The sequence below is a fragment of the Lethenteron reissneri genome, chromosome 38 (genome assembly GCF_015708825.2).
Source record: "Lethenteron reissneri isolate LAM-NWPU_2019-01 chromosome 38, ASM1570882v1, whole genome shotgun sequence".
In the NCBI taxonomy this organism is placed as follows: Eukaryota; Metazoa; Chordata; class Hyperoartia; order Petromyzontiformes; family Petromyzontidae; genus Lethenteron; species Lethenteron reissneri.
In genome coordinates this window covers 9,515,926-9,585,634 of record NC_083816.1, presented here as the reverse complement: position 1 = coordinate 9,585,634, position 69,709 = coordinate 9,515,926, and the positions used below count along the sequence as shown (strand labels likewise).

The 69,709-nt window shown below is 48.4% G+C and overlaps 1 protein-coding gene across 3 annotated transcripts; it reads right to left on the bottom strand.

Annotated features, from left to right (window-relative positions):
- Positions 1 to 10,791: 10,791 nt before the first annotated feature.
- CTTNBP2NL (CTTNBP2 N-terminal like) lies at positions 10,792 to 61,096 on the bottom strand. 3 transcript variants are annotated; one of them, XM_061567047.1, is made up of 6 exons: positions 60,566 to 61,096; positions 51,548 to 51,664; positions 34,758 to 35,030; positions 19,796 to 19,903; positions 16,123 to 17,952; positions 10,792 to 15,073 (listed from the first exon to the last, which is right to left on the bottom strand). In XM_061567047.1, the coding sequence occupies exons 1-6, from the start codon at positions 60,689 to 60,691 to the stop codon at positions 15,056 to 15,058; spliced, it is 2,472 nt and encodes an 823-aa protein (XP_061423031.1). In that variant the 5' UTR covers positions 60,692 to 61,096; the 3' UTR covers positions 10,792 to 15,055. The 3 variants fall into 3 exon arrangements, with proteins under 3 accessions (XP_061423031.1, XP_061423032.1, XP_061423033.1); XM_061567048.1 differs by having other exon boundaries at positions 51,557 to 51,664; XM_061567049.1 differs by lacking the exons at positions 51,548 to 51,664; positions 60,566 to 61,096 and adding an exon at positions 35,461 to 35,703.
- Positions 61,097 to 69,709: the final 8,613 nt, after the last annotated feature.

Below are 69,709 nucleotides of genomic sequence, written 5' to 3'. Positions count from 1 at the left end.
CGACTGAGGCCAAGTTCATCACATGTTCCTTTGCTGCGCTGTCACCAATGTTCAATATGAAATGATCATAAACGCCCACTGTTGTTCTCTTTGTTTTCTAAAATCCGGCTTGAATTTGTGAAAGAATATTTTATTTGTAAAAAAAAATAAAAGCCACTTGGCAAAAGGAGAATGTGTTTTGCTGTAGGTTTAAGTTTGCATAACAGCATTAGGCATTAAACACTTCATTTGCCTGTCCATCCTTGCAGCAATTTTATTGAATTGCCATAATTCGGTGTCACAATTAGATTTAAGAATCTATCCTCGAGGTTTCTGATACCATATGTTCCTGAAGCAGCTCCGAGCATGTGAAAATTCCACACTCACAATCCGTCTACCTTTTATTGCATTCTCAATCGTTCAGTCATGCCATTGGGCTGAAGAAAACCGCACATTATACGTAAATTATAATGATGTGTGTCATTCCGTCTGGGGACACCCTAAAAGCGAAGCATGTTGAAGATTGGCATAATTGTTGATGGATGGGAAAGGTTGGTAACATTCCTCTGCTCGATGCATAGCAGAAAGTGAATAGTTGTCAACCGTTTTGTCCTACCTTAAATTGTACGAAAATCAATGTGTTCAAGGTGTGCTCCAATAGAAGGCATGCACGACGTGAAGTTTGGCTCCAGATCGACAAAAGGGGACTCACACCGATTTATGTTTCGAAGTTTTTACGCGAAGTTGCATCGCAGGAGTTTGACGGCCGGATATTTCCTCACTTTTATGTCCAGTGAGCCTTTTAACACGTAGGCTTTCGCGACCAATGTCATCCATGATAGGTGTTTTTGGGTTAGATCGCGTAAATATATAAATGTGTCGTTAAAACCTGCCACCACCAGACACAGCCAACTAGTAACGATTGTCATGTAAACAGAACGTGCCAATTCGTCACTAGTACAGCACACCGGTGTGTTGGAAAGCCAAGCCACGACATTTACAATGTGAGTACGACGTTTCGCCATTAATTACAACTAGCTTCATCAGGCGACAGCCAGATTTGTGGAGAAGTCCACCTGTTTCGTTCCTTGTCTAGAGGCGTAGATGTGGTGACCTCGCTTCTGCGCTCTTGCGCAAAGTGGCGGGGGGGAAGGATTACTGAGTCAGTAATCTCCCTCCCCTGATGAAGCTAGGTGTAATTACTGGCGAAACGTCGTACTCGGATTGTAAATGTTGTGGCTTGGCTCTCCAACACCGGTTAGTGCTGTACTAGTGACGAATTGGCCACATTCTGTTAACATGACAACTCTTATTAGTTGGGTTTGGTGGGTTTTAACGACATATTTAGGCGATCGAACCCAAAACAACCTCTTATGGATGAGCCTTGAATATTCAAAGAAAATGGCATTGTCATTTGCCTTCAGTTACGCTAATGTATTCGAGCAATATTGTTCTTATTAAATCCACAAGTTAGTGCTGTTGTACTACTCGAGCCACGAATGTTGATTTATCAATGCCAAACTTGTTTATTGTGCAATTGGTTTCAAGTGTTTTTATCTTTAAGATGCAATTTATTTGAAAAGAGCACTTTTAAAGCACACTTTTTTGCCTGCCATGAGCCTTGTTTCATTAGCCATGTGAATTTATTGTTGGTAAATATATTCTTTTCACACCTCAATTGTGTGACAGCAACTGCGTATATGCTTTATTGTGTATATTGCCTCTTGTTCATTTTACCACCGTCATTTAATTTGATGGTCTTACCCTGATAGGTGAATTGAAAAAAACTAAAATAATAACACAAAACAGGCCTAATTCAAGTTGAAAGTGTAGTGTATTTTATCAGACGTTTAATAATATGCCACGCTTGTGAAAGGTTTTTTTTTAAGGCTACCTTATAAAGGCATTGATCGAGATTTTACGCCAATGTGACAATTCTTCTTGTGGCACAACAGTATTGTTTAAAAGCGTTGGGACCATGCATGAAACCAAACATCTGTGTATATAATGAAAAATTAAATGTTTTAAAAAGCATATTTGTTGCCATGGTTTATTTACTCCAACTCCAAAGGCTGTTCTCGCTGCACATAAGCCAAAGGCACCCACCTGCATCCATTCAACAATTAAAATCGATTCTTATCGGTGCGACACGTGCATCGAATCGGACTTGTGAGAAGACATGTACGACTTATGCAAATGATATGCTCATGTCACAGTTTAGGCTAATACACCAAGAAAAACTGAAGAATAAAGACTAAAACATTGAAACTACCAACAAGATGCCAAATGTTTGTACCCCAAAAAAAATCTAATCAAATCGTGACAATTCAGCGACAGGCCTACTAAGCCAATCCTTATACTGGTAGGAACCTCCAGGTTCCACCAGCCCACAGGGGATTATTGTGTCTGTCCGTCGTGCATCCAAAAATGGGAGGGGTGGGGCTGGGTGGAGTGGGGAGGGTGGGGAGGGGCTGGGTGGGGAGGGTTGGGAGGGGCTGGGTGGGGAGGGCTGGGTGGGGAGAGGCTGGTCACCCCGTGGTGCCCTTATAAAACTCAACGTTTAACCTACTCACGCCAGCTTGTGCCCGCCCTCACAGTCGGCCATATTTGCGGAATACACCACGCCGCCGTTGACCCTGGCCATTGACCGAGCAACCCGACGTTCCTACCAGCTCCCTCTGCAGGAATGTGTTATTCGTTCCCCCCTATCAAGACATTGCTCTGTGTCACGATGGCATCAGGGTCACACTGCACAGGCAGAAAAATGCAAATATGACAAATGAGCAAATGCTCTTCAGCTGCCCTCAGGATCGTTCTCGTTTAAAAACGAGAGTTGACATTGCGACGGGTTTCAGTCGCTTCCTCATCATCATTTCTCAGTTGCTCGTCACGCTTCGGGGAATGAGCTGCCGATATTCACCGATTTCAAAAAAAAATCACGCGCGCCCGTGAGCGACGTGCGGGTTGGTTGTGCATCAGTCGCATCCTCTTGACTTGCACGGGATTGACATGTCCACGTCCTTCCACACATTTCCATTGGCCGTGATGACGCAACTCCCGAGCGAAATATGTATTTGGGAGAAAGTACATCGTGTGCGGTCCGTCACCCCACAAATAAAATGTGTGGAGAGACATGGAAGAAGTGGTAGGGGTGGGGGTGTCACGGAAAGCCGAGGGTGGCATTTGCCAATTGACAAGGCTCCACCGCGGCCAACAATGCCCCCTATTTGACTTCGCTGCCAAGTTGCAATCTTACTTGAATGAGACGCTTCAGCTTACTTTAAATAAACACGATCAGAAGTAATGCGAAAAGAGGAGCAAGTGGGATATTGATGTTACTCCTCTGTCCGTGTCCCGTTGGTGCTTGTAATTGCTGAAGCGCTCTCGACCTGACGTCCAATTACAGACCAGGAACACGTTAATATATAAGACCATGGAACGCGTTACTATAAAATGAATGGACGCAGTTGCCGGGTGGAGCGGTGGCACAGTGGTTAGCGCACTGCGCTCTTAACTCGGCAGCCCGAGCTCAATAATGATGATAATAATTCACAAGGCGCAGTTAGTCCAGAGATTATATAAGTGCGCCATGCACGAAATTAGTAAATATAAATACAGCAGAGTCCTGAGTCCACTCGTCATACGTGGGAAGTGTAGGCCATATTCTTAGGATTTTTCGGTAAAGTCACGTAGGTAATAATATGAATCCTTGCAGTCACGAAAGCTTCAAATCTAGAAAGTGTAGGCCAGGCGAAACAGGAGAGTCTTTAGAGAAGACGTAAACATGTGTAACCGTGACTCGTGGCAGGGCATTCTCAGCAGTGGATAAGATCAGTGCTGAACTACGTCTGAACTATAGTCCTGTACCAACGTGGTGAAGATGTGCCCACACACTTATGAACAGTCGTTGATAAAGGGCTGCAAAATCATTATAATTATTGTACCTTGGGCAAGCGAGGAGATCGCGACTTTGAGACTCACCGGTAGGGGATCGAGTTTCACAAATGTGTCCACCCACCCCCGCCTCTGAAGTGTGCCGAATTGCCGGCTTACACAAAGCCACCGAGTGTCCCGTAAATATTTCCTCGAACGCAATAAAGGTACCGTAACGAGCGTGTCGATTTCCGTAACGACGCCGTCATCCCGAGCAACGCGCGCTGGGGGTGCTAGTAAGCGCCGACGTTGAGTGGCGGACACCGCTCAAGGCTGTCGAGTTGAAGTGCCTCGTCGAAACGCGTGCGTGCTTTATATTGACATATCGACGGGGTTGTTCGTTGCCAGCACCGCTCCGGTATATGCACCGGAGTGACATGTAGAGGGTCCCTCCATCGATGATCCTATTTCGGGCCGCTACTTGTGGCCGCTGAAGTGTTGTACCCCCGGCTGCTTCGTCTGCGTCATGACGGCGCAAGTCTCTCTCCACGTGCTGCTACGCGGCGTCTGTTGATTGGCAAACAGAGACAAACATTAGCACGGAGTTTCGATTTAAAGCTTTCGTGACTGCAGGGATTCATCTTCTTGGTTCTTTCGGTAAAGTCACGTTGAATGGAAATAATAAAATAATAAAAATAAAACTTTAATAAATAATTCTCACGACGTTTCGGCCACAGAGTCTGAATTTCAGACTGAATTTCAGACTGTCTACTGGACAGACCTGCTCTCCACCTGAGGACGGCTGCTTGCGTTGTGGCCGAAACGTCGTGAGAATTATTTTATTATGTTTTATTTTTATTATTTTATTATTTCCATTCTACGTGACTTTACCTAAAAAACCAAGAAGATTAGCACGGAGGTCAGCGAACGTCGAGAGAGACGCGTGGTGGCAGCGATGACCCCTGCTCGCATGCAACGCCGATATCCATTTGTCCAATCTACCGCTGGCTTTGTCGGGGTTATTTCACCGTCTGTCGCCACGCTGGTCAGCGCAGGGTTGGCGAATACGGAGGGCACAGGGACCGGCTAGGATCTCGCCCGCCACTCACGATGTCGAATCGATCCCGGGTCACCGGGGTTCCCAGGGCAGTGCGCCCATCGCACCGTGATGCCACTTACAGCAACTTATTTCACGAAATAGGATTGACACTTTTGGTTTCTAAACGGTTAACACAGGGGGCATACTTGTACACGTGGTGTGTGTGTACTGCATAAATCAAATAATATTTCACAATCTCATTAAAACACATTCCTGCGGAGGGAGCTGGTAGAAACGTTGGGTTGCTTGGTTAATGGCCAGGGTCAACGGCGGCGTGGTGTATTCCGCAAATATGCCCGACTGTGAGGGCGGGCACAAGCCGGAGTGAGTAGGTTAAACGTTGAGTTTTATAAGGGCACCACGGGGTGACCAGCCCCACCCCACCCAGCCCCACCCCTCCCACCCCCCACCCAGCCCCTCCCCACCCTCCCAGCCCCACCCTCCCCACCCAGCCCCTCCCCACCCAGCCCCTCCCTGCACGACGGACGGACGGACACAATAATCCCGTGGGCTGGTGTAACCAGGAGGTACTAATGTAACTCACCAGCTCAAATCCACAACTCCAGTTTCCCTCGGGTGGTAAGGGTAGAACAAGCTGCACCTCCGATAAGCACGGTTGACTACGTACGGTGCAAAAGAAGTTCAACATACGGGTACATACGTACACTTTCACTCATGGAACACGCCGTGCTGAGTGGATGGTTTAAAGTGGCCGGTGCTCCTTTGGGTGCGATGTGCCAAATGGCCGGGCAAGTGGGTGTCTGTGGGTGCTTTTATATCTGCCCCGTAATTAAATGCGGACGGGAAGGACGGTGGTGATTTGCCATTTCCTCACTCAGCAATCATTGGCAATCGTTGCATTCAGAACCGGCTCTATTAATGACCCGAGGTGCAGCAGGCGTTGTCTTAAAACACGTTTTACTAAATCTTTATTGCATGCTTGTGAAGACAGCCAAGTATACAGCTCGAGTTGATGTCGATTAGTTTAATACGTCGTAAGGCTTGTCGCGACCAATATTATCCATGTTTTTTTTAGGTTAGAGCGTGTAAATATAAATGCTTCGTTAAACCCGACACCAGCCGCGTTGCCTGATCAAGCTTGTTGTAATTAACGGCGGAACGTCGCACTCGAATTGTAAATGTCGTGGGTTTACTCCCCAACACACCAATGTGCTGAACTCCTAACTAATTGGCATGTTTTTTTTTTACGTGACAAACCTTACCAATTGGCCGTGTTGGGTGGTGGCCGGTTTAACGACACATTTATATTTACGCGATCCAACCCAAAAAAAGTCTCGATTATTGATGTCGATTAATCGGCAACAAAAAATAGTAATCGACGACGTTTTTTCGATTTCTCTTCTCCCTCCAAAGCCACCAGCTTGCTCTGCTCCTCCAACAGGCACCTGATCGCACTCTGATGACAATCGACTAAACATTACAAGCATTAAATTTCGATTTAAAGCTTTCGTGACTGCAGGGATTCATCTTCTTGGTTCTTTCGGTAAAGTCACGTAGAAGGGAAGTAATAAAATAATAAAAATAAAACATAATAAAACAATTCTCTATGTTTTATTTTTATTATTTTATTACTTCCCTGCTACGTGACTTTACCGAAAGAACCAAGAAGATTACAAGCATTGTCCTACAAACATCTTGGGGTTTGGTGAAGTTCTATTGGGTCTGAAAATTTATCTTAAAAAATGTGACAATATACCAGAGGTGGCAGCATTAGTTCAGAAATCAGAACATGAGCCGGTGATTTCTGACATCCCAGGTGTGCTTCTGGGAAGCCACCAATTTCGTGATTCGTCTTAAATTCAGTTCATCACGTATTGGCTAAATTCCAGCTCTCTGAGAATTAAGACTATTGTTATTATCAACTGTGAAAGAACTCAAACTATTGCTTTGCCCGCCAATGCGTTGAACATTGCATCTATTACAGAGAGAAGCAAGGTACGATCTCTGAAGTGCATTACATTACTCTTGTTTGCCCAGTAATGCCTCACTGAGCCTCGCGATTCTAATTCAGGAGGGTCCTGCCACGTTTTTTTTGCAGTCGGGGACAATGCTTGCTGTGTAGATTTCAACGGAGCGATATGCCAGTATTTTATTTTATTATGTTTTATTTTTATTATCTTATTATTTTCCTTATACGTGACTTTACCGAAAGAATCAAGAAGATATGCCAGTGGTTGTTTTCTTTATTGGCAAAGTACAGCAAGTCTTGTGTTATATCTCCTCTCATGGACCGTTCCCCGACCCGCAGGGCTGCGAGATTTTCCTAACGAATTTCTGATGTCTTGATAGCGAGCACACGATTGGAAAATTTTAATGGGTGTAAAACAAATTCAAAGCGACACCACGTGTGTGTCTCACTCGATGCGCTGTGGAGCTTGTGACGTTACGCAATGGTGGTCCAGATATCTTGTGACCCTCACTTCATTATCTAAAACTTAAAACATTTAAAGGTTTAAATAGAAACGAATATCCAAATAGAAAAAAAAATTCGGGTCGAATTAATATGCGGGTCACAAGACATCTGGACCACCCTGTACAGGTTCTCCTCTACTTACGAACATTCAACTTACGAACTTTCAGAGATACGAACAAACCTGTCCGTATGTCCAGATGCCTGTTCGGACCCAGAGTCGTAAGTTCAACTGCCGCGCAATAGATGGCGGGTTATGGTATCTACATCTGCAGAACACGAAGAACCGGTGGTATCTCCACCTACAGGTGATTATCCAACTTTTAAAGCCATTCCCCCATGTTTAGTATGCATGCCGTACAACGTGTTTGGAATCGACAGGTGTAAAGTTGGACTTACGAACAAATCGACTTGCATACAGACCTCTAGAACCGAACTCGTTCATAAGTAGGGTAAGTCCCTTGACGTCGTTTTGTTGGGCAGTGAAAGCTGCAGGAATAAAAAACACACGGACGGACACAAGAGGGGGAATTTCCAGCCTTGGGTTTACATTTTAATTTCCAGTAAGGTGAGAGTGAGTGGAGATCTCGGGTCTGGAAAACTGTCACGGTGCCCAAATAAAAAAAAAACTATTACGGTAACAAAAATACAAAACACGATAAAAGAACAGAAAAAATAAATCTTTACAGAAAAAAAATGTACTCTAAATCACTTTTACAATGCAGAATATAGTATATCCAACAATACGAAGTAATTATACCATCATCTGAACCATTTCTTTTGTTCTATCAATAAAATTAAATGTAAAAATTAGGAAATATATTTACAGCATATCCATTGTCTCTAGACACACGATGAGTTTAATTTCTTTTTATAATAAAATTCTATAGTACATACGTTGTACGGTTTACAGCTCCACGAGTTACATTATACTGAAGTGGCCCCATATACAGACGAGTTAAAGAGTTACAGTCATACTTTCACTGTGTCAGAATCGTATATGGTACTGTACAAGCTATGTATGCTTCTCCATCGGGGTACAAAAAACGAAGTGGTTCAAGCGGGCGGATTTCGTGTGGAGTGGCAGCAATGCAATGCGGTGATGGTGGTGGCGGTGGCGATTCAAAAATGAGGACGCGGTCCTTATTTGGAACCTAAAACTCTTGTTTTTTTAAACATCCGTGCTTTGCTTCACAATTGCATTCGCGGAAAAATGTAGTCACAGCTCTGGATTGCCGGCGAAGTCCTCGCGTCGCCGGGCGGTTTATTTATTTTGTTTTCCAATTGGAACTGTAAACAGGCAGCGCACAATGCGAGTGGCACGGCGCCACCTGGGGCAAGTGGCTGCTTTGAGATTTGGCAAAACATTTTTCACGGGTAGGAAGCGGAGTCGAGGAACGCACGACGACACTCGGGCAGCCTCTAACCCCCTTCTAAACCTCGTGCGTCGTTCACCAATTCATTATCAGAAGGAGGAAGCACTTTCGCCGATAAGACATCATCACATCAGTGTATTGTCAGGGGCCGCGATGACGAACACTGCTCTCACCGGTGAAATACACGGCGGGTAACAAGGCTGAGCGAGCCTCGCCGGGTTCATTTGTGCAAAGAGGTGAAAGTCTGATCGACGAGGGCTTAACGATACCCATCACTAAACGACTAAAACATATTCTTGGTTCTTTCGGTAAAGTCACGTAGAAGGGAAATAATAACATAAATAAATATTAAACAATACAAATTCTCACGACGTTTCGACTGCAACACAAGCAATCATCATCAGGTGTGAAATCCACAGCAAGAACATTTTTAAAATTTGAAGAAAAAAAATTTGAAAAATTTTCTTGCTGTGGATTTCACACCTGATTATGATTGCTTGTGTTGCAGTCGAAACGTCGTGAGAATTTTTATTGTTTATTATTTATTTTATTTTATTATTTCCCTTCTACGTGACTTTACCGAAAGAACCAAGAATATGAATACCTGCAGTCACGAAAGCTCTAAATCAAGACTAAAACACATTTATATTGTACCAGGTAAGGCCCATTGAGCTCTTTTATCAGACGCGACCTGTCCACAAATGATAGCGTAACAAAGTGGGCTCATCGTGTGGAAATGTGCAGCAGCCAAATACTCTAAACGCGTGACGTTGATTCTAAGTATGGAGGGAAAACCCGGAGAAACAGCCACGCGACCACAGGGAGAACATGCAACACTCCAAATATACAGCAGGCGTCAGGGTCGGGATCGAACCCACGGCCTCCTGTATACCAGGCGAGGTAGTTAACATCTCCTAGCCACCGTGGCACCCAACAACAATATTACCAAATGGGCCAAGAGGTGACCTACGGTGAAGGTTTGAGTTGCGTCAAAGCCTGGCTATTGCCAGCAGGGAAAGCTCTACATGGGCTATTGCCAGGCTTCAACAGACAAGGTTGCCGAATACTCTGACGCAGGGTTGGCTTTTTTTGCGGTTGTGCCATACACAGCCCTCCGTTGAGTTTTTCGGGTCGTTCCGCGTGTTGTTTGGCACAATGTCCGACGTTTCGCTCCACGTGCTGGGTGGGGGGGGGGGAGCCCCTTCAGGAAATGAATTCAGCAGCTCGAGTTTCCCCTTGCTTATTAGAGTGAGCTTCCGGTTGCATCAGCCGACCCACAGCAAACACCACGAGCAGCAGCAGCAGCAGCAGCAGGAGCAGGAAAAGCTTTACAATCGAGGAAGAACATGAGCTGCTCAGTTCATATCCCGAAGGAGCTTCCACAATGCGGAGCGAAACGTCAGACATCATGTTTAAACACCACGCTGTACGATCCGAAAACACGCCACATCAGATTGCTAAGGTTGCTTAAGCCTACGTTGGTAAAGGGTGCAGTTCAGATGCGCTTCTGCGACCGTCTGGAACGCTCTTCCTTCCGATGTTAGGAAGCCACTGGAGTTATGCACTTTTAAATCTAGCTTGAAAACGTATTCCTTGAGAACTGCTTGTTATTGTGTTTAGTTTGTTGTCCTCACCCCCCCCCCCCCCCCCCCACATCTTCAAAAAGCACGGTTGGCTACGTACGGTGCAAAAGAAGTTCAACATACACATGTTCAGCTCGGGGTACGCAGTTGTGAAAGTCGCCGCGAAAGAAGCCCCCACACAAAGCTCTAGTCCAACGTCCGCTTTAGAAAACAAGTGACGCGTCTCGTTAAAGAAAAAACCGTTGTTCATTAAATAATTCCACTCGAAGATTCACAATCAATTGTTTTCTTGGTTCTTTCGGTAAAGTCACGTAGAAGGGAAGTAATAAAATAATAAAATAATAAAACATAATAAAATAATTCTCACGACGTCTGAAGACGGCTGCTTGCGTTGTAGCCGAAACGTCGTGAGAATTATTTTATTATGTTTTATTATTTTATTACTTCCCTTCTACGTGACTTTACCGAAAGAACCAAGAAGATGAATCCCTGCAGTCACGAAAGCTTTAAATCGAAATCAATTGTTTCTTTTGAGTTTGGGCCACGTAATGATCTGGCCAAGACGTGTTTGGTCACGAGACCCCTCGAGAATCCAACCAGTGAATTTGGGGTCACGTGTCGAAGCGTCGTCTCAACTCTCCGGCGAGTCGCAGAACGATGCTCGCTGCCAAATCTCGCAATTAAATGTACGCGACGTTTCACTTAAAACTGCATCGAACCTCTTCAAGGACAAAATGCAGGAAGGCGATATTAAAGCCGGACATGCCTCGCGACAGAAAGTTGGCCAGATCATTGCACGCCCTAAGCCATGCAATTCCGAATCGTATCACGGGCTGTGAACACCGACACGGGTTAAGTCCACGAGGTTTTTCTGCCACAGAGGTTGGTTCGAGCGGAGTTTTGCGTGCACGCCTTTTTAGATCGTATCAGTGCAATGTCGTGGATTTGATGCGTAACGACAAAGTTACATTTTATTTTCTTTCAATGTGAAGCAAAGGATGAGCCATGGCGCAAGCAGAACCTCGCGTGTTTTTTAGTCTTTCCAGTTTGTAGCTTCCTCCCCACACTCTTCATTTGTTTTTAGTTCATAATCGCTCTATACACCGCATATATATCTCCGCAATAAAAATATACCTTCAGATATTTCATACCAATAAAACGCCAAAGTTCAAGAAGAGAACGTAACTTTGATACCTCTGCGAGAATGTTGACCAATACTTACACAACGCCGAATGGCACGACAAGCCAAACAAAGCCAAGTCATAGTTGAGACGACACGAGCCACCTCCCAGGCCATGCACTACCAGTTCAAAACACTGAACACAGTGAAGGGGGGGCGGAAGTGGGGGGCGGTCAGGAGTGCAATGCAAAAGAACGGCTACCGCACGTTTTCACCGCGATTTAACCCCCCCCCTGACGCAAAATCTCGCCTCCGAAACAAAATCCATGCAGCCACAAGCGAAGTGGACCGCACCACGGATCGAGCGCCACATGCTCGAGGCGGCGTTTGGGTAGGCAGACTTCGCTCGGGAGGCTTGCGAAACGTTGGCAAAAGTGAGGTGCGCACACGTGCCACACACACCCCCCCCCCCCTAACTAAAACTACATTGGTAATGCTCGCCGCTGCTGGGCGTGGAGCCGGCGTGGCCTCCCGTGTCTTTCGTCGAGTTTTCGTTTGGCCCGGTTGAGACTCCTTTTGTAATGGTCCCATTTAAATGAACGCAACCATTTCTTTTTTTTTAAAGTCCTTCATGGAATCAAACACCAATGCGGTAAAAGCTCCGTTTTAAGTGCAACGCGTCCGTTGTTTGTATGCTCAAATCGGCCGGTAAACAATACTACACAGTAGAATGTAATTACAAAAACATAGGCTGGTCTGGTTTTGGCCGATAAAATGTATTTGGAGCATCTATTCACCCCCCCCCCCACCCAACCAACGCCCGCCTCGTCCTCCCCGCAATTCGTCGAAATGACTCGCACCAACAGGGCATGCGATGGCGACACGGACCGGCACAACTCCAGCTTGCAAGCATTAGCAAGTTGAACGCTTTGGCAATTGACGTCTAATTGTAGTGTTGGGAAGTGTACGCAGAGCGCACTTTACAAAGCAGTCTTAAGAGCTTCGGCATGATTTCCTCATTTGAACGCTTGCTGCTGCTGCTGCTACATTTCAGCGGACGGTTATTAAAACCCTTTTGATTGGCAATTCCACGTAGTGAATTCAGCACCTCTTAATTGTAATAATACCTAGCGCAATTAACAGATTATTTCAAGTAATTGCACGGTTAATTTACAATATTAAATGCGCAAGCGGGGTGGGTGGGTGTGTGCGTGGTTGGGTGGGTGCGCGAGTTGGTGGTGGGGGGGGGCGTTTAGTTGTACAGCGGATATCAAAAGTCGGAAGACAAAATCACAAAAAAAGCAAATCACATTTGATCTGGTAAAACCTCAAGAGGTGGGGAACGAGCAAGCCGATGGCCCAACGGTGGCGGCCGCGACGCAGCAGCGGCGTTAAACCGCGTGTCCTGTGAGCGGCGCTGTCCGTGACAAATCCGGGCATTGGGGGTGGGGGGGGTCCCGGTGAATGCCACGTCTTGTGCTCCCGGTAACGATGACGATTTCAACATTTTTGTGTTGAGGAGTGGAGTGCTGACGTCAGGTCACACTCGCCTCGGGGGGAATGCCGTCAAGGTAAAGTGACGTCATGCCCCCCCGGGGTATTTGAGGGGAGAGCCGTGACGTGGACGGGGTCTTCGCGGTGAGCCAAGAGGAGTGAGCGTTAGGGGAGTAGGGGGCTCCAGGATAGAGGGTAGAGAGCCAGGCTAAAGGGGGGCTGCTTTACCCGGCTGGCCGTGTTGGCTGAACCCTCGGTCAGTGCTGTGTGAAGAGCCTGATAGCCTGGTGGGGTGTAGGGAACTCCCAGTACCCTTGCCCTGGGGAGATTAGTTACTAACTCTGTGCTAACCCCTTCCCCTGGGGAGATTAGTTACTAACTCTGTGCTAACCCCTTCCCCTGGGGAGATTAGTTACTAACTCTGTGCTAACCCCTTCCCCTGGGGAGATTAGTTACTAACTCTGTGTTAACCCCTTACCCTGGGGAGATTAGTTACTAACTCTGTGCTAACCCCTTCCCCTGGGGAGATTAGTTACTAACTCTGTGTTAACCTCTTCCCCTGGGGAGATTAGTTACTAACTCCGTGTTAACCCCTTCCCCTGGGGAGATTAGTTAATAACTCTGTGTTAACCCCTTCCCCCGAGTTAGGCGCAAGCCCTTAAATAAAGAGTTGGCGTCAGCCCCTCCACGACTGGCTTCAGCGTCCTTCTTACCACACAACATTTGTAACCCCCCTGACCCTCCCCGCTCGACCAGGCTGCCCGGCAGCAGCCGACTCAAGAAGTTCGTTGCCGATTTGCGATAATTATTCACAGCTGGAATGGGTCGATATCTATGAATGCAAGCGAGAGAGGGGGGTTTAGAGTCGATGGCCAACATCATTACCACTGCACTTTCTAACGAGGATCCATCTAAGAACTCACCGTTTATATTTGTATATTTAAAAAATAAAATAAGAATTGCTATTTAAAAATCGCTATGCTTAAGCAAAATACAGTTCCATTTAAGACTCATTGTGCCTCCTGCCGTCTACCTGGAGACGAAAAAACAGAAAATCAGTAGCAACCTTCTGCACACACACGTGCACGCACGCATGCACACACACACAACTGTGCGACGTAGCCACACTGGAATACGTTACAGCCTTCGCTTGATTAAACCTCCCCGCGCATCCGCAATACACATTGGCAACACGTTCAGCATCAATTATCGTTCAAGTAGCTCCAAGACGCGCGTGGCATGGCGCAGTAGCGGCAGGTTCCGTGTCCGAGAAGGGGCCCGGCCGAGAGAGAGACAGCGACCCCCCTTTGGCCGGGGGGGGGGGGGGGGGGCAGTCATGTCCCAGCGACGTCCGGGCCGCGCGGGGACGCCGGACCGCGCGAGGCCTTCGTCAAAGTAGTGCCGGTTCCCCTTTGGCAGCAGCAGCAGCGGGGTCGGGATGGGCGGTGCGTAGCGGCGCGTACGCACACCCTGCGCTCACATCGACCCCCTTACACATTCACAGCGTGTCAACCGCGTCCCTCGCCACGTCGCGACGGCCGCCCGCTGCAGTTGGCGCCCGCTTTCCACCCCGGGGGGCGGAGGAAATGGAAGTCAAGAGTCAAGAGGGGTGGGGGAGGTGACACAGCTCAGGCCCAAGGCCTAAGGCCTCAGCTGTGGACGATGCATGGGTAAGAGGAGGAAGGAGGGTGGAGGAGGAGGGTGCAATAGGGAGGAGTCCACCGTTCGGGTGAGATGGAGTAGACAAGAGAAGACGAATTCACATGTGGCGCTTCGGTGCAAGTGACATTGGCATGTCGAGGGGCTACGTTTCCTGCAGGATTGCCAACCTCTGCCCGAATGTGGGTGGCACAAGCAGCACCGTGGGGTCACCACGTCGCCTCCTGAACCCCCCCCCCCCCCTCTTGCTTCACCGCAACAAGCGTGTTGTTATTTCTTAGTTTTGTTTGCTGGGCCCTTCTAGTCATCCGGCCATTGCAGTAACTCCTCCAGTTGATTGGCCGGCGGCGGGCGGTTGAACGCGGACGAGTCGGAGGGGTGAGGAGTGCCGCTCTGCGAGAGCGGCAGCAGGAAAGCGCCGGTGGATGGCGGCCCACGGCGCTAGCGAGCCGAGTCGACCTGCGAAGGCAGCAAAAGTTTTTTGGGGGGGGGGGGGAGTGTGAGGAGGTGGGGGAGGGTGGTTGTGAGTTGTCTCGATTCCAGCGATGCGTGTACTCGATTGCCGGGGTGCAACTACACTTGGCAAGTAGGGGGGGGGGGGGGGGGTATTTTACAAGTGCTGGGGTCGGCAACCGAAATAACAAGAGGCACTTTTTTCGAATTCGGTCAAAAAAAAAGCTCAATATTTTAAGAGCGGCAATGCGACGTGAATACGAGACGGTGGCTCCTTAATAAATAGCGGTCACCAAGAGACGCAAGTGGCTCCGGAGCCGGTTGTTGTTAAAGTACGGAGATAATCTGGTAAGATTTCCCCCCCCCCACACCGGAGTTTGACTGTGCGCACTATTTTAATTATGGGAAATGTACTACTGGCAAGGTGGCTCAGTGGTAGAGTTTTGGATGGTTGAGAGTTCAAATCCTGGTTTGCGGCTTGACTCGGCACCATGAATATTCGTTTGATCCATATTTATTTCTGGGTTAAGCCACATAGTAGTATTGTCCCAAAACATGTGTCATTACCCCTCCACCATCCTAAACAATCGTCACGTTTAAAAAGCTATAATTTATCCGTGCCAATAAAATCATCAAGTTCTGACCCAATGAATCTCGCCCGTGGCTTTAGAAATTCCATGCCTGAATAATGTAACACCAACGCAAGCAGGAGTGGAAAGTCTACGGTGAGTGTCTTTGGGAAAGACTCGACTCCGCCATAGGAATGAGGAATTTCCACCAGTGGCTCAGGGCTGCAAAGACGAGGTGAGCAGCGTCTTTTAGTGCTCATGTAAGCAAAGAAATAGTTTGTAGAACTACTGGCTACGGACTGAATATTGAGCCCACTAGTCACGCACCACTTCGTGTTACACAACACCGACAGTGACTGCCTCCCCAAGTTAAACTTCGAGTCACCTCCTACTAGAAGCTGCCATTCAACGTCATTACATGGCAAATGAATGTTGAACGTCTGCGTACGATTAACGAGGAGTTGACGCGTCTGGCGCAACGCTCACCTGAGACGCAGACCTGGCCGGCAGCGTGCCGCATCCGTCCGAGCACGTGGTGGCGGCGGCGCTGGTGGCGCCCGCCGCAGCCGCCACCGCGGCGTTGGGGAGCTCCAGTGCGGACGCGAGGCTCCCCACCGCGTTGTGCCGCGTCCCCTCCCCCTCGAGCTCCAGCGGCTCCACCGAGGGGTTCGAGTTACTATCGACCGCCAAGCTGCGCGCCGGCGCGCCCGTCGCCGTCGTCGCCGTCGCCGCGTGGCTGCCTTGGATGAGCGACGGCTTCTTGGGCGGGATGGGCGGCGGGGCGCCACGGTCCAGGCGCAGCGACACCGACGGGCCCTTGACGCCGCCACCGCCGCCGCCCGGCGCCGACGGCGACGACGGCGACAGCAGCGGGTTCCCGCCGGCCCTGCCCGGGGGGTGCAGCGCGTGCGCCGGCTCGGCGGCGCCGGGTGCCGGCGAGTGCAGCGCAGAGCGGTAGTCGGTGCCGAAGGGGGAGCTGCCGCCCAGCGGCAGCGTCTTGCCGGCGGCCATGGCGGCCGCCTGCTGGCTGGCGAAGCGCGAGATCGCCTGGCTCACCGTGTTGCGCGCCAGGTTCTTGACGGGCGAGGAGTCGCGCCGGGCGCCCGTGGCGTCGGGGCTCGTGGGACCGTGAACGGTGACCGAGCTCACCTGCAGCTGCTGTTGCTGCTGGACCTGCAGCTGCTGCTGCTGCTGCTGCTCCTGCTCCACCTGTGTCTGGAACTTGAGCTTGGCCACCTGGAAGCGCGAGTTGAGGCCGGCGGAGTAGCCTGACCTCAGCGGGTCGGGGGAGGCCGCCGTGGGCGACCCGTCGCCGAGGCCCGACGGGGAGTGCGGCGAGAGCGAGCGCGGTGAGAGGCCCGCGGTGGCGGCGCCGGCCACGCCGCGGCCGGCGCGGGCCGGGGCGCCCGCGGACGGCGCGTCGTGGGAGTTGCTCAGTTCCAGGTGGCGAGCGCTCGAAAGCTCCTCGTCGTCGGGCACGGGTGCGGCGGCCCGCGGGGGCGAGGCCTCCGACGGGAAACACGACGAGGGGGTCACCTTGACGAGCGGCTCGCCCGGCGAGCGGGGCGCTTCTCCGGCGGCCGCGTTGCGGTTGAGGTCCGTTTCTCCGGCCCGCCGCACGGGGCGGGCGTGGTTGGACCCGGCGTGAGCGGCGTGGCTCTCTGGTCCGTTGCGGGGCTCCCGCGGCTTCGCCGCCACGGCCGCCGTCGCTGCTGGGGCGCCATCCGGGCAGGATGCGTCCCACGCCGGGATCGCGACGGGCGCCGCGGGGGGGGCGTCCGTCCCGGCCGCCGTCGAAACCAACGTCGCCGGCGCTTCGTCCGAGCCGGCGCCCACCGATCTCACCGGGGGCTTGGCCTCCACGCACTTGCTGCTCGTGGTTTTCGCCTCCGCCGCCGCCGCCACGGCGCCGTCGCTCCGATCCTTCGACGCCAGGCCGGACTTGAGGCCGAGGATCTCCTCCTGCAAGCCCCTGCTGTGGTGCGCCTCGTGCTCCAGCTTGAGGCGCAGCTGCTCGCGCTCCGTGTCGAACTCGGCGAGCTGCTTCTCGAGCTCGGCCTCCACCTGGCCGCTCTTCTTCTTGTGCACCTCCAGCAGGTCGCCCAGCTCGTCGGAGCGGCGCTTCTCCTCCGCCAGTCCCGTGTCCCTCTCGGCGAGCGCCGAGCGCTCCTTCTGCAGCTGCTCGGTGAGCAGCTCGTTTTCCTTGACGAGCATCAGCACCAGCTGCTTGCTCTTGGCGCGCTCCTCCCGCAGCTCGGCCGACAGCTTCTTCTGCTCCTTCTCCAGCTTCTTCACCTGCGACTTCTCGAAGTCCACCTGCGCACCCCAACGTGTGCGAGAATGTAGTTGTATATATTTATTATAAACGGCACGGTCGTTAGGTTCAGTCACGTGCAGCACACCTCGAAATCGCCAGGGAGACACAGTCAGATGGTTAGCCGGTGCCAACAATTGCCCAAGTTCTGGTGCCTTCAATACTAAGATGTTTTCAACCAATTAAAAGAGTGTCTATGCGGCGGCGCCACGAGAGCCCCATAATGACAGAGGCTACACCGATTTCACTGCCTCTGCTCTCATTAATGTGGCTTCTTCGCCCTGATGTCGGATGGCCCAGGGCACGCAACTTGGTAAAACATCGAGCTGTTTTGACGCCTGCATTTTAACAAGCGTCAAATTCACACCGCACCACTGCCGGCGATAACGTCGTCTGGGCGGCACGCCGACGTTACTTGAGTGGTGGGTGTGCCGCGGGGTGGAGCATGATAACGGAACGGTACGATCCACCGCATACGTTCCACGCTACATGCATCGAGTTGCATTTATAAAATCATCAATTATTCACGACCCGCGTGCGTTACGCGTGACTGGTTCACGTGACCCCCATGCACCCTTCAGAGGTTGCACACACTCATCAGTGCTAAAATAAATAAGAATTGATTCTTGAATGGAATTGTGACCCCCGCCCTCCCCGAATCACGACAATTCATTGAATTGCCGGTGGGTGGGCGTGAGATGAATTGTCGAGTGCTTAGGTGAGCTGGTAGTGTGGTGTGCGATGAGAGGGTGGTGATTGTTGGTTGTCCCCTGTGTGGCGGTATCATGGAGGAGGCTCGTGAAGGACGCTGCTGCCGCTACTGGGCAGTTGGAGGCAATCGCCCTCCAGCAACAACGGAGGGCAGAGGAGCGACGCTCAGAACGGAGGTGGTTTGTGAGTGGCAGTGCAACGTTGGCGGTAGTGCGGCGTATCCCAAAGGTGCCGTCTGGGTGGTGGTGGTACGGTGACTGGTCGCCGATAGTGTGGTGTCTGTAACAATTGCAGAGTGGTGGCTTCTATGTTGAGTGGTGGCTGGTGTTGGGGTTTTGATTTTGAAGGTGTCGTGCGGGACGTGGTGCGGTATACCGTTTCCGGTGGTGTGGCGAGCGTATCGCGGTGTCGATGGTGAGCAGTTGGCCAGTGGTGCGGCGAGCGTATCGCAGTGTCGAGGGTGAGCGGTGGAGGGTGAGCGGTGGCCGGTGGTGTGGTGAACGTATCATGGTGTCGAGGGTGAGCGGTGGCCAGTGGTGTGGTGAGCGTATCGCGGTGTCGAGGGTGAGCGGTGGAGGGTGAGCGGTGGCCGGTGGTGCGGTAAGCGTATCATGGTGTCGAGGATGAGCAGTTGGCCGGTGGTGCGGTGAGCGTATCGCAGTGTGGAGGGTGAGCGGTTGGCCGGTGGTGTGGTGAGCGTATCGCAGTGTCGAGGGTGAGCGGTTGGCCGGTGGTGCGGTGAGCGTATCATGGTGTCGAAGGTGAGCGTTGGCCGGTGGTGCGGTGAGCGTATCTTGGTGTCGAGGGTGAGCGGTTGGCCGGTGGTGTGGTGAGCGTATCGTGGTGTCGAGGGTGAGTGATTGGCCGGTGGTGTGGTGAGCGTATCATGGTGTGGAGGGTGAGTGTTGGCCGGTGGTGTGGTGAGCGTATCACGGTGTCGAGGGTGAGCGGTGGCCGGTGGTGTGGTGAGCGTATCACGGTGTCGAGGGTGAGCAGTTGGCCGGTGGTGTGGTGAGCGTATCACGGTGTCGAGGGTGAGCAGTTGGCCGGTGGTGGCGGTGAGTGTATCGTGGTGTGGAGGGTGAGTGTTGGCCGGTGGTGTGGTGAGTGTATCGCAGTGGCGAGCGAGCGTGCCTGCTGCTCCAGGCGCTCGCGCTCCTTCTCCAGCATGAAGGTGACGTCGTCGCCCTGCGCCAGGTCCTGCGCGTGCCTCCGCCGCTCGTCCTCCAGCTCCTTCATGACCTGCTCGCCCGCAGCAGGTGTGCGCACGGAGGTAAAAGCGCTCAGGGATTTTGTTTTACCGGTTTCATAGCGAACGTTCTACGGCCGTAGTGTCATGGGACGAAATGTCTACTCGGAGCTGTCGCTGAGAAGCACATGACCCTCCGTGTTAGCGTACGGCTCGCAGAAGCATACATCACAGAACTACTTCCGGGCTCGCTTTAACCGATTTCTTATATCCACGCAATCGAGGCAGCGCTGCACTTTGTCAAATTCCCTGCTTCCGAGATGCATTAATCGCATCACATTAAAACCAGCATTTAATTCAGAACTGAAATTCAGCCACATTAAGTGAAAACCACATTTTTATTCGACGCATTTTTTTCTTCCAATTTTCACCGACTGGGGTGAAGAAACCATCAACTCTCTCCACTTGGGAACCCGGTTTAGTCACAGGCAGATGACCAGATTCGAACCCAAGACCTCAGCAGTGGTGGCTCAGTGCTCTGAGACGTTTCACGTATTTGTACTGTACAACATTTTTTTTATTGTGCACTGTTCATGGAGGATTTGTTTATAATTCTATCTGCTCATAAAAAATACAATCCATTAGGTCCATCAGCCTATCAGCCTAATAGAGCAATGTTCTCCAGCAGCATTCTTCACTAACCTGCACTCACCAGCGCGGTGAAGTATGATCAAGCAACCAACACAACCGACACAGTTTGGGTGAGCCGTCATCCAACAGAGGATCGACAAATGGCTGAAAAATTATAATTTCTCAAAAAAGTATTTTTCACGTTTAGTCACGGTGATGACATAAGGTTTTGAGATGCAACAGTCTCTGGCAGGCGGTTGGTTACGAGCCCTCGACTCATCAAGCAACAGCACCCCGCACTTTGCATAGAAGCTCGCACGTCAACGGTTCCATAAATAGAAATAAAACCGAATGGCTGCCGCAAAGCAGATTAACCGCAATCGGACAGGTTATGAGCGAGACAGTCAACTCATGGCCACTATGGGCCAAGGATCGGCTTCGAGAGGCAGAGTTCCAGTTGAATAGGATTACCGTGAGCCGAAAGCAAATCGCAAAACGTCTTCCCTTTACGTAAACGACTGCATCTGGACAGCCTTTTCCTCCCACGACGTAGTAGTCTTACGCAATTCAAATTCTCGCTCTTGCCGGATAAAGTCTCAGACGTGTCTCTTCACGTTTTGCACGCAGCACATTCCGGAGGCATGGCTTTCATAAAACAAAAGAAGAGGATGCCTTAAAGGAAGGCATGACCCAAAAAACAATCGGTTGTTATCTTGGCTAGCCTGTGTTCTCCCCTACCCCCTGCCAATGCCGTCAGACTCCAGATTGAGGCTTTGCGAGCGAGATAAAAGCATTTATAGTAACGATCAATCCGGCCATCACAGCACTGTCGTTGATATACCTGCAACTGATGTTGAGTTTGAAAGCACGAGAGTGATACAGTACCGATGTCAGAATAGTGGCCCTGACTTAAATTTTTAAGACGTAACTTTAAAGAATAGGCTTTTTCTGGTCATTAAGAAAGTTTCGAGCCCAGGACACACAACACAGGTCTTTTTTTATTCTCCCAAGCGAAGCTGCGTTTGTTTTTGGTTTGTGTCTTTATTTAAACTGCACGCTGTAAACATGACGCACACTCTGAAATAAACTCGGTGATTTCCTGCTTAAAAGACCACTGAAGCAGTGTTCATCTTCTCCCGTTTACAGTCCTGAGCCAGTGGTGGAAGTTCCACATTCCTATGGTGGGGTCGAGTCTACCCACGGGACAGCCATTCTTGACTACCCATGAAGTGGTATATATTTTATGGACCCTGGAGAGTGATGATGGGCTGATTAAACCCCCCGACCAGGATTTGAACTCGAAACTTTCGAGCTGCTCGCTCCGAAACATTCGATGTTTTACATCCCGTACTCACTCCTCCCAAAACAACCGCGACCCATGCATACGTACGTACGTACGATAGAAATGAAAACAATTTATTCATTTCTCACCAAACATACCACGGCGAACCAACAGAGGTTTATTTTGGGGTTTTCTTGTTCACGATGTTTATCACTGCACCACAGCACAGGGGCCACAGGGGGTGCGCCCAAGTGGACTTGCGAAAACACTCCGGTACTTTTGTTTTCCCAACAGACACCCTTCTTACTCTTAGTTCTTTCGGTAAAGTCACGTAGGTAAAAAAATGAAATTAAAATTAATAAAAATAAAACAATAAAAATCACGACGTTTCGGAGGCAACACAAGTCTCCGTCATCAGGTGGAACCGTCACAGCCAGATTTACAGAGACTTGTGTTGCCTCCGAAACGTCGTGATTTTTATTGTTTTTTTTATTAATTTTTATTTCATTTTTCACCTACGTGACTTTACCGAAAGAACTAAGAGTATGAATCCTTGCAGTCACGAAAACTTCAAATCTAGAATTAGAAACCCTTCTATGTCTCAGCCGCGAAATGATGGATCCCTTGTTGCGTGCAATCTTTTTTGAACATCACTTAGCGGCCCAAAACGCTCATGAGTACAAACCCCATCCGCCGTGTGTATCACGCGCAGGAACTAATTTGAATGTTCCGTCACGCAAAATAACAAAGCCGGGCGGCAGACCTAATCACTCTAGATTTTAAGTATTTCGTGACTGCAGGGATCCATACTCTTTGGTTCTTTCGGTAAAGTCACGTAGGTAGAAAATAAAGAAATGAAATCACGACGTTTCGGGCGCAACACAAGCGTCCGTCATCAGGTGGGACAACCACAGCAAGAAACAATTGCTGAAGTGGGCAAAAGGGCTGCCGTGACAAGAGGCTATATAGGTAAGAGAGGGGGGAGGATCCAGGGAGTAGAGATAGAGAGGGTGGGGGGGTGTGGGGTAGGGGAAAGCGGAGCGCTGCGAGAGGGATCAGGAGCAAGGCAAAGTATATATTTTATGCCTACGTGACTTTACCGAAATACCTAATCACGTCGCTTTCACACACTCGCTGGCTGTCTCGGCTTTAAGCCCATGCCGTGCTGCCGCTGCTGCCCCACTCAGCAAAGTTTGTGTAAACTTTGTGCCAGAGTTGAAGAGTGGAATTTCAAACAAGAATCCGGGCCCCACACGGGGGGTGGGTGGGGTGAGCAAACACAAAATCCAGGTCGACCAACCTCGCAGGCTAAAGTTTACATCCGCCCGCAGGTATTGGTCAAGGAAATCCAAGTCTGTAGATTAGTCAGAGGGAAGCACCAAACGCCTTCCCATAAACAAACAACACTGCTACTGTCATTGCCTGAGGGCGTTAAGAGTCGCCTCTTCTCTCTGGTGCAACAGTTGGCTCCCAAGATTCTGCGCGACAATCTGTTAAAAAAACAAAGACATCGGCAAGACAAAGGCTGCCCAGAAGGCATTTTTCCTGTCCGAATTGCATCACCTGTAATCCTGCACTGCCATTGTGTCTCTTTTAACGAGCTAAATACAACTCTAACTATTTTTCTTTCGCATTAAAGAATGTTTTATGTTTACTCTTCTGCTCGCAAGAGAAAAGAATATAGCTGTTTACGAATAGTGAAACAGCTGGTTGGATGTGACAGTCTGGCAGATACTGACAGTTGCAGCGCGTCAACTATCTTTTGTTTGCAACCTGTGTAGCGTCACCTGCTTGAGGCTTTCGCATTTCTATTTTGCCATTCTGACTATTTTTTTTATTTGACCAGGTAAGGCCCACTGAGCTATGTAGCTGTTTTTCAGAAGCGACCTGGCCGCTAATGATAGCTCAACGAAGTGGCTCATCGCCACGTGGAAATTTACTGCGGCCAACAACTCTTAACGCATTTTTATAAACGGGGAGGGAAAAACTGGAGGACCCGGAGAAAAATCCATGAAACCACGCGGAGAACACGCAAATTCTAAATATACAATATACAGCAGGCGTGAGGGTCGGGATCTAATCCAGGACCTCCTGCATACCAGGCGAGGTAGTTAACATCTCGCCACCGTGGCGCCCGGAGAGATATAAAATACTTTTTTAAATTTCGATGTGTTTTTGGGTTGTGCGGCGTGTTGTTCGGCATGATGTCCGACGTTTTGTTCTGTGGTCATGACCCAAAGTGGGTCTTGCAAATATTAAAAACTTATATTTGTTTGCAAAATAGTATTCCGGAAGAAAATCCCAACGATCAATTCCCACCTGGAACAAGCTCGATCTCGTCCACCTTCGCAAGCTAAGCACGGTTGAGCCTGGATAGCCACTGGATGGGTGGCCACCATGCACAGGTTGTTATCGGGCCTTTGGGTCTACGTGGTGAGCAGCACAGGGCAGCCCAGCAAAAATCAACTGTTGACTGTACTTCTATGCTCCCGCATGTATTCTTCCCGCCTTCAACCCACACTGACCAGCATAGTCGAGTATGGCCATATAACCCCCCTGAATCCTCAACGGTGTAAGGCGGGGGGGGGCACAAAAAGGGCTGCACACGTGCTCTCCGTGAACACTGTTCCATCGTGCAACCCGTACGAGTAACTGAAGTTAAAGATGCAAACATCACCACGTGTCTGTCTGGCCGCCTGGCAGTGAGTGGGTGGGTGGGTGGGTGAGGCAAGCCGCAACCAGACGCATTGGGAAGTGTGTGGCACAGCGTTCGGAGAAACCGAGCTGCGACGTTTCACCAAACGGAGCCCAAATCAGCGGCGTAACAACTTGTCGTTCTTCCCCTGCCCCCCCCTCCGCACCTCCCATTAGCACCGTTGGCTACGTACGGTGCGAAAGAAGTTCAACACACACACACGTAGCTTTACGGCGTTGGAAGCGGCTGGCGGGGGTGGCGCTCGGGGCGTGCACGGAGAAACAAGAGCGTCCGCGTGTAACGCGCGACGCGATAAATCTCCGCGAGGACAAAGCGACGCCACCGCCGCCACCGCCGCCACCGCAGATAAAACGCAGAGAGCGCCGGGCCCCCCTGCCGGCGTCGCCGCTTTTAAAGGGGGCTCTTCGTCGCGCTCGGACGCGGATTCCCCCGCGCGCCCACGTGGGCCCTTTGTGGCGACGCGCTCTGTCTCTCTCTCTCTTCAAAGAGGAGGTTGTAGTAGCCGTAACCGTGGCGACCCGGGGCGAGGGTGCGTACCCACCCGGACGCACCCTCGCGCCGGGTTGCAGTGGGAGGAGGGCCGCTGAGAGAGGTTCTAGGTCGCCACGGAGATGGGACGATTCGTCGACGACGAAGCCGTTTTAGTCGACTGAAAGTCGTGGCGGCGGACGGATTTTTTTGTTACGCGGTTGATGACAGCTCAACGGAGGGGCTTCTCGCGTGGAAATGTACAGCAGCCAAATACTCTAAACGCGTGTTTCTAGGATGTGGAGGGAAAAACTGGAGGACCCGGAGAAAAATCCACGCGACCCCGGGGAGAGAGAGACACACGCAAACTCCAAATACACAGCAGGCGTCATGATCGGCATCAAACCCACAACCTCCTGCACACCAGGCGAGGGAGTTAACATCTCGCCACCGTGGCATATTGCTGGCAAAGCCACCCACCCACCCCCAGTTATCATGGAGCCTCTGACACCCGAAGCCGCCAAACGCCCCCAGTGGGGCTGTCACTCACACGACGATCGCCCTGTCGCACCGCGGTCGATGTTTCGCAAACAGCGACTCAGAGAATTGGCAGGCCGAGGTCAGGCCCTGGTGGGTTGGCGACAGCTGTTCGCGGATTTGTTCAAACTTTTGTACGTTTTGGCAGTCGTTAATGTCAGGAGTTTATTTGGCGGGGTGTTCGTAACGTAGGCAAGCGTAGCAACGAGCCAAAATACAATACCGTGTTGTAGCAACAATCAATAATGCGATGCAAGCACCGCATTCAGCAAACAAGGGAGCAGTGGTGAAGTGGTTAGTGCACCATGCTATGAACCTGCCAATAAGGAGTTCATTTTACGGCCACGGCTGAGATCATTGGTGAGTGATGCCCGATACAGCATGGGAGGCTTCCAATGCATTGTGCAATCATTGCAGCAACAATTCCAAATGTAATACGGTATATTTAGCGCGTATCTTAACGGCAGATGCAGTAATGTACAATGTTGACTCCATGTTATGGGTGTGCTGGTGGTTTATACAAGCAGTGATCCACCGCGAAACAGCAGTGAGGGGTTCCTTTTTAGTGATTCTGTTAGACACGTTACTCAATTTCATATTACAAAATAAAACCTTTTTCCTTCATTCTGTCCGCGCCTCCTAATTTTTCACCCACTAGTATACAAGGGAACGCCACATTTTAGTTGTTACACAAGTCACGTGTGGTGGGGTAAAGTGTGGGTACTTTACCCACACCTTCTGGCGAGCGTGGAAGAGTAGGCCAAAATGCTCCCTGTAGGGAAGTATCTTTTGATCGCAAGGCCCGCGAGTCACTGGGGGCCGAGTGGCCTTTAGTGCGGCCCCTGACGCCCGTCGTCATCGTCACCGTGCTGTCAAACCCAACAATGGTTTCAAATGTCTGGCGGCCTTCACTCACACTGAAGTCTTATCGGCGAAAGTAGCCCCCCCCCCCCCTCCCTGAAAATCAGTGAAGAACTCTTCTAGAGGGGCTCTTTAGAGCTCCCTCTAGTGGAGACCCTTCCGCCAGCAGTGGCACGAGTAAGAAGTTGCAGGGCCGCACCTCAAACCACCCCTTACTTTTCTCTGAGTTTACATCCGAAGTTTCCCTTGCAGGTGAAACCTTTGCCTCAACGGGCTCTCACGATCTCAGGTTTCACGAATGTTTGGAGCATGCAAAATTTCCCCGGCTCATCCGCACAGGAGGAAGCAACTCTGTAACATGAATCGACGTGCGTGCGAGACAGCTGAATCAATCGGAGGAAACGCGAAGCTGCTCACGGCAGAGACAATGAACCTGTACCACTGGCCGTGTCAGCCTGGACAGGTGCTGCGTAGGAGGTGTTTGCGGTTGGACTGTGTAACTATCCGATTTGCTTTCTGGGGCTGTGTCGAAAGCAAAGGATACGCACTGCCGTGTTGTTTGGCGTGATGTCCGACGTTTCACCCGACGTGCTGGGAGCTTCTTGAGAAACTGAACCCAAGAAGTAAAACGTCAGACATCACCCGGTGCAGCCAGACGTCATGCGACACAAGACAGACATCACGCAGTACAGCCAGACATCACGTGGTGCAGCCAGACATCACGTTGGAGAGACTTAAGATGTGCTCGCTAACAGTGCTGCGAAACGATGCACAGGCTACTTTGCATTGTTTAAAAATATATTTTTTATACTTCAATTTGCATGCAGGTCCGTGGTTAAATGTATTTTTTATGTTGAAACAGAATACAATAAATATGCATGCATTCACATTCTAAGCACATTATACAAGCCCATGGCTTGACATTCGTCTCTAACATGTAACCGAGCTTGACATTTTATAATTTTTCAAGAAAATAATTTTCAGTGAAGAAGAGAATGCGACACGGTGCGAGATTTTAAAAGAGGTAACCGCACGCTTGGTTGATCGTCGGAGGGATATCCGACGGACAATTTAGCAACGGACTTTAATCAACAGCTGCCCGTCTGAGCTCCCACTGACTCAGGGCCTACTGAGACTCTGCTACATTTACATGACAATTTATATCTCTGCCCCAATAGAACACACACACACAGACAATAGAGTGCTCAAATGAATAACCATCATGCAAGCTACTACACCCAATTCATATCGGAAATCTTTCAACCAAATATTAAATTCTCTTTTTATTGCCACATTGTAAATTTCACCACAAACACTATCTCGGCAGTGACCTTTCCTTGGATCAGCAGAGTTATTTCAGCGTGGGGTTTTTAAAGCGGATTAATTGCTTTGCTCAGCGCAAGTGCTCGAAAGATTAAAACATTAATCCTGCAGCGTAGCCCGAGATTTCTCAGCACTCGGCCTAAAGCTTCAGGAATCGGGCGAGCATTTCACCAGTGAGCCTAATGCACACGGGCTTCCGGAAGGGACGCAGGGGGGGCAGAGGAAAAAAAACAAATCATCAAAGCTCTAAGCCACGCTGTGTTGTCAGGAAACGGAGTCGATCAGGAAAACAAACTTTTTTTTTCACGCCCACATTTATTACTTATTTTTCTTCTTCTATCGCCGTTCCTTTATTTTTAGGAGCGCCGCGGTTGCGATCCGATCCTCGGGAGGGAACCTACAGCTGCCGCTGCGCGCCATCCCCAGGCCCACTTCACTCGCAATGCACGGCGGTGGAATGTTGGGACCGATACAGCCGCCGCCCCGGTCCCTGGTGAGAGCCGCCCACAACGGCGAATAACAAAACAGCCGCCGCCAAACGGATGGTGACGATGGGGCTGACGGAGGCGACGGGGAGGGCCTCGTGCGGTTCGATCGACGGGACCTTTTTTTGCCGGGATCAAAATGGTAAAAAAAATAAGAGGCGGCTTGTATACTATCTCTGGCAGTAAAGCAGATCTCAAGGTGTTCCAACACCAAATAGATGCAGCTATGGCAAGGCATCAAGTCTGCATTAGCCACGCATACTTGTCGCAAAAAATGTAAACAACATGCTCCGATAATAACATACGCACTTGGTCTTCGAAACTGATTGGCCTACACCAGAGACAGCCGACTTTAACGGCCTTGTCTCACCAGTATTAGACCAGAGAACGGCCAAATATATTTTCAGACCGACTTATCTGCATGTTTTGCTACAGGTATGTGTGGTTAATGCAAACTTGATGCCTTTTGCAAGAAGTTGTCTATTTGGTGTTTGAACACCATACACCTCTTAGACTGCCAGAAAGGGTAAAGCCTCAACAAAATGAAACGGGGCCACCACCGCTTGTCTGCTTTGCTTCCCTTTTCGTAGCTTGGAACCTGCCCCCCCCCCGCCCTCCCTAACTTAGTTGACAAAGATCCCTCCCCAGCCCGTGGGCCCCGGTGCAGTTTTACCGCCTGCACACTCGAAGGGCGATGCCACTGGCATGCACGTGCTTTGTGAACCCCCCCCCCTCCCGGACGTCCACTGGGTAGCGAGACAATGCAAATGTGTGACCCAGAGGTCAAACGCCCTCCTGCAGGTATCCTGGAAGATGCCTTCTGGTCAAGTTTCCAGCCTGAAGACTCGGACGGTGACGGAGAAACCAACATCTTCGTCGTCGTCGTCATCATTTGGCAGCTGGATGAAGGCCTCACCAAGCCGTAGACGTGTCAAGGCGTCTATCTCATCGTGCAACGGTGCAAATGCCGTTTTGCATGAAGCTCATTATGAGCATCAAATGACGAAATTTACACACGGAACTCTCGCAGCAGGCAGCGCATCCCCTTGTGTCAAAAGGTGGCCTCAGAAGATGATGTCATAGAACTACTTCCGAAGACCCCACAATAGTAATTTTAGCCACACTAGGGACACGCCCCTTTGCATGCCTTGCAAGCGTGTTCATCACGTGGGAATCAACCCAATCAATACGGCTGTCTGCCCAGAGCTGTAACATGCCAAATTTAGTGGCAGACCAAATGAAGCATATATTTAGATGCTTTTAACATCGATGGTAAGGGGTAAATGTGAAGCCCTGCAATTACCTTCTTACGTCACAGCTGCGCAGCAGGCTATGAGAACCCGTTTTGTGTATGTCGGTCGCTCACTTTCCTTTTAAATTAATTATATTTTGGCCTACTCTTCCGCGTGGGCTAAGCCTCTCGGTAAGTGCTGGTAAATCTCTGACTCGTTTGGAATTCGGAAAGTTGTTGCAGCGCCCGAGGAAAAGTGCTGTGGGCTGGGTGACGTAAGACCTTGGGTTATGCGGCCCTCATGGCTCTCCTCTTCCCACTTTTCTTTTTGAAGTAAGTGGAAACTTCTTTGAACGGGCAACCAAACAAGAGGTTTAAGTCTCTGCAGAGCACAGGAATGTGTTGTCCATTGCAAAAGCAGCGACGGACAGCACTGTATTCCAGCCCACGCTGTCCTCAGCTCCACCCTCGGGACAAACAAAACGAATGCGTGCTCTTACACATTGGGATGTCATGATGAACCCACGCATTGATGAACGATTATTGATTCTGACCCTAACCAATGCGTGCCCTTGTACAGCCCTTTATGGTTAATCCACTGCTAGATGAGAGGCCTCCTGACGCCATGTGGGTCACAATAGGGGGTCCATTTGACCATGCCTTACCACGCTGGTCAGTGCGGGTTGGTGAATGCGGGAGCATAGATGTACAGTGCAACAGGGGCTTTTGCTGCGCTGCCCTCTGCTGCCGACAACATTGAACAGCTGCACGGCATACTCTTAGGTTTTTTCGGTAAAGTCACGTAGGTAAAAATAAATAAATAAAAATTATTAATAATAGAAATAAAATAATAAATCACGACGTTTCGGAGGCAACACAAGTCTCCGTCATCAGGTGGGACCGTCACAGCTAGATTTACAGCAGCCTATGAGAACCTGTTTTGTGCATGCTGGGTTGCCCATATAAACGCTATCCAGGCTCGACACTGCTTAGCTTCCGAGATTTGATAAGATCGGGCAAGTACCGGGCAATTTGGTCAAAGGCAACCAATGCAATGCACGCATCAAACTTCGTAATGTACAAATTAATGTATTTTTTATTGCACAAATATCATGTGCAATTGGTTCACTTGACACCTAACTAAAATCAGGGCCATTACATCAAGCCACCATGTATAATAAAAAATAATAGATTCTGTAATTGAATCGCGGAATTTGACCACGTACAATGACGACCTGGGGCTGGAGCGGTGGCGCAGTGGCTAGCGCGCTGTGCTCCGAAATCCAGCCACCTGAGTTTGATTCCCTGCCACGGCTAACATCGGTGGCAAGAAAAAAGATCCCAGGCAGCAGCCCGGGAGCATCTCCGTGTCATCAACGCGAGCTGACAGGCTTGGTCACGGCATCATCATCATGGCTTGGCTTCGCGAACGAAGATCTAGGAAGGACATCCACGTCTTCTGCAGCAGGCACGCTGGTGGCTGACGAGGCCTATGCGGGACAAGCAGGTCCTGCCACAACAGCTGCAAGTATAGGTCTGATCTGGGATGGGTGCTGAGGGATCATGGTTCTTCCTCCTTCTCCTTTTGTCCTCCATACGGGCCCTGCGGGTATCTTCGAAGAAGGAGGTGGCCTGGTGGACTGTGTGCCGCCAGAAGTTGCGATCAGCTGCTTGTTTTGCCCACTGACGGTGATTGATGCAGCAAGCAGTGAGGGACTTCTTCAGGGAGTCTTTGTATCGCTTTCGTGGTGCCCCTATGTCGCGGCATAGCGAGGCCTCAAATGCAGCGGCGCATTCATGAAGGGAGCCAAAATAATAAAATCTGACGGTTCTTATTTAATAAAGTTATACACGCAAAGCGCCTTAAAACCACGCGTGGGAAACCCGAGCCTGCAACTTAGTCAACACAGAACTGACCGATCGGCACCAGCCAGACAGTAAAACAGGATCATAACAATTTACAGGCCACCTGTGAAGTCAAGGGACTTGCATTTGAGATGCGAAGTCGCTCACTTCAGCAGCGACATTTTTTCTTTTCGCGAGCGGCTTCACCACCGCAAGGGTCCGCCGTGAAAATATTAAGCGGGCGCTGAGCAGTAACCATGTTAGCAGCGGTAAAAAGGTGAATAAGGAAGAGTGATTTGGAGGCAACTAATGGCCACAATAAGTGAGTGAGTGAGAGGCTGGAGTGAATCAGTGAGCGGTGGGATCATCGATCTACGTTGATTTACGTCAAGCCAAGTGAGGTAGGGAGACTCGGTGCTTCACCCCAGATATGGCAGCGCAGCACCGAACGCGCACCGGGGACTGTTTGGTACAACGCCGGCGACACGGGCGCCTCGTCGAACGGCGACGATGTCAGCTGCGCCCCCACGCCGCCCTCTTCTCATCTGTTTAATCGCACGGGAACCAAGTTTCAGAATGCCGACAGCCACGCGCTTCGCGGAGGGTGCGGGAGCTCGGTTGTATCTGACAGCAGAATGAGTCGTTTGCGGGAACGTGCGACGGCGGCGCCTCGCGGAGAGAGCGAGAGAGAGAAGCGCGAAACGGCCGCGGCGACGAAACTCGCGCACACGCTCGCCGCCGCCGCCGACTTCACGTGCGTTTATGTTTGACTTTTGCTTCCTTATTTATTCCTGGAGGGAATCCGATGAGCTATGAAGCTCTTTATCACCAATTTCAAGGAGTTTCACGGATGTCCAGTGGTTTATGAAGCCGTATATCTCATTCGTTGAATCGGACAAACATTCCAATGTGGAACCTCCTTTTCAAAAAATGGTCTTGTGACCTAGTGAGGCTTTCCTGGGTAAATAATTGTCGAAGTCTGTTCATAAGAGAAAACCTGTGTAAATCTCATGACGTACCTCTCCTCCATTGTCTATTGCCGAGTCTGGCTAAGACATGCTCCGGAGCTGTCTCATGCTTCCACGATTTCAACACTTCGGATGGGGTGTTTTTTTCACTCTCTCTCCCGTGAAAAAAAATTACTACCTGTCTGCACGACCACTCAACTGCCTCGCCCCTACAAACAACACGACACCCACCGTGGAGTGTTTAGACATTCCTTTGTATTCTGTTACCTCGACGTGAAACCCACTACATTCTCTCATGCCGCTTATAGTCCCGCGGTAAACCTAACAGTTTCGTTCAACGCGCCGCACTCAATGACTGGGCCATGAATGATACGCAACTTTTGATCAAAATCAACATTAACGGTATTAATCGCAGCAAGAGTTGCGCTTTTCCATCCACTGCTGGATGAAGGCCTTCCCACGCCGCGCTGGTCATGGAAGCTATTTGACCGTACTTCGCCACGCTGGTTCCTGTGCGGTTTGGCAAAAGCCACCGGGTGAGGGTGTGGCGATGGTTTCGGGGACTAGCTGGGATGTCGCTCGCCACTGATGTCAGCCGTGGCTGGGAATCAAATTCAGGTTTGCCGGATTCGGAGGGCGCGGTGCGGTGATAAACACCCACGCCACTTCCCTCCTGCGGCTTACATTCAAGAAAAAAAAAGTATTTATGGACAAAACAGTGCAAGGACACTTAAGACATTCACCTAAAAATAAGAAATATATATAATAGCCTATGTTTTTGACAAGAACCCTGGTACTATAGCAGTTACCTACATTATAATATAATAAAGCACAGCCACTATGAATAAGCTCCATTTGCCGAAGCATCGCCTATCAAAGTGTTACAAGCTGGGAGTGTTTGTTTGTTTGTGCACCACTGCCAATGCAGTATAACTCACTTTGTGTTTAACCACGACCCCTATGGCCTGCTGTCTCGAAGGAAAAACTCTGTTGGAATGAGTCCCAGAGAGCTCAAGGTCCACAGCGATTGTTGTCGATAGTCGTAATATGACATCACCAACGTACACCGGGGGATTGTCAGAGTTAAACTTTAGCCCGCGCCCGGATGGGTACGTGCTGACAAATTGGACACTAACGCCACTTTAACACACAGCCTTTCGCGACCAATATTATTCATAATCAACGTTTTTGGGTTTAGATCGCGTTATTTATAAATGTGTCATAACCCTCCACCACCCGACACGGCCAATCAGTAAAAAAGTGTCACGTTGACAAAAGACAAATAGTTCACTGCTTTAGCCCACCGGTGTGTTGAAGCGTGAAACCACAACATTTACAATTTGAGTACGACCATTCTGGCGAATTGCCCGATGATGCTGGATGCAATTACCAGCGAAACGTCGTACTCAAATTGTAAATGTTGTGGTTTCGCGCTTCAACACACCGGTGGGCTAAAGCAGTGAACTATTTGTCTTTTGTCAACGTGACACTTTTTTACTGATTGGCCGTGTCGGGTGGTGGAGGGTTACGACACATTTATAAATAACGCGATCTAAACCCAAAAACGTTGATTATGACTAACGCCGCTACTTTACGAGACAGGGACGAACAATTCGACACATGCTAAAGTGGTTTATAGGCGTGAAGCAATTGACAAACCACTCCCCCGTGACGTGACGAACCGTCACAATTCGGAGTCACTGTTTGATGAAATAACCTGTCTCTTTAATCTTTGGTTCTTTTGGTAAAGTATCGTAGATTGAAAAATAAAATAGAATAATGTATCACGACCAACTGTCTCTTTTTCTGTCTTATTTGTGCCATCTCATTTGTATTATCCATTACATTCAGTTAGCCTTTCACGTTTGCGGACAGAAAGCCCGACTCCACTGATGAGTCCCAGCAAATGTAAATCACTCATCCGCTGTCCACATAGTACGGAGCTTTTGTTACCCAGCCACCCGTGCTGTTGGCTCCCGGACCCAGATTAAATAACTTTCTCTTATTCTCCACCTACGACTGACCACCTCTCTTCTCTAATAAAAAGCAATACATTTCCCCCTCTTCTTAGCTCACAATCCGCATGACGCTATCTTGTGCGGTGGCTTGCGATGTTGTGGCATTTCGACGCTATATAAATCCAAAATCATATGTACACACATATATATCTCCAATTGCAATGCTCACGGCTGCCACCATTTGCTAATCTACCCACAAATATGTAGTTAAGTACGTGACTCAATACGGATTGGGTGTGGCTTAGGAAATGTCGTGTTTCAGTGAATGTGCTCAAAAGGCATCATTAAAAAAAAGAATGTGACTGACCGTCTGTCTGCGCGTCAATTTGCAGCAACCGCCTGGAGCGATTCACGCACGGCACTTTCAACCCAACAGCCCGTGTTTGATTTCAGCCATGGCTAACATCAGTGGCGAGCAACAACTAACCAACTGACCAAATAACCACGGAAGCCCCACACCAGCTGCGTGAGCTCCAACCGTTAAAGGAGCCGACGCCCATCCGACCTCTGACCCCACCTCGCGAGCGCGCACGCACGCCGCACCTTGCAGTGTTGGCTCTCGATGGCAGCGAGTCGTGCGGTGACGCGGTCGCGCGTCCTCCTCCACTGCTGCACCACCGTATCGAGCAGCGCCGCCGGCGTAGAGAGTCGGTGGCGCGAGCCCCCGGGGGTCCCTCCGGGGCTCCCCGCGGGGGTCCCCTCGTCCCCCCCGTCGCCGGCTTCGCCCAGCTCCCAGTCCCGCTGCAGCGCTCGCAGGGGGTCTCCCAGGCGGTAGCGGCCATAACGCTCGTGCATGAACTCCTCCCGGCTGTGCGCCTGGAAGAGGGGGCATCGGCGGTGACATCGTCATCACTATCATCAATGGTTTCATCATCATCGGATTCAGCCTTATGATCATCGCTGTTATCATCGTCATTATCAAAACCATTCATGCTATTACAATCAGGCGTGTAAAGAGTCTCCCTCTTCACATTTAAATTAATTGCCACGACTCGGGGGTCATGATTTAGGAATATATATTTTCTTCTCGTACACGGCAGTGAACGGAGCATGCCTAGTGGCTGCACGGGTTATGTAAACGCATTTATCTTCCTGTGACGTGTAGAAATGTTACAGACACCGATTCTCTCGCGCACGATTCGACGTGTGCGTAATGAACGCGATCGATGGCGCGAAGCATCGTCACAGGGTCCCTTCAGGGTCCAGATCCCGGGTACTGCTTGGATGAGCGATCTCGAGCTCTTACCATCAACCGGGGGTCTGTCCGGGTCAGTGATCCAGGAAAATATTTCCACACCCGGCACACCGTATCCAGCATACCACTCGCTCTCATGGCTGTGGCAACAAGTGACGTGCCTACTCCAGTCGACCAGCGGCCTGGAATATATTCAGTGATAAAAGAAGCTCAGGTGAGCACCACCATGGGAAGATACAAACCAGGTGGTCTATATAGGTTGTGACTGCAGGGCTATGTTGTGGGCAGCTGAGAGCAGTGCAGACAAATTGAAATTGTTGTGCGGTACTTCTATGCTCACGCATCCACGCTCCCTGCCTTCACAGCCTGCGCTGACCAGCGTAGTGACGCGTGGTCAAATATCCCTCGCGCCCTCGTCCGGAAAGTTAATCGAATATGTGCTGTACAGTACTTCTTTAATTATTATTACGATGATGATGATGTACTAGAGAAGGAAAGGATGTCTACATCACAAAGGCCGCCTTCACCTAACAGTAACCCAACGGGAAGTTGCAGGGAGCAGCATGGAAATGACAGCATCCCGCGCGCCACGCAGCTGCAGGGCAACAGGGCGAGGAGAGGGACTCCTCCCCCCCCCCCCCCCCCCCCCAGTGGCAGAAAACAATTCCGCTGCCACGTCCCACAATGAAGAGACGCGATACGCGCAAACAGCGACGGTGGCGAGGCACCGCCGGCCGTGCGCTGTGACGATGCCGACTCGATTTCCAAAGCGCGTTGGGGATTCTTGCGCGTTTCCCTGAAATATACGTTGCGTTGTTATAAATGACAGGCCCCCCCCCCCCTCTTTGTCAATCAACTGGTGTTCACGTGGGTTGTATGCATCTCGAACTTCTTTCGCACCACACACAACCAACCGTGCTAATCGGAGGTGCACTGGCAAGTGTACAGCCCAGTTCGCTAACCACTGCGCCACCGCTCCACCACACTACATATTTTACAATTAACAATTATACTTCACGTGCCATTGGTTGAGAAGAAGAATTATTAGAATATTCCTGCTGCGTCATTGCATTCGGAATTGGCACAGCCTAAGATCGCTTGAATTGAAATATTTACTTTGCGATGTTTCCAACGTTTTATTTTACATTTAAACGCGTAATGTAGTTCTCTTCGCCCTCGTACGGCGTTCTGATGTGGTTGCAATTAGACGCTGCATAAAGTTAAATTGTTTGCCGTTGAAGACAGCTTTGCGTGCATAAATATTATAATTTAATGTTGGCAGGCACACACTTGTTTCTGGCTGTCGAATTAGCAGCACAGCTCGACTAAGTGCTCCGAATTTGGAAACGGGTATAAGATTAGTGTCTTGTGTTGTGTTTAGCATAACCATTACACAAACTACTCCATGCAAGTACTCCACACACACACACACACGGCTGAATGATGATAATGATAATAATACTGCTATCGTATTACGTGTTTGTGCCATCTCAGAACTGCACTGAAATATCTTCTTGGTTCTTTCGGTAAAGTCGCATAGATAGAAATTAATAAAATAATAAAAATAAAACATAATAAAATAATTCTCACGACGTTTCGGCCACAACGCAAGTAGCCGTCTTCAGGTGAAGAACAGGTCTGTCAAGGAGACAGAATCTGACAAACCTGTTCTTCACCTGAAGACGGCTACTTGCGTTGTGGCCGAAACGTCGTGAGAATTATTTTATTAGGATTTATTTTTATTATTTTATTAATTTCTTTCTACGTGACTTTACCGAAAGAACCAAGAAGATGAATCCCTGCAGTCACGAAAGCTTTAAATCGAAAATCCACTGAAATAATTTAATATCCATCTACCTTTTCTCCTCACAACTATCATTGCAAAAGACACATTGTCCCAATCTTTAAATGTTGACCTTCTAAATCCCATTAGCCACCTCCCTTAACGAGGTCAAATCGTTCGAGTTGGCTGTTACCTGCGAAGGTTAAACTGCAGCCGAGAGAATGAAACGAAAAACGGTCTAATCGGATTCACCTGTAATGGAGGCAAAGTCATTTTTCTGCGAATATCACCAACGATGTACGCCGCTTAAAGTTACGTTAAAACGTACGATTACCACAGTAATACTGCTGTGAATTCTGGCCTTCCCAGCTGAGCAGGCCAGTAGCATGAATGATCATTCATGAACATCAACGTTAATTAAATGCGTTGACATTAAACATTAAAGGGTGCCACGGCAAAGAGATGTTTACTGCAACAGAGAGGAGACTTTGCCTCACCTGTAACCCACCAACGCTCCCGCTCATCGGCCTGCGGTGCATGTCCAGCGTTTTAGATTTGGCTTCGTCCCATTTAGAGGCGGTGACATTCAGGTAAACGATGCACACCGACGCATCTGCAATGACGCTAATCACTGTTATTCTCAGGTTTTTTCGGTAAAGTCACGTAGCAGCGTGCTTCAGCCGCACCGAACCCTCACAAAAAAATAATATTCAGACCCTACCTTGGCTCCTCCCACCCTCAACCAGTATATATATACAAGGACTGTTTTCTTGGTATTTCTCTCACTTGATACAGCTATCGTGCTGTGACGGTTCCACCTGAAGACGGAAGCTTGTGTTGCCTCCGAAACGTTGTGATTTTTATTTTATTTTTATTTTACTTTTATTAATTAAATTTTTTTACCTACGTGACTTTACCGAAAAAACCCAAGAATATGAATCCTTGCAGTCACGAAAGCTTCAAATCTAGAGCTAATCACTCTACCCGGGGGATGCCTCACGGGACCCTAAAGACTCTCCCCCCCCGCCCCCCCCCCCTTTCACAAGGGCCCTGTTGCATTGGGATGGTTTTGCCAATTCCATTCATGAATTGTTTGGCTTCACGTATGCACGTTGAGTTTCTTTTGCACCGCACGTTGCCAACCGTGCTAACCGGAGGTGCGGGATGGGGTGGGGGGGACAGCAAACTAAACACACACAAATCAGTTCTAAACAAATGAGTTTGTCAATCTGTACGAGGGAACAGGAGTAAGTGGAGAAGACCCCCCCCCCTACCCCTGCAGATTAACACGTGGAGGTGACGCTCAGCACGGCAATCTCCTGGCCACACCTCGCAGCCTCCCACCTACAGCACCTGGCAAGCCCTGGTGGTCACCTGCCCAAGCACTAACAGAGTCAATGCTGCTTAGCTGTTAAGATCTGATGGGATTGGGCACAATTATAGTGATTTCGTCATAGGCTAGTTCATCATATGTGACTATGTATTGTGGTGTGTTCCAATTCGGTTCTTTGGTTCGTGGCCTCTTGGCACGTAACTATGCATCGATTAAAGCCAAATCGTCCGCGTGAAAACACACAATTATTTTCAATTCGTATGTGTAATCGGTTCACTTAAACGCTGCAGCTGAGCAAGGCGTGGTGGTGCAGCGTTTAGCGCATTGCGCTCATTAACCCGTTGAGATTCATTCCTGGCCACCAATGCCAGTAGTAGCAAGTAATGTCTATATTTTTCGATTTAAAGCTTTCGTGACTGCAGGGATTCATCTTCTTGGTTCTTTCGGTAAAGTCAGGTCTGTCTTTTCGACAGACCTGTTCTCCACCTGAGGACGGCTGCTTGCGTTGTGGCCAAAACGTCGTGAGAATTTATTTTATTATGTTTTATTTTTATTATTTTATTATTTCCATTCTACGTGACTTTACCGAAAGAACCAAGAAGATGATGTCTGTATGTTGAACTTCTTTAACACCGTATATAGCCAACAGTGATCATTGGAGGTGAGGGGGGAAGGACAACAACGAAAACACACAAAACAACTGTTTAAAAAAAAAATTCAAACTAGATTTTAAAATGCATAGCTCCAGTGGCTTCCTGATATCAGAAGGAACATCAGCAGAAGAGCATCTGAAAGGGCATGATGCGGTCACTATCTTTGTTTGATGGTTAGCCAAAAGCCGTTGCTGCTGCTGCGAGGTGTTGTGGTTAATTTGTGGCAAGCACTTTGCGTGCAACGAGTGCGAACTTAAACCGTGCTAATCGGAGTAACAACTGAACCGGTCCTGGACACCGCCGTTCACCAACCCGCACTGACCAGCGTGGTGAAGTACGGTCAAACAACCCCATGAAGGGCCACGGCACGGGACGGCCTTCGTTCAGCAGCGGATTAACTCGTGGCTCTAAATGTTGCGAGGTGGTTTAGTCACCCGTCAGTGTCGGCACCCGCAGGACTCTTCGTCGCCTTCAAGATTCACGGCTCCCATGGCCCATGGGGAATTGCGAACGGTTAAGAACACGAGGGCGTTCGACCAAAAAAAACCATTATCGTTGTTGTACGAAGGGTCCTGCGGGTGCTAACACAAATGCACATGGGAAAGAAAAAAAAAGGAGGAACCCCCTGCCGTCACAAGAGATTTCACAAGCACAGAATCAGAACGTCGGAACAATGACAATTATTCATCGAACCGCGAGAAGGGGACCACAACTTGTCACAGGTCCGGCGAGCTGCAGTGTTGTGACTGTCGTACAACACGAAGCTTCGCTTGTGCCACCGAGATGAGTTCGGCGCACCGCCTCTTTTTTTACATCAAAACTGTAAACACGGTTTTTTTTGTCAAATAAATAAATAACGACCTCTCGAAAGCCGTTCCTCTCACTCTCTCCAGCGTAAACAATTCTCCGCAGAGTAGACAAAGGCGGCCTTCATGCCAGCTTCCTTCCACAATTTCCCGCTGCCTACCGGCCCCAAGGAGAGAGAGAGAGAACACACAAAAAAACTAAAATTCCTGCACCTCCCATCGCAGAGCCCCTTTGACCTGTAACATCGCACTGCCGCATCTTACACGGGCTTGCCACGGCTGCCAACACCAATACGTATTGGGAGCATTTACGATTTCCTACATGATCCCTTGCTATTATTCTTGGATGTGTTGCATCGAATGCAGTGCTGCTGCTGTGGCTGCTGCTCTTGTCGAACGGCGAGTTGGAGAGCTGTCTGAGTGGACCAGCAGGCCTGCGGGACTGCTGCTGCTGCTGCATTAATGCCGACAGCCGGGACGATCTGCCGCAGCCCGAGTGGTGAAATTAGACCAGCGACGCTCAACTGCACGGTGCGCGCTCTCGTCAAAACCATCGTACTGCCCCCACCCCTCCCTCCTCCACCACTTTCACCGACAGCCACCCGCACATTTAAAGCAGTCATTATTTGCAGCAATTTCTTTAATTTCTTTCTGTGCAATCGGCGTTGGAGGAGTAAAATGATTTCCTAGGCGGCGTCGCTGGGGAGATCATTTGTCACTTTAAGCGTAAAAGCGCGTACAGTAATGACCCCAGCGCATAAAGCTCAGGGACCACAGACGCATATCCCTGCAGGCACAAACTCGGAGGAGCAGAAGAAGAAAGACTAAAAAAAGCACACCGAGAACTGGTTTGCCCAATCCCACAGTGCACCGTGTTACCAGGGTACCCATTCCCTGCAGCGATGAGACATTCTCAGAGAGTGCTTTTGCAAGCGCGGCCTAATTTCCCAGGTAATCTGCGGGGGAAGACAGAAACAAGCTCGCGCGCTTTTTACCCGGTAGGATCTTTTTCTTGGTGCCAATAAAAACCCCGATCGTGCCCGCATGAGACAGCAATAACCACACTGCTGGCGACAGTCGCCACTGGAATTCATCCGACGATACCAGTCTCCCAAACAACACGGGCCACATTTTTCTTTTTTGAAATCTCTTAAGTTTTCATCACAGAAGTTGGAACGCGACCTCTCCGATGAGTTGATTGGCTCGCGCTCTCGTCAGAGAATAAACACCGCCGATGCGAACCTGGGGCGAATTAATTCTGGGCGCCACCAAATGGCTCGGCTGATTTTATTCATGCTCGGCAATCTGTGGTAGCACTCAGTCCAAAACCAAACCAAAGCAGGTGTGCTGTCAGTCAGACTAAAGCTATTAGGCTGTTTAAATATTTTTTTTTTTTACCAGGTAAGGCTCTTTTTTCAAAAGCGAAAAGGGCTTCGCAAATGGTAGCTCAACCAAGTGGCTAATCGCGTGGAAATTTATAGCAGCCAAATAAGCAAAAAAATCCACGCGACCACGGGGAGAACATGCAAACTTCAAATATACAGGCGTCAGGGTCGGGATCGAACCCACAACCTCCTGTATACCAGGTGAGGTAGTTGACATCCCTCCACCGTGGCAGCCTTCATACCTGACCCGTCACGATGTAAGACTGGTTGCAAAGCAATGGAGGTGCTTCGTTTTTTTTTTAGATGAAAAAATATTGTAGCTCTCTGATGCGATATTTTTTTCGTTTAGTACAAAGTGCTGTTCGGCATCGTGTCCGACGTGAGGTGGCCGTTTCGAGACACTCCGAGACGTTTCGCGACATTTCCCTCCACGTGCTGGCAGGAGCTTCTTCAGTTCCTTAAAAGAAGCTCCGGTCGCGGAGAACGAAAAGTCGGGGGCATCGTGCGGAACGACACGTAGGTCGCGCAACCCGAACAAAAATCACGTCAGCGTTGTGCGTCGCAACCACAAAAAACCAAAACAGTTTAAGAATTACCGTGTTGCAACATGACATTGAAGATAGTGGTAGGATCCACTGACTTCAGAATAAATTATAAAGATGTTTTAAGGAATCGATTCAAGGCAACGGGGGGGGGGGGGGGGGAGGCTCGCATCTGCCTGGCCGTTACTTCAAAAACCGTCGTTTATCCGAATTCACGTGTGCGATACGACCGCTGACCAAGAACACTTGTGTGCATGTCGAGTGACCGAGCGCGGTGAGTGTCTAAGAATCACTCAATTTCCTTGGATTCAAAGCTGAGAGATTCCCAACCCCCCCCCCCCACCCCGAAAATATGAGGCACATTGTTCAAAGCTCGTGCCTCCAAATTCCTATGCCACGTCCCCTGAGTAAGCGCTAAATTTGGACGCTGCTCAAAACGCGGAACGATAACCCCCATATCGCCAAGCTCCCAACAACGCGTTTCAAAGTGGTACATTTAAAATATTCTGCAAAATATAAGGGATTCACCTAGCATCGAGCAAATAACGTCTAATTATATACGGCGTTCTACAGCTTACATAGACTGCTGAGCCAAAGTGCGGTTAGCAATTCACCTCCGCAAGCCGGCACGCCGCAGCACAAGGAGGTGGTGTGTTGGCAGAACCACGCCCGGCTACCTTTGTGTCACCAGTGCTGATGTTCTACACGCAGCACCAGGTACTCGTTTTACGCCGTGTCAACCTAGAGGAGATCCAGGATCGGTTCGGACATCACTCGCAGCGGTGATGTTAGCTGTGGCTGGTAAACAAACCCGGGTGACTGGGCTCGAAGCGCAGTACCATCACCGCTACACCGCTGCTCATAACGCAACAGTGCCACAATTTATGTACGGACACAAACACACACACACACAACCCATTCCTTTGAAGGGAGATGCGGATTTACTTCAGTAATGAACTCAGCCGGAGAGTTATTTTGTTTCTCTTTGTCGGCACAGCTGAAATAAAAACCGCACATACAGATTTTGACCAAACTTGGACTCAAACGGGGAGGCACTGTACACTCTTAAGAGATTGCCAATTTGATCTTCAATCTGCCGTACAGACCGACAAAAACGTTCTTACATAGCAAAGCGATCCGGTTACGCGTTGTTTTTTTTTCTGGCTGCTCTGTGCATTACTGCACTTGCGGCTTCTGCAAATTGCCAATGATCTCCAAATAGTTTTTTTTTTCTCTATTCTCCATTCCAGAAGAAACCTCAGAAATAGCGAACATTCATTTGTGAGATTACAGCGGTGTTCACGGTGGCTTTTTGTTGTTGTGCCAGGCTGAACACAATGCTGCACCCAAATAAACACGAGGTTATTTGAGAGCCCTAAGACAAGGTGCGGTGAACTTACACTGCAGGAGAATTAAATAAATACAAAATGTATTCCAACCATTATCAATCCCCTCCTGGATGAAGGCCTCCCCAATGCCATGTCAGTGATGGGGTTTGTTTGACCATACTTCACCACCCTGGTGAGTGCGAGTTGGTGACTGGGAGCAGGAAGGGCAGGCTCGGTTCAAAGAGAACTTGCCACTGATATCAGCCGTGGTTGAGAATCAACCTGGAGCATTAAGTTCGCAAGGCAGCACCACCACTCCACTCACAATAGATTAACAATGTGTTGAACTTCTTTCACGCCGTACCTAGCCAACCATGCCAATCAGAGGTAAGGGGGAAGGACAACAAACTAAACACAATATAGATGTCTTAAAAGTGCATAGCTCCAGTGGCTTCCTAACATCGGAAGGAAGAGCGCTCCAGACGGCCGCAGAAGCGCATCTGAACGCGTGCGATGTTCGACGGCTCGTATTATGGGCGACTCTCAATTTCTCTGACAGAGGGCGGCTCCATGGCTCAAGATCTCCGTCCCGCCTGATCCCACTCTTCGCCTCGCAACACCGCACTCCACGCTCGAGGGTTCGTGAGCCATAACCAACGAAGGACGGTCGCAGGAGTTTCACACCTTCCACTCCCTCGACTATGTTTTCAGGCGACGTCATCACCGGACGCAGCGTAACATTGTGAATATGACAAAAGGGGGCGACCACTGCACAATGTATTTGCATGTACGTTGAACTTAGTCCGCACCGTACGTAGCCAACTGCGCTTATCGGAGGTGCGGTGACTGCATGCCATAGGAAAGAATGCCCCTGGGCGCCACGGTGGCGGAGATGTTAACTATCTCGCCTGGTATACAGGAGGTCGTGGGTTTGATCCCGAACCCGACGCCTGCTGCTGTTTATTTGGAGTTTTCATGTTTCTCTCCTCATCATCATCACGGTGGCGGAGATGTGAACTACCTCGCCTGGTATACAGGAGGTCGTGGGTTTGATCCCGACCCCGACGCCTGCTGTATATTTAGAGTTTTCATGTTCTCCCTGTGGCGGCGTGGCATTTACTCCGGGTCCTCCGGTTTTTCTCTCCGCATTTACAAACATGCGTTTTAGAGTATTTGGCTGCTATACATTTCCACATAAGCTACTTCATTGAGCTCATAATTTGTGGCCAGTTCGTTTCTGAAAAAAATTGCTATAAAGCTCGGTGGGGCCTTACCTGGTAAAATAAAAAAATTGTTTTCTTTAAATAGTTTACGACTCAACACGACGGGATTGCGAAGGTGTGCGGAGGCATTCATCCAGCAGTGGATAGACAATGGCTGACGACGACACTTCCCCATCCGTCAAACGTTTACATTTTACGAGGCAGCCGCAGAACAAGAAAATCAAAGTCCTAAACTGAATTCGTGCAAGATGCTCTGCGCCACCATCCCCCCCGCGGAACGCCGCGTCCTCGGCTGACGTTTGCGCAGCTCAACGACTTACTCCTGTGAGCAACAGCAGCAGCAGCAACAACAACAACAGGATGCTAAAATCCGAGGGCGGCCAACGTTGGAGCTAATTCCAAACCCACCCACCCCCACCACTCTCTCCGGCACTTAGGCCACCTCTTTAGCCAAGCAGCCCAGCTACAACCGCACGGATCGTGCCACTTGGGTTCACGACCAGCCCGCGAGGCAAGGACAAGCCAGCCACTTCATAAAATCACCACACCCACCACCGCCAGCAACACGCCGCCGCGTAATGCTTCACCCATGGGGGTTTATTTTTATTTTTAAACTGCGCTTTATGGGGCAATCTGCCGCGCGGTGAAGGCTTTGCCCTTGCAGAAAGCTGTCAAGCCCTCATTGTTCGTAGGCTGTGGGGTGGTTCTTTTTTCCCTTCTTCTCGATGCGTTGAAGCCATTTACAGTGCAGATGACGAACCCTCGCTGAGCGAGAGGCGTACGAACGCACAGGCGGGCGAGGATTCTCTTCCCCGGCCGTACAAAGAGCGAGCCCGCTTCGTTTGTTAGCCCCCCCCCCCCCCCCCCCATTTGGGTTCATTAAAGAACGACTCGGATGTCGTTATTTGGACAGAGACGCCTTCCACACCCCCCCCCCGCACCCCCCTCCATGAATCTCGTACGCACTTTCAACAAGGTGCGGGTTTTTCTCTGCCCTTTTCGGATGTTTGCCCCGATGTGTCAAAAATAGCAGCGAAATGGGAGGGGTGATGCCCTCAAATTTCAAACAAAAAAACCTATCACTATATTTTGCCACTGGTAAAGGAGGTCTCATAGTGTAAATGCTTACCCCGAGCTCTCAATACTCTGATAGTGCGCTGTTTTTGAGTTGTACGCCTTTTGGCATCATCTGGTCCAACACCAATTGAGACTAGGCTCTAAGAAAAGCTGTCTCGGGTGTGGACCAATCAACTTCAAGGACAGTGCCACTGTTGGTGGAGGGGCCTAATGCGTGCGGGAGCTGCAGACAGCCCCTCTCTAAACACAAAGAGCAGTTCTCAAGAAATGAGTTTTTCAATCGAGTTGATTTTAAAGTCCACAGCTCCGGCATTCCAGACGGTGGCAGAGGCGCATCTGAAAGCGCGCGATGCGTTGACCGTCTTTGTTAGATGGCTAGCAAGAAAGCAGCTGCTGCGAGGATGAAAATAGGTACGTTTTGACCTCCTCTGCCAGTGCCTGTAAATATGCCATGCATACGAGGGTAGAAATTTATAATCCCAAAAAATCGACCCGCAAAAACCTCCCCGTTGTTTTGCACGGTACAGACACTTCTCATTGCCCTCTAGTTAAATGGCTCCATCTCGGTCTGATCCATCAACCCCCCTCCTCTCTCCTTCAAGATTCCAGATTGCACGCACGTGCCACCGAAACAAGGTCGGTCGGCTTTCATACCAGGCGCTCGTGACTGCACGGAAAGGAGGAAATACTTGTGCAAAGCGCTCGCGTACCTTAATTGTCACCACACAGCTTCGTCGGAAGCGCTGAACTCACTTGAAGGAACACAAGGGTTCCATTAAAAGGAAAAAACAAATCTATTCGCCTTATCCAAGACGCATATGGACACATTTTATGGGCAGTCACGCGCACACTGATGGTACAAAACAAGTTTGACTACCGTAGGGTCTACTGTACTCAATATGGCATTGATGACCGTGTCCGCATATATCAGCCGAAACGTCATTTAAAAATGCTGGAAATGTTCAAAAACATTTGCATGTTTTTATAATGTGTGTTTTTTTTTTCATTTCATAATACACGGCCATGTTAACGCTTCAACGGTTGTTGACCATATTCAGCAATGCGCTGTGGAAGGATGTTATTCTTATTGCTGCAGTCGCTGCTCTTCCAACAACATAAAACTACCGTCATTTGTTTTTTTAAATTAAAAAAAGAAAAACAGGGTGCGGGTTGAAATTATCTTCGAATGCTTTCATTCGTTCACTCGCGCGCTGGCAAGCGACGGGGCCATGTACGGTTACGTTTGAGTCAATACGTTTTGACATCAACAAATCTGGATTGCACAGAATAATTCCAGCGAGAATCCCTCTGCGTGATCGGTGCAGTTGGACGGGTCGGTGACAAAGACTTCCACTGGCGAGATGTTAACTGCCTCGCCCGGTATACGGGAGGTCGTGGGTTCCATCCCGAGCCCGACGCCTGTATATTAAGAGTTTGCGGGGTCTCTCTCCCCATGGTCGTGTGGATTTTTGTCCGGGTCCTCTGGTTTTTCACTCTACATTTAGAATATGTGGCTGCTATAAATGTCCACGCGATGAGCCACTCCGTTGAGCCGTCTATTGTGGCCAGGTCGCTTCTGAAAAAGAGCGGCGTAGCTCATTGGGCCTTACCTGGTAAAATCAAACAAATAGTAACAATAGCAAAATAGAAATGCGAAAGCCTCAAGCAGGTTACGCTACACAGGGTGCAAACAAAAGATAGTTGAAGCACTGGGACTGTCGGCATCTGCCAGACTGTCACATCCAATCAGCTGTTTCACTATTCGTAAACAGCTGTGCGCTATTCTTTTTCTCTTGCGAGCAGAAGAGTAAACATAAAGATTCTTTCAATGTGAAAGAAAACTATTTGACGGATATTAAATTAACATTTTAAAACGTTGTGTGCTGTTGGGGTTTTTTTTCTGAAAAGGGAACATCAATGGAAAAAGCGATGGAAAATTTCAACTGCATCGCAGGATCATTCCTGTGAAAATGTAACCATTCGTTTTGACACGTCACTGAATATTTAATAGACTTTTTTTCTCACTACGTGGCCTCGCTTTTGGGAGTGCATACGATGCAACTTGTCAATTTGGTCTGCCGTAATTTCATAACGAGCTACACACATGTGTCCGTGACCGACTGCTCAAAGAGCAAACACAAAGGCAGCACCCCCCACAACTTAACATGCATGCACCACTCAGCCGTTAAGATGAATAGGGTTCAGTGCACAATATGCACATCGAAGACACTTTGGTTTACGATCCCCTTGATCCTTGAATAATTCAAAGTAAAGCTGCCTCGGTAATTAAGTGTCACCGTGGGGAAAAAAAAAGAAACAACGACCCCTCCATTCGTGCACAGATTTCTGTTTCAAACGCAATACTGCCTCTGCTCACTACCACTGCATCGGCATCTGTCTGCAGACGGACAAAATGTGTGAGCATCACAGTTTGACCTGGAAAGACCCATCCAATAGAAAGGAAATGGGGAGGCTGGAATGTGACCTGAGATTTTGGGACAAGCTGGCATGCATGTTATTGGGAGCAAGTGACGTGCAATGGGACAGTGTGCAATGAGATGGGACAGAATTTGGGGGAGTGGATGTGACGACACAAGATAAGTGTAAGGCACCACGGAGAGGTTAGCACCTTCAGGGGCGGCGAGGATGCTTTATCGACGATTCCAAAGAAACGTGAAACCTGTACACAGTCACCGTGCAAATAATCATGGCTATTCTGTGATTATGATCGATAACAAAAAGATCGTGAACGATAGTGGTCGCGCAGAGAGACCTTCATCCAGCAGTGCACTGACGATGATACTGAGACTATGATCAAAAATAATATTGAAACCTGTACACAGTTCCATGGTGATTTACTACTTCAAATATAAATAATGGAATGTGTTTTTTCCAGGCAGGCCTCGCCGACTCTCAAGCCTGAACGCATGTAAATAACAATCACATATGCACCCTTTTTAATAAAGCCAGTGGCTATAACAGATTGTTCTTCACACACGTGTGCACCATTAGTGTCAGTGGTTTGTGGGTTTACCCATAATGCTCTACAGCCATCATGGCACCATGTGTTAATTTGCTAAAGAGCAGCGCAGCACAAGAGCTGAGATTTAAGAAGATCCATGTGGTGTGGAATGACATGCCACATGCCTCTGTCATGCCGCAGGGCAACACTGAACAATTTGGGATTCTTTTTAAATGTGCATCGTGCCTGGCGAAGAGGAAACACCCTTGAGAGCCAGGCACGCTGAGATCCTGAGTTCAAATCCGGGCAGCTGTCCCTCAGCTCACCTTTTCTCTATTGCCCATTCTCTTCCTCTTATCTCGCCCCTCCACTCATTCCCGTCCCTTCCCTACCCTTTCGTGATCCCCAAGTATAATCTATTGCTGTCACTCATTCCCCAATCTCTGTTTTTGGGGTCTTTAGTTTGTTGTTCTTCCCCCGCACCTCCGATTAGCACGGTTGGCTGTGTGCGGTATGTGCAAGAAGTTCAGCGTACGTAAGTACATCTCAATCATTCTATTCTGTCAATTGTTTTGTAAGCTATGTCAAGTGCCTTGAGTGAAGGTGCTCAATAAATATGAATGACATTATATTAACCCGATTCTCAAGATTAGCGGGCTTGGTGTTTAGCACACTCCACTCTAACTCCAGCTACCTTCATTTGAATCCCAGCTGAGATCAACATTATTGGTGAGTGCCATTCCAAGCAGTGTTGCTCCTCACCCTTCAGCAATCGACAATGACCAGAACAGTCAAATAACCCCTATGACCGACATGGCATGGGGAGGCCTTCATCCAGCAGCTGATTGACAAAGGGCTTGTAATATTATTATTTTTCAATTCTTAGGTTTTTTCGGTAAAGTCACATAGGTAAAAAATTAAAATTAATAAAAGTAAAATAAAAATAATTTTATTAATTTTAATTTTTTACCTATGTGACTTTACCGAAATAAACTAAGAATATGAATCCTTGCAGTCACGAAAGCTTCAAATCTAGAATTATAATTTTTCATTTCAGAAACATTTCGTCAAAGTTGGCATTTGGTTGGCTGCTGCATTAACCCATCAAACAATACGAATGCTAATTTTGTTCTTAAATCATCATCTGCCATGGCCAATCCACTGCTTGATAATGGCCTCCCATAGCCACCACCTTCTCACAAGAGATAAGCAAACGCATTAACATTTCTTAATGAGTGACTTGAATACAAGAGTGAGTAAAAGGTGGGCAGATAATAACATCATTGGTAAACCTGGCGTTGAAGTAAGAAATGGTATGTGAACTTTTCACATGTAACACAATGTTAAACTAGTGCCTTGTTCGAATGTAAAATGTATTGAATTTGCATTATTTATGTTTTATTTATGTCACATACATATTATATTTTTCCTTCATTTTATCCTATTTTTCATTGCCTTACATTCACGATGTTTTTATACAATTTAAATCTTGTTGTTCAATCTTCTTTTCCAATCAACTACTGGATGCGGGCTTTCCCTTGCCGTGTCGGTTGTGGGGATTATTTGACCACACATCCATCATCACGCTGGTCAGTGCAGTTTGGTAAGGGCGGGGTAACAATATACATGGGATCGCAGAAGTACGGAATAACAATGGCCTTTGCTACACAACCACTGTTTTAGTTTATTAATCCTATAATTATTTAAATTCTGCATTTGTCCCGGGATGTCTGCCCCCTCCCCCATCAACCAGGACGCGTTGGGTACATGGGCCTAGTGAATCTTTGCATGCGGTTGTTGTGTTTGTCACCAAACGTTCTGCAACGGGCCTGTGTTCTTGTGTACAGCAAAATTTTACTACAAATATAAAAAAAAAATCTAAAATCTGCATTTGTATGGCGCGTTTTATTCTGACCTGAACCACCCTTGAAAAATAGACTTTTGGTCTCAATCGGCCCTTACGAGGGATGTGTTTCTGATTTTCAGGAGAATATAAAAACAATCTGAAAATTAGATTGTTTTGAATCACTTCTGTGCTTTTCCCACCCAAAGTGCGTTTCGTTAAACCGAGGTCACGTGATGGCACTTTTCGTGTGAAGAAAGATATCATATTTGCGTTAAAACTGTTGATTCACCGACTAAACTTTACGTAATAAATGAACAGTAAAACAATATTATTCAATGATTGAAATGCACGTATTTACTGATTAAACAGTGACAGTAACGTTTTAGGCATTTACATCGCAAGAACACACAAGGTGTGTCTAATTACTAAGGCATTTATGGGTCACATAAACGGAAATATTATTCTCCTTGAATCTGAAATTGGGCTGAAAAATCATAAAATCATATTTTCACAGAAACGTCACCCCGAGCTCTTCTTCACCTATTAACCACATTCCTGCGGAGGGAGCTGGTAGGAACGTTGGGTTGCTCGGTCAATGGCCAGGGTCAACGGCGGCGTGGTGTATTCCACAAATATGGCCGACTGTGAGGGCGGGCACAAGCCGGCGTGAGTATGTTAAACGTTGAGTTTTATAAGGGCACCACGGGGTGACCAGCCCCTCCCCACCCCGCCCCACCCCTTCCACCCAGCCCAGCCCCTCCCCACCCTCCCCACCCAGCCCCTCCCCACCCTCCCCACCCAGCCCCTCCCCACCCTCCCCACCCAGCCCCTCCCCACCCTCCCCACCCAGCCCCTCCCCACCCTCCCCTCCCCACCCAGACCCTCCCCACCCTCCCCTCCCCACCCAGACCCTCCCCACCCTCCCCTCCCCACCCAGACCCTCCCCACCCTCCCCTCCCCACTCAGCCCCTCCCCACCCTCACCGCCCAGCCCCTCCCCACCCTCCCCTCTCCACCCAGCCCCACCCTTCCCATTTTTGGATGCACGACGGACGGACACAATAATCCCCTGTGGGCTGGTGTAACCAGGAGGTTCCTACCAGTATTAAACAAAGACCTCTCTCCTCTGTCCGGCGGTAAGGAAGCAGGGCTGTGTGTGTGAATCTCTCTCGGCGTGGGAGTCAGATGGTTGCTCACTCACCCGCAGGACCTCAATTGCCAGATCGCGTGCCTCGAGTTCTCCCTCCAAGAAGCTCAGGAGGGAAAGCATCTGCGGTCGGCTCAGGTTCTCCATGTCCAGTTGACCTACATGTCCCTCCTGCATGAAGAGGCCAACAAAAAGAGCACCCGCAAACATCCCGTCAGGTTTATAAGAGCGAGAGAGAGAGCGAGGAGGGTAGGGGCATATGTCAGTGCTGTGTTAAAAAATTACAGCCGTGCTGGCGTTCAAAAAGTATATACATTTTGGTTGAAAATGAAACGACCTTCCTTCAATCGCACGACTCCTTTGTTCAGCAATACAAACGCAATGGATTTTTCTTTTCTCGGTATCACAGGATGACAAGCCGGTTACGCCGAAAACATTGCGACAATGGCTTTCAAAAAAAATGTAATTCAATATTCAGTATATCAACGTGTAACATAAAAACTGCGTGAATGATTTGACTCTGCAGCTCTGACCCAGTTAGCCGAATGACTGACAATACTGTTGAAGGGATTCGTATTACAGTCAATGTATTGGCCACACCTAAATGGGGGGTTTGCTTTGAAACTCCGGGGCTGAGCGAACAACTGGCGAGGTTTGCTCGGCTTGGAGTCTATAAAAAATAACGCCCCCCCCCCCGCACTCCTCTACCGTAGTCATAACGAGCTATACAACAAACAAAATATCCCAGCACAGACCACACCATTCACACCCACGTGTCTGCGGTATAGGTTTAGCGCTGACAAGCCGATACAGCCGTGGGTGTCTCTGTGCGTGTGTGCGCAAGCACCACGCCCAATGCACTTTTCCACCTCTAAAGCCCTGCAAACACAAGAGAGCCCTTCCCACCCCCGGCAACAAACACCGATATCCCGCATTGAGCAGAGGAGGAAGCAAGCCCGCTGGAACGTGCCCACAATCCCACGCCCGCCTTACCCTGGGCTGCCCGTCAAAAGGAAGGCGCGTTTACGAAATAGCTGCATAATTGAGACGCGAAGCAAAGCCACGAGCAGCTTAATTACCACCCCACTCTTCCCACCCACCCACCACCACCACCAAACACAGCCACCACCGCGACCGCGTTCTTCCGACCTGCATTGTAACGCGGCCGTTTCTCTTCCCCCCACCCACCCACCCACCTTCCCTCTTGCCGACAAGGTCTGCGCGAGAGCCCACACGCAACCAGCGAAAGGACAGAGCCATCCATGCAGTGAAACACAACGCCATGACGTCACCGCCCCCAAAAACCAGTCTCTCAGCAAGTTTTCACGTGCGCGTTGGGGTGGTGTGGATGGATGATGGGTGGAGTGTGTGGGTGGGTGGGTGGCTGGATGATGGGTGGAGTGTGTGGGTGGCTGGATGATGGGTGGAGTGGGTGGGTGGCTGAGAGGCGGTGGCACATTTCAAACCGGAATCTCACACCGCTACTTCCCACCCCGATGTGCAAATACGACTACAATGTGGCGTTCTGTTAGGGGGCAAACACCATCAGGGGTCATCCGGCAGGGTCCTCATTACCGCAGGTCACTGTTCCAGAAACGAAATCATGGTAATGACTCATAAGGCCAATCACGGCACGTTAAGTGCATGGCACAAACGGGGAGGATACTGGAACAGCAGTGTTGCTTCTAGATTTGAAGCTTTCGTGACTGCAAGGATTCATATTCTTAGGTTGTTTCGGTAAAGTCACGTAGGTTAAAATCACGACGTTTCGGAGGCAACACAAGCTTCCACCTGAAGACGGAAGCTTGTGTTGCCTCCAAAACGTCGTGATTTTTATTTTATTTTTATTTTATTAATTTTAATTTTTTTTTTTACCTACGTGACTTTACCGAAAAAACCTAAGAATATGAAGCAGTGTTACTCTCAGGGTGGTGAAGCACACTGGACGTGGTCGATCTCCGGGCGAGGCAGATGGAAACTGCGGGGAAAGGTTTATGAAATGCCACCGCCTCCGTAGTACATATGGACTACACCAATTCATCAATCAAGCAGGTCGCGTGTGGTGGTGATGGTGGGGGAGGGGGGGTAAAGGGTGGCTCATATACTCCGGCCTTTTTAGGGGCCGTCCATAAATGACGTCACGCGATTTTGGACGATTTTTGACCCCCCCCCCCTCGTCACACGGCGTCACAAAAAGTCATACCCCCCTCAAATGACGTCACAAAGCTCTGCCCCCCCCCCCCAAATAAAAGATGCTTCAAATCGCTTTAAACTATTGTCATTGTAGTGCGTATTTAATGTGCCGTTGCACTCTGATGTTGTAGGAGAAAACATTTATTAAAAAGTCTATTTAATTAAGTAGAACGTGTTGTCTATATGTATTTAGAGTTGCGCATTTTGATGTGACGTCACATTTCTCCCCCCCCCCCCCATCGTCACACATCGTCACAAATGTCTGACCCCCCCCCCCCCTAGGTACGTGACGTCATTTATGAACGGCCCCTTTCCCCCAACAGTGGCGCGGGCGTGACAATTGCAGGGCTGCACCTTTTACCGTGTGCTAGAGGTAAATGTTGAAATCGCTTGGGATCAAAATGTATCGGGCGTGGTGGTGGTAGTGGGGGCGTTGCGTTGGGCGTAATTAAAGCTACATGTGTGCAAGTCCTCAAAAAATATACGGAAACAGGAAAACGAGATGACATAGCGTTCGTCCCTTGGGTGGTGGTGGTTGTTGTTGTGTTAATCTGATCAATAATTAACGGCGCAAATTTTTTTTTTTACTCTCTGCTATGGCTTTCTCTCTCCAAAACCGATTATAGCCGTCACAGGATAGGCAGCAGAAATACTTAATGATCCGGGTTAATCAGTGGTGAAACATGTGGTCACCACTTTGCGCCGTATACATTGATATCAGGCAGGGTATGTGCACGGTTCTGTAAATATTTTACCATCTGGGTCGCTCACGCTCCAAGGAACTTTGCACAATGCCCATCTTCCAATGGCAGTCCCAAGCCAGCAACTTCACGAAAATTCCACATTCCCACGGCGAGAGCCAGTCCCTCCGTAGGCTCCATCGCTCCAGTGTGGACGCACCACTTAAGGGGTGCGGATTGACCAGCTGGGTGATTATTTTACACCCCCTCGGGAGGAACGCTGATGATGTGGTCGAGAGGACCCTGACGTACATTTGAACCCATGACCTTGCTCTTATACAAACATCCTGCAGGCCGTTAAATCAGCCCCTCTGTAACGGCACTTGTCGTGAGAACAGGCTTGCTTTTTGTTCGAAATCATCCTGATATAGGCTAATGGACACCCCGATAAATACCACAACTGACTTGACATGCGTTCGATATATATACCGTACTCGAATACTCATCGGAATACTAAAAGTATAATTGAATGACAACTCTCCATCAATCCACTGCTGGATGAAGACCTTCCAACACTCCTCGTGTCCTCCCCACATTTATCACGGGGGGTGGTTTGACCATGCAGCACATGCATCAATCATCACGCTCGGCAATGCAGGTTGGTGAGGATATGGCCCTGGGTCTGGTTCAGCTATCAATCGCCACTGACGCCTTAGGATGTCTGCCGTGGCCATGATGGGAACTCAGGTTGCATGGTTCATAGCACTCGACGCGAACCATTGTCACTGCTCCTCCACAAAGAGTACACTGTACATTTGTGTACACATGTTACGTGGAACAGTATGTATGTTACACGCAACAGAACAGATGAGTCACACAGCTATTTTGTAACAGCAAATGTATGCATGCCTATGTATTGCCAGTGAATGTGTCAATCTCTTTAATCCTTTAATGTGTATATACATAACAAAGACAAAGGTCCCCCTATATGCCCGAACAGGTCGTTGGGACAAGTGATGTTAGCGAACAACTATTAAGGTATACCACAAAGATACCCCATATAAACTTAACATTATTTTGGGTCCAATGAACACATATGAAGGCCGGCATGGTACGCAAGGGGGTACGTGACCAGCACCACGCCCAGCCACCTTTGTCTCCCTAGTCGCAATGTTTACACATGGCACCGGGTACTAATTTGATTTTGAGTCGACCTAGGGGAGGCCCAGAACAGGTTCAGATATTCGTCACGGGCGTCGAGCGTGAGTGGTAATCGAACTCAGGTCGCCAGTTTCATAGCGCAGCGTGCTAACCGCTGCGCCACCACTCCCCACAAATCCCCTCTGACACTCGCACACACCGATGCAACAGCATGTGTATACATGGACACATGCAGTGCCATGCATGCCGTGCATGTGTTCACATACACACATGTTATGTACCTATGTCATTTATGTATACTGTACACACATCGGTTGTGAGTGACTTTCTCCATCAATGTTGTATGATCGACCAGAATTCATCGCTGGGAAATCTGTAAATGAGTTTGATTCATTGCCTTCCGATATCACCGACTTTGTATCTTGTTTGCCACAGACACGCATTGAACATTTCCACTGTAAAATATCGAATTGATGCATTCTATAGTTAAACAATTGATTATTGAAAACATATTTTTTTCGACACTTATTTTTGACAATTATCATTGTTCTTACTCTTTTGCTGCGAACTGTTTTGTTTGACTTTATAACCTAGCTCTCACCTGGTTAAACAGTAAATACGCGTCTGTTTTACTGGAACTGGCCACAACAACCCAATGCAGGACCCCCTAGAAAGAGGACATTGTTGTTATTGCAGTGTGTGAGCGGTGGGCCACACTCTGACCCTGTCATTGTATTGCCAGCCACGGCTAACATCAGTGGCGAGTGACGTCCAACACTGCTGATGGTCAATCCCTGGCCCCACCATTCGCTCATCCGCACTGACCAGCATGGCGAAGTATGGTCAAACAACCCATCCAGCAGTGGATTGACAAAGGCCTGTGAATCACTGCTCCATTACAGCAACAACCAACTCGAGATAGATACACCGTAACCTCTTGTTAATAGACAGTTTTTGTTTCGATTTAAAGCTTTCGTGACTGCAGGGATTCATCTTCTTGGTTCTTTCGGTAAAGCCACGTGACTTTACCGAAAGAACCAAGAAGATGACAGTTTTTGGTTCCATCACTAACTAACAATGCCTATCATAAGGTGTCTACCAAATCACAATAGGAAATTACGAATTATATTATTGTAACAAACGAGAGGAACACGATGTATAGAAACTATAACGTGCAAACAGACCCGGTCGTACACCCACGGTTAGCCAAGCAGAGAAAACGGAAATGAAACGTGCGACGATGATGTCAACGCGAAATACGTTCACAAGATTCAACTCGAAAAACCCCCACACACGCACGCACTGAACTGCATGGCAAACGTCGTGCACCACGCGTACACACAGAGAGAACACGTGGAGTACACAGTGCAATAGGTGTGTGCAGGCATGGATATGTCCACACTCGCCAAAACCCCGGGGGAGTCAATAACCATTGTAATTGTGCAACTCTTAACGACTTGCAAGCTCCCCCATTGTATGCAATTGTCAATGGCAATTTGGGTTAACATTGCTACAGCATTGGAATTGTAACGATAAATCATTGACACCTCGGTCTGGTATGCACATGCATACACATATCCTACAAATGTGTTTTTTGTTGTTGTTGAGATGTAATGAACCAGGAAACCCAGACGTGTATAACATGTACATCACCTATCAAATTCATACGACACGTGCATTTGTATCCACTATACACGCGTAGACTATAGTCCACAAAAGACACTACACAGTGCTGTACATTCAATCAATGGCTGTAACATCAGCCGCTGACACAACAACGATACGAGAGAGAGCGTTTGCGGGGGCTGTGTAGATCGCCTGCTCGGACGGTCTCGCCTGTAGATCGTGTTCACATGCAACACAAATCGTCTGCACGCCAGCCAGTAAATCAGCTTAAGTGGTGGGGCGACCGGCAAAACCACGCCCGGCCGCCTTTGTCTCCCCCCCAGGGGGCGATGTTTACACACCGTACCAGGTACATATTCACTTTTGTCGGCCGAGTCCAACTTAGGGGAGGGTCCAGATTCGGTTCACGTATCATCGTGAGCGAGAATCGAACTCGTGTCGCCGGCTAAGCAGCAAATGTCCACGCGTAGAAATTCCGCACCTCCGATTAGCACGGATGTCTACGTACGGCGCGAAAGAAGTTCAACATACACATACATACACACTCTTGCATCCACTCTGCATGCATACGCGTGTGTACAATACACACACTTGCACGTGCTATAACATACGTAGATTCGTCCATAACCAACTCTCCACATAGAGAGTTCTACACAGGTCATTCGATAAGCCAATATCAGCTGCGCACACAACGTTCAACAGTAGCATCTGCATCTAACCAGTGTTACAATAGGCTTGCATTGCCCATGTGTTCAAGACACAAACACGCACACACACGCACGCTTTACAAAACACATACATGTGTGTTAGTATTGTTCAAGGCAACAAGGCGGCGTCCTGTTCTCGCCCACTTATCCACTGCTGGTTTATACTTTCATCCAGCAGTGAATTGACCACGACTCACCATCATCATGATCATGTAGTCTATACTCAACAGAGTGCTATAGAGAAGCGATTCCTACCACTGACTTCATCAATGAGCCCCGAACCAAAGGATGACTCTCTCTCTCCCCATCACTTTCATCCAGCAGTGAATTGACCACGCCTCACCATCATCATGACCATGTAGTCTATATTCAACAGAGTGCTATAGAGAAGCGATTCCTACCACTGACTTCATCAATGAGCCCCGAACCAAAGGAGGTCTCTCTCTCTCCCCATCACTTTCATTCAGCAGTGGATTGACCACGACTCATCATCATTAGCATGATCATGTAGTCTATACTCAACAGAGTGCTATAGAGAAGCGATTCCAACCACTGACTTCATCAATGAGCCCCGGACCAAAGGAGGTCTCTCTCTCCCCATCACTTCATCCAGCAGTGAATTGACCACGACTCATCATCATCATCATGATCATGTAGTCTATACTCAACAGAGTGCTATAGATAAACGATTCCAACCACTGACTTCATCAATGAGCCCCGGACCAAAGGAGGTCTCTCTCTCCCCATCACTTCATCCAGCAGTGAATTGACCACGACTCACCATCATCATGACCATGTAGTCTATACTATACAGAGTGCTATAGAGAGGCAATTCCTACCACTGACTTCATCAATGAGCCCCGGACCAAAGGAGGTCTCTCTCTCTCCCCATCACTTTCATCCAGCAGTGAATTGACCACGACTCACCATCATCATGACCATGTAGTCTATACTCAACAGAGTACTATAGATAAACGATTCCTACCACTGACTTCATCAATGAGCCCCGGACCAAAGGAGGTCTCTTTCTCCCCATCACATTCATCCAGCAGTGAATTGACCACGACTCATCATCACCATCATCATCATGACCATGTAGTCTATACTATACAGAGTGCTATAGAGAGGCAATTCCTACCACTGACTTCATCAATGAGCCCCGGACCAAAGGAGGTCTCTCTCTCTCCCCATCACTTTCATCCAGCAGTGAATTGACCACGACTCACCATCATCATGACCATGTAGTCTATACTCAACAGAGTACTATAGATAAACGATTCCTACCACTGACTTCATCAATGAGCCCCGGACCAAAGGAGGTCTCTTTCTCCCCATCACATTCATCCAGCAGTGAATTGACCACGACTCATCATCACCATCATCATCATGACCATGTAGTCTATACTATACAGAGTGCTATAGAGAGGCAATTCCTACCACTGACTTCATCAATGAGCCCCGGACCAAAGGAGGTCTCTCTCTCTCCCCATCACTTTCATCCAGCAGTGAATTGACCACGACTCACCATCATCATGACCATGTAGTCTATACTCAACAGAGTACTATAGATAAACGATTCCTACCACTGACTTCATCAATGAGCCCCGGACCAAAGGAGGTCTCTTTCTCCCCATCACATTCATCCAGCAGTGAATTGACCACGACTCATCATCACCATCATCATCATGACCATGTAGTCTATACTATACAGAGTGCTATAGAGAGGCAATTCCTACCACTGACTTCATCAATGAGCCCCGGACCAAAGGAGGTCTCTCTCTCTCCCCATCACTTTCATCCAGCAGTGAATTGACCACGACTCACCATCATCATGACCATGTAGTCTATACTCAACAGAGTACTATAGATAAACGATTCCTACCACTGACTTCATCAATGAGCCCCGGACCAAAGGAGGTCTCTTTCTCCCCATCACATTCATCCAGCAGTGAATTGACCACGACTCATCAGTCACCATCATCATCATGACCATGTAGTCTATACTATACAGAGTGCTATAGAGAGGCAATTCCTACCACTGACTTCATCAATGAGCCCCGGACCAAAGGAGGTCTCTCTCTCTCCCCATCACTTTCATCCAGCAGTGAATTGACCACGACTCACCATCATCATGACCATGTAGTCTATACTCAACAGAGTACTATAGATAAACGATTCCTACCACTGACTTCATCAATGAGCCCCGGACCAAAGGAGGTCTCTTTCTCCCCATCACATTCATCCAGCAGTGAATTGACCACGACTCATCATCACCATCATCATCATGACCATGTAGTCTATACTATACAGAGTGCTATAGAGAGGCAATTCCTACCACTGACTTCATCAATGAGCCCCGGACCAAAGGAGGTCTTTCTCTCTCCCCATCACTTTCATCCAGCAGTGAATTGACCACGACTCACCATCATCATGACCATGTAGTCTGTACTCAACAGAGTACTATAGATAAACGATTCCTACCACTGACTTCATCAATGAGCCCCGGACCAAAGGAGGTCTCTTTCTCCCCATCACATTCATCCAGCAGTGAATTGACCACGACTCATCATCACCATCATCATCATGACCATGTAGTCTATACTATACAGAGTGCTATAGATAAACGATTCCTACCACTGACTTCATCAATGAGCCCCGGACCAAAGGAGGTCTGTGTCCACCCCCACTCCCCCCCCATCATTTACCTCCACTGCTGCTGCTGCTGCTCCCGCTGCTGCCGCTGCTGCTGCCTGTCGGCATTGTCTCGGCCCGGCTCTTACACCCGGACCGGGTCCCGGTCCACTCGTCGGCGTCGCAGTCTCAGTCGCCATCTTATTAATAAAGGCTTCTGATCAGCAAGACAACCTCCTCCTCCCTCTCCTCCTCCTCCTCGTGGTGCCCCTCGTTATTAGTGTTGTTGTTGCTGCTGTTGCTCCTGCTGCTGCTTTGGCTGCTGCTGTTTTTGCTCCTCCTCCTCCTCTCGCTCTTGCCGCTGCTGCTCCTGCTGATGATGATTCCCTGGCAGTGCTGGTGATTTTGCTGACGTCATAATGGGGCACTCTCATCCGCTCGTCGCCGTGACGTCACGGCCATAATCTTCGTCGTCGTCGTCGTCTTCATCATCATCATCATCTCCATCCTCCTCTTCTTCATCCCCAGCGCAACGCTCGCTCGCTCGCTCGGCTCGGCTCTCGGCTCGACTCGTTAGCGGCTGCTCACTTCCACCCCGCGCGTTCCTCGCGCGCACTGCATCACACCGCGCGCGCACTGCGGCCACAAAGACAAAGGTCCCGCGCCTTTTGACGGAGTGATGGAGGGGGGTGGGGGGGGAAAGTGCTGCTCGCGAACGCTGGAACAGCGACACGAGCGCGGATGGGTGGTCAGCATCACGCGCGGCCGCCTTTGTCTCTCCCGAGTGGCGATGCTGCTGCTGCTGGATGCAACCTACTTCTAGATTTGAAGCTTTCGTGACTGCAAGGATTAGTTTTTTTTCCGTAAAGTCACGTAGGTAAAAGAAATTGAAATAAAATAATAATGAATGAAAATAATCAATTGTTTATTAAATCAATTATTTTCATGTATTATTATTTAATATCTATTTTTAATTTTTTCCTACGTGACTTTACTGAAAAAAACTAAGAGTATATGCTCTCCTACTGCTGCACTCCAGCAGCAGCAAGCAGTCCGTGTTTTTGCGCGCACACAACACACACACACACAACACACGCCGTGCGTGACGCCCTCCGATGCTGTTGTACTCTGCACCCGCGTGGAGTACGCACGCCCTTGTGTGTCCACTGCGAACACAGCCCGAACCTTGCCCGGTGCAGCAACCAGCCGGGGTCAGTAAAAGGAAACAAAACACAAACTCGATGTATCTGCACGGCTATCTCGGTGCCGCCAATGCTGCTGTCGATAAAAACGAGAAGTGACTAAGTGATGCAAATCACTTCCTTACCGAGCGACTCGCTCCTTGGATAGATATCTCAAGGACTCACTTTTGTGCTCTGGCGCTTGCAGGGAGGCAATGCATGGGAGGCTTCGGGATGAAACAATACGTGGTGATTACATCATGATCATGATGATGATGGCAGCAACACAATACATATTTATACCCCAAGTCGCTTCCCCCCTCCCCTCCCCGCCGCAATGACCAACGTGGTAAAGTATGGTCAAACATTCTAGATTTGAAGCTTTCGTGACTGCAAAGATTCATATTCTTAGGTTTTTTCGGTAAAGTCACGTAGGTAAAAAAATTAAATTAATAATTTTAAAATTTAAATTAATAATTTTAAAAATTAAAATAAAAAATTTACATTTTTTTTACCTACGTGACTTTACCGAAAAAACCTAAGAATATGATCAAACACACAAACGGGCTGGACATACAAAGTCCACACGCGTCTCGAGTGTGATGCGCTCTGCACTCCGTTAACGCACGGGCCCGACACGCACTGTCGTGATCGCGTTTTCATTCACTCGCACTCGAATTTCACTTCCCCACCACCACCACCACCCGCTCTCTCTCTCTTCACTGCACCCACTGTGCTTACATCGGGGGGCACTAAGGAAGACGGGGGGGTAGGGAGTCGTCTCTGTGACAGGGCAGAGAACTCCAGCAAAATCATTTCATGATGCTGTTTCCCAAAACCGACCGACCAACACACCCACCCCAGCAATTCCCACGCTATTCGTTAGCGAGGCTCATCTGACTTATACGTGGCGATATGATCCACATTTTTTTTGTATACATATATAAAAAACAAAAATGCCACCGGTCCATGCTGAAATAATTTGCAAAGCCAAACGGCTGTTTGCGAATCTCGATTTAGTCGCTAAATGTTGCCGGATAGGCCCTCAACGTTAAAGCACGCCACTGTATTCTTTGGTTCTTTCGGTTAAGTCACGTCTAAAGATTAAATAATAAATTAAATAATAGCATATTACGACGTTTCGATTGCAACACAAGCAATCATCATCAGGCATAAAAGAAATAGCAACAAAAATCTAACTAGAAAACTATAGACAGACATACAAGCGGACAGATATCACACTGTAATTTATCGTGTTACCGTGTTGCATACAAAGTCAACCGATCAGGATCTTTAATACGTACCTAGAATAATGTCACCAGACGATTTAGTGAGTAATCTTGGTTCTTTCGGTAAAGTCACGTAGAAGGGAAATAATAAAATAATATCAATATAAAACAATAAAAATTCTCACGACGTTTCGACTGCAACACAAGCAATCATCATCAGGTGTGAAATCCACAGCAATGCTATTTGGAGGTGTGGGGAAAGGACAACAAACTAAACGCAAAATTGTTTCTAAAGAAACGAGTTTCCAATTTAAAATTACGATGACGATGAAGGTCTAAGGTTTAATACTGGAAAGGAGAGTATATTATGTGTTGCTTTTTTTCTAATAAAACAACTTTAACAAGAATTACAGTAATAACATCTAAAAAAAACGGAGTACCTCCAGTCCAGTAGTGCATCCAGCTATAAACTTTTCAGAGGCATAACATCTCGACAGGGGCAAATCATTTCGCTAAACAGAATTGACTGCATTTAAATTACGATTCCAATATACAGTATATCATGACCTGTAAATGTATATAAAATGGAATATACACACTAGGAATAACCAGTTGGTTATTTGCCATTTTTGACAGTTATGAAATGTTTAAAAAATGGTCTGTGACATACAATAGCCGTCTACAACTGTTTATTTTATTTTACCAGGTAATGCCCATTGAGCTATGTAGCTCTTTTTCAGAAGTGACCTAACCATAAATGACAGCTCAAGTAAGTGGATTAGCACGTGGAAATGTATAGCAATTAAGTACCTCTAAACATATTTTTCTAAATGTGTAGGGAAAACCCGGAGGATCAACAGAAAAATCCACGCGACCACGTGGACAGAGACATGCAAACTCCTACTATACAGCCGGCGTCAGGGTCGGGATCGAACCCACGACTTCCCGTATATCAGGCGAGGTAGTTAACATCTCACCACCGTGGCACCCCATTCAGGGGGGGGCGAGGGAGCAGGCAACCGCCAATCAGCGACTCCTGTTGGTGCACCTCTGCTACTCTGCACTGTGTGGATCTTAGCGCACGTCATTTGATATCTTGGCATTCCATTCGTTTTGTTACAGCCCGCACGGGGCACACTCACCTTCCTGTTGACATCGTTATGCAGATTCTGGGAGGATGTTGTGTTATCAATATTCAAGTTGTACCTAGATGTCAGAGGAAAAAAAACCGCTTTAACTATTTCCATTGCAATTGTTTTGGAACGTCAAATATGACTCAAACTGAACAATATGTACGTACCACGTGGTCACACAATCTACCCCTCTGGGGAGAAATTGTAATACACGAATCAATATCAGCGAAAGCAACACCCGCACATAACGAGCATGCACATGCGCAAAAAATGTCCACAGATCTCAACGAATTGGGTCTTTATGCGGATTGAATCTGTGACTTTGAGGATCATCCCAAATTATGAATGGGTTTTATTCGGGTACTCCAGTTTTCGGGTGGAGCAGCGGTGGTGCATTGGTTACAGCAATGCGCTAGAAACCCGGCCATCAGAGTTCGATTCCCGGCCACGGCTCACGTCAGCGATATCTGAGCTGGTAAGTGATGATTTCACAACTGATGATGATAGCTTGTGTTGCAATCGAAACGTCGTGAGAATTGTATTGTTTAATTTTTATTATTATTTTATTATTTCTCTTCTACGTGACTTTACCGAAAGAACCAAGAATATGAATCCCTGCCGTCACGAAAGCTTTAAATCAAAGGTCTTACACATGTTCGATCAACATAGAAATGAAGGAAACACATGCTGCATTTAAATGTTGTTGATTTCCCACTACTAGTACCTGTTGACTTGACGCCTCCGATTTGCACAATTGGCGACGTACGGTGCGAAAGAAGTTCAACAACATGCGTAGATAAAGCACGACGACATAATGGTAGTTTCATATACTGTATTGAATTCTCGTTGGATAGTATGTGAGACCAATTGCTCCAGTCTGGCGGGCGGAGACCACGTTGCAGCTGAATATGGCATCTTGATTTGAAGCTTTCGTGACTGCAGCAATCCATACTCTTTGGTTCTTTCGGTAAAGCCACCTGATGACGGACGCTTGTGTTGCGCCCGAAACGTCGTGATCTATTTTATTTTATACCTACGTGACTTTACCGAAAGAACCAAAGAGTATGAATATGGCAAGCTATTCCTTCTTTGATTCGTTGTTTGATTCTTGACAATATTTGTTAACTCACCTATTCAATATGTCATCAATTATGCACATTTTGCATACGTTATATATGTTGGCCATCGTTGAGGATATACGAAATACGTAAATTAAGTATATTACCGATAACCAAACATAAAATAAATCAAACGTAGCAACGAATACCGTGCCATACCGTGCCATGCCGTGCAGCAAAATCCACTGTTGCCTTGTACCACGCTCCCTCATTCACCGACACACACTCACCAACGTGGTGAAATATATTCGTACAAGTTCCCAAGACGTGGGAAGGCCCTCTCCCCTCGTCCGTCAGTGGCTAGACAAAGAGGGCCGCACATGTTCCAAGTTAGTGTACTTGCCTACGTGTGCAGCGGACTCATTCTCCGAGAATTTTGCCTGCGGGTCACTTGTGGCCATGCCGCGCGTTGACACGAGGTCACCCGTTCGTGCTGCTGCTGCTGCTGGCTTCGATATCTCTGCATCCCCATCGGTTGCCAGCCCTCCCTTGCTGTCGCTGGTACAAGAGAAAGATTTAATTGGGCCCTCGGGACGGCGTGTGCGTGTGTGCGCACTGTGACGCAAAGACCACCGCAATGCTTTCACAATGCATTACTTACATGCCCATAAGTTCAAAACTGCAATTACACACACGCTCATAGTAACACTGAAAATCCAAATGTTACACTGCACAGCTAACCGTTGCACTGTACGTTACGTTCATTTCTTATTTGAAATCCCTTTGTCAATCCGGTGCTGCATGAAAACCTCCCCATGCCGTGCCGGTTGTGGGGTTGTTTGAGAATAATTTGCCGCGCGAGTTAGTGAAGTTTCAGGGAAGCCAGGTTTGGGGGGGGGGGGTCCAGGACAGGACTGATTCAGAAAAAATGTACCACTCATGTTAGCCGTGGCTGAGAATCGAGTTCTGATGGCTGGTGTCCAGTACGGAGAATTAACAACCATGCCACCACTCCCAACCCCGTACGCTACTTTCCCATAATACACACTCAAACATATCCAATACTTAAAATTTGAACGACTGAATTATAGACATTCTAATACTACCGTAATGCTCCTTATTTGCCCGGGAAAGAGTACATGAGTTTAAAGACACTTTTTTTCAGGAGGGTTTTGCATTAAGATGTCTGGCTAGTTCAATTCGTGTTTGGCATATGAGAGGAAACAGGGAGCAACCATAGAAAGCCCAAGCTAATGATGGGTAGGTAACTCTCAAAAGATTCAAGAATTCAAAATGTATTCTTCAATCTCACAATCACATCCCAGTGATGTTTTAGAAGGGACAGAAAGTGGACATTTGGCTCAAATTTAGCGGAGCGTATTCATGCAACGAGAAAAAACCCAGCAACATGCATACGTATACCAAAATCCTTGAATTTTGGCCCTCAAAAACTTACAGCCCAGAGACCGATTGGTTTTTACTCATTGGGCAGGGTCAGCCTACATTTCTAAATTACTTTAAGTGTCGTGCTAAACACTTTGTAAAATATATAATCCCCATTATCAGTGAATCAAGTAATTCACCTCCCGTGGAATGTGATGCTAAAGCAAAGCCCACTACTGTTTACTCGTATGTAATAATATTTAAGTTTATTTATGCAGCCAATTTTAAACAATTTTTGTAATACAGTACTGCTTTGGCAGTGCTGCACAAACACACACAAAAACTAAACATAGTTTCCAACAACACTGCTCGGAAATGAAACAAATATATAATAGTCGTTTGAGGATTGACCCTTGTTCATTTCTCTGCTATTGCCTGAAATGTCACCTATTAAATATTTTATCCTTTGAGGGTGGTGTTTTGAAAAAAATATTTTAAACAGCAGTCCCTGGGGCTTCAGCCTAAGGAGAGGTCAGCTGATATCGTTGGGTCAGGCATAAGGACATGCGTTTAAAATAATGAATCACCTAATTTGAGTTGTGGGTAATTTAGACAATGCCTGGCAGTGGAGCACGGTCACAGGGTCGTTATTAACATATGCAACCTGCTTTGCAGCAAACGTCGTGCATAATAAAACTTCGCCCAGACATTTACAGATATATATTCGCAAGAACTGAAATCATGATCTCTACATTAACTGGTCCAGTGCTGAGGGTGTAAGATTATAATTAAACCATGGTCATCACCAGCCATGATCAAGCCATTGCTGGATGAAGGCCTTCCCAAGTCATCTTCATCACACATGATTCTGCATTGTAACAACAACAACAACCGCTATTCGCCATCGAGTGGCGGTGACATCACAGCGTTCGTGCCAGGCTACGTGCCCTTTAAGGCTACGTGACGTGTGTAATGTAACAATCCACCTATAACACCTGCATATCACTCCATCTTCTTGATATATTTCCTCTCGGCACCTTCTCTACCTTGGCTGGCACAAACACTTTGTTGAGAATGAGATTGTGCGAAAAACACAATTTGGCGATGTTATTGATAATTTTGGAAGAAAAATAAATCTTTAAAAGTTCATCCCCCGTGTGAAAAAAATATTGGTTTTGATGTCTCTTCTTTTTGGCGAGGCAAAACACATCGTTAATAATAGTAAAAATGTCATGATACAACCTGCATGCAGCAGGTGTGGTAATAGTCGTGCTAAATCGTGCATATAATCGCGCCACCTAGCGATTAGAGGTGCTGCAATTACGTACTTTGGCTGCGGGAAGATGGGCGCAATAGCATCGTGGGTGCCGCTCGCTCGCGATCGGCTTCGGGGTGGTGAACGTGGTGGCCTCTTCTACAGCTCGGAAGCCACGTGGAGGCGGGGGGGGGGCAGAGAGGGAGCTGGTAGAGGAGGGATTGGACCACCTGGTGTTGCCGAGTGGTGACACGGTGTGTGGCCAGGTCGCAGGCCCCGTTGGGTGTGTGTATATCAATTCAGGAATATATCTTGGTTACATTTTTTTTATCACACAAACAACTAAACATGGTCACATTTTTTTTTCGTTGGCCCGAGGTACCAGTGCCTACTGTGGCCTATTGGATAATACGGCCCTGATGGGTGCGTGAGTGGGTGGATGAGTGAGTGGTTGGGTGAGAGGGTGACTGAGTGGTTGCGTGAGAGGGTGAATGAGTGCGCTGGTTGGTGAGTGGGTGAATGAGTGCGTTGGTTGGTGAGTGGGTGAATGAGTGAGTGTGTGAGAGGGTGACTGAGAGCGTTGGGTGGGTGAATGAGTAGGTGAATGAGTGAGTGGTTGGGTGAGATAGTGGTTGGATGAGAGAGTGAATGAGGGCGTTGCGTGGGTGAATAAGTGAGTGGGTGGGTGAGAATGTGAATGAGTGAATGAGTGAGTGGGGTGAGAGGGTGAATGAGTGGGTGATTGAGTGAGTGGTTGGGTGAGAGAGTGAATGAGTGCGTTGGGTGGGTTAGTGGGTGAATGGGTGGGTGAGAGGGTGAATGAGTGAGTGGTGAGGTGAGAGGGTGACTGAGTGAGTGAGCAGGCCCTAGGCACAGTACCTACTGTGACCTATTAGATATTACGGCCCTGGTTGCGGCGTTAGCGTGTGACAGAGTGCAGCGTTTGCGTGCTACGAGGCCAGAGATAATCCGAATCAGAATATTTATACTGGAGGAATCCGATGAGCTATAAAGCTCTTTTTCACAGATGTCCAGCAGGGGCAGGTCAGAACGTTACAACAATAATTACAGCTGATGTTGTATCGCTCATAGGATTCATTCGGTATAAATACATATTCTGATTCTGGAATACCTCGATATACGAAGTAGATGCTTTCCTGTAATTTCGGCGTTTGTATACTGAAACTTCATATATCGAACTACTGTACAGTATATTACTACCGAATTCTGACAATTAGATGTATTGATACCCACCCTGTGGGTGCCAAGCGATATGTTAACTCCCTCGCCTGGTGTGGAGGAGTTCGTGGGTTCGATCCCGACCCTGACGCCTGCTGTATATTTGGAGTTTGCGTGTGTCTCTCTCTCCCTGTGGTTGCGTGGATTTTTCTCCGGGTCCTCCGGGTTTTTCCTTCCACATTCAGAATCAACGCGCGTTTAGAGGATTTGCCTGCTATAAATGTCCACGTGATAAGCCACTTCGTTGGGCTATCATTCGTGATGGCCAGGTCGCTTCTGAAAAGACAGCTATATAGCTCAGTGGGCCTTACCTAGTCAAATAAAAAAATGCATATTCTTAGGTTTTTTCGGTAAAGTCACGTAGGTAAGACATTAAAATTAATAAAAGTTAAATGAAATAAAAATAAAAATCACGACGTTTCGGGGGCAGTGGTAGCTCCTGCAATCTCTCATTTACTTGATACACCTGTCGTGGCTGTGACGGTTCCACCTGAAGACGGAAGCTTGTGTTGCCTCCGAAAAGTCGTGATTTTTATTTTATTTTACTTTTATTAATTTTAATGTTTTACCTACGTGACTTTACCGAAAAAACCTAAGAATATGAATCCTTGCAGTCACGAAAGCTTCAAATCTAAAACAAAATGCAGTTTAGTTTTAGTTTAGTGTTCTCGGTGAAGATCACGGCCAGAAGAACGAGAGACTGATTTGAATAATGTGGAATGTATTTAAAATGTTATTAA

What these genes read in the sequence shown, in the direction of transcription:
- CTTNBP2NL (XM_061567047.1), bottom strand. Translation starts at nt 60,691, where the DNA reads ATGGCGACTGAGACTGCGACGCCGACGAGTGGACCGGGACCCGGTCCG. An exon ending in TCGAGAGCCAACACTGCAAG is followed by an intron (nt 19,904 to 34,757) that starts GTGCGGCGTGCG and finishes GCGGGCGAGCAG; the next exon opens with GTCATGAAGGAGCTGGAGGA. An exon ending in GCGAGCGCCTGGAGCAGCAG is followed by an intron (nt 17,953 to 19,795) that starts GCACGCTCGCTC and finishes TGGGGTGCGCAG; the next exon opens with GTGGACTTCGAGAAGTCGCA.